Source organism: Lepisosteus oculatus, chromosome 3, assembly GCF_040954835.1.
Source record: "Lepisosteus oculatus isolate fLepOcu1 chromosome 3, fLepOcu1.hap2, whole genome shotgun sequence".
Lineage (NCBI taxonomy): Eukaryota > Metazoa > Chordata > Actinopteri > Semionotiformes > Lepisosteidae > Lepisosteus > Lepisosteus oculatus.
Genome location: NC_090698.1, coordinates 37,887,824 through 37,959,912, shown reverse-complemented (window position 1 = coordinate 37,959,912; position 72,089 = coordinate 37,887,824). Strand labels below are relative to the sequence as shown.

General features: G+C 37.4%; 1 protein-coding gene across 2 annotated transcripts; it reads right to left on the bottom strand.

The window, feature by feature from the left end:
• Positions 1–14,273: 14,273 nt before the first annotated feature.
• Positions 14,274–40,838, bottom strand: tmem175 (transmembrane protein 175). 2 transcript variants are annotated; one of them, XM_069187149.1, is made up of 12 exons: positions 40,542–40,838; positions 39,935–39,973; positions 34,642–34,739; positions 31,116–31,167; positions 30,360–30,395; positions 27,213–27,296; positions 26,466–26,583; positions 22,415–22,485; positions 18,700–18,864; positions 18,066–18,144; positions 15,858–15,993; positions 14,274–15,585 (listed from the first exon to the last, which is right to left on the bottom strand). In XM_069187149.1, the coding sequence occupies exons 1-12, from the start codon at positions 40,773–40,775 to the stop codon at positions 14,922–14,924; spliced, it is 1,776 nt and encodes a 591-aa protein (XP_069043250.1). In that variant the 5' UTR covers positions 40,776–40,838; the 3' UTR covers positions 14,274–14,921. The 2 variants fall into 2 exon arrangements, with proteins under 2 accessions (XP_069043250.1, XP_015219569.1); XM_015364083.1 differs by lacking the exons at positions 22,415–22,485; positions 26,466–26,583.
• Between the last annotated feature and the right edge of the window lie 31,251 nt (positions 40,839–72,089).

Here is a 72,089-nt window from a genome sequence, read left to right as displayed (position 1 = left end):
CAGACTTTTCATGATTTCACACTGCAAACATCCTGACATGCAAATTATAATCAATACTGTGATTGCTGTTAGGGTTAGGGTTAAAGTTTCTACCACGTTTGAATGAAAATACACATTCATTGAATTAATGTATACCTGAAGAACTGTTTCTTAGCCTTCATATCTACCGGGTTAGGATTAGGGTTAGGGAATCACTGAAACTTGATATTTTAAAATAATGTGAATGTGCATTAGGTCTAAAAGGTATTAATGTTTTAATGGAATCCTTGAGTTTCTATTACTTTTTAATTTTTGGAGTATTTATTGCCAGTGACCTTACAATTTAGATAATGCAAAACTGAATAAAAATCTTAATCGCAATGTTCCACTTGGGTCCACTCCAGCAATGAAACTCGCTTTATTTGTCACATTGAAAAAAATTGGCAACCTTGTTTTAATTTAAACTTTGATAGAAATTTTAACCTAAACCCTAGATACAGCCTATTTATTATACTACTCCCATTGCACCCTTGATAATGAATTGCACCTCAGGACATTTAAATTGTGAAATCATGAAAAATACTTATTCAACCTTTAAAAACTATTTTGTTTTAATAGTTCTTTATTAAATTCATTAATGTAATAATAAAAAAAACGTTATTTTATATAGCACATTTAAAATTGGCTTCTCAAATGCTTTACAAAATGACAACAGCAACAATAAAAACAATACAAAAGATATGAATGATGAAAATGCACAGTGGAGAGGAGACAGTAGAGGTACTGAATACAGTAGGATAAGAGGGGTAAAGAACAGAACCAGTTAGGTAAAGTCTCTTCTAAAAAAGAAGGTTTTGATTCTGAATATCCTTGGGGATAGAGTTCCAGACCTTTGGGGCATAACGGGAGAAGGCCCTGTCACCCATAGAGTGTAGAGGGCTTGTTGGACAGTTAGGAGACCAAAGTTAGAAGAGCAAAGGTTGCGAGGTGGAGAGAAGGGTAATAATAGTTCAGACAGATATGAGGTGCCAAGCCATTCAGAGCCTTGTAGGTGACCATGAGGATTTTGAAGTCAACACGAAACTTGTCAGGAAGCCAGTGCAAGGACACCAGGATAGGAGTAATGATCACTTGCACTAGACCTGGTCAGGATTCTTGCTGCTGAATTTTGGACATACTGGAGTTTGTTCAATGTGGATATAGAAACCCCAGTTAGTACAATGTTACAGAAGTCGATTTGGGAGAAGACTTGCCACAGTTTAGATTAAGGAAATATTGAATCATCCATGTTTTTATGCCAGAGATACAATTAGAGAGAATAGAAACAGCCACATCAGTGTTAGGTTTGGTATGGATGTATATTTGAGTATTACCAGTTGAGGCCATGTGATCTTAAAAGATGACCAAGTGGAAACATGTAAATGCTGAAAAGTAAGAGGCCCAGTATCGAGCCCTGAGGAACACCAGACTTAACAAATCAAATTTCAGGCCTAAATCTGCCAAGAGAGACAAAGTAACAGGGACCAGTGAGGTAAGATGAACCATTTGAGAGCAGTGTCAGAAACTCCAAACATAGTCTCATGATGAGAAAGTAAGATATCATGGTTAACAGTGTCGAAAGTAGCACTGAGATCAAGAAGAATGAGGATAGAAAGAGAACCAGAATCAGAAGCTATAAGAAGATCATTAGTCACTGACCAGGGCAGATTCTGTGCTTTGAAGTTGTCAGAAGCCAGACAGGAGGGGTTTGAAAAGGTTATTTGCAACGAGTGATTATTTAACTGAATTGTAAAAGCATGTTCTACAATTTTTTGCAAGAAAGGGTAAGTTGGAGATGGGGCAAAAATTATTTAGATTGTTCAGGGCCATTTTGGCTTTTTTGGCACAGGGGTAATGGCAGCAGTGTTGAGGACTGTTGGTACAACACCAGTGCTCAAGTATTAATTTATTCCATTGAGGACATTGGGGCAGAGAAAAGTGAAACAGGACTGAAATAAAGTGGTGGGGATGGGATCTAATATACAGGTGGTGGATTTCATATGTGAAAGCAGTTTACTGATGGATGCAGAGTCAAAAAGAGAGAAATTAGAGAGAAGAGAACCAGTAAAGTTGGGCATGCAGGGAGGAGGTGTGTAAATGATATGCGTTGTGGAGAGAATGTGATGCTAGATGTTGTCGATCTTGGAGCTAAAACAATCTAAGAATGTGTTGCAAAGTTGCGATGAGGCAGGTAATGTTGTGGGGCAGTTTGGCTTTAGCAGTATGTTGATGGTAGAGGAAAGATGTTTGGGGTTGTTATGGTTATTTTCAATGATATGAGAGAGGTAGGTTGATCTAGCAGACTCTATCGTATCCTTATATTCAGACAGGTAACGTATGTTTAGGCAAGAAAGGCACCATCTTCTCTCAAGTTTCTGGGAGACTGCGTTTATGGGTCGCAGATGGTCGGTGTACCAGGGGGCAGATTGAGAAAAAGAGATGGTTTGTGTTTTTAGGGGAACTTGAACTTGAACTTTACTGCCATATGTAACCAGTACATGTACTGGTACAATGGAATTCTTCCAGAAAGTCTCTTGATTGTTATAAAAAAGTATAAAACACAAAGTGCAGACAGACAATATACAAACAAACAGTAGACAATGTACAAGTAAACAAGTAAACAGTCTGAATGTAAACAATTCAGACATGTAAACAATGACTATGTCACAATCGCAAACCCCTCTTCTTAAGGGCGCTCCAGCCCTTCCTTGTTTGTTATACACCTGCTCCCTGTTCCAGCCCCTTTTCAGTTCCCCCTTAAAAGCCAGATGCTGATGCTATTCCGGGCTCTGCATTGGTTCCCGTACAAAGCGATTCGGGGACCTGGATGCACCTGGCCCAGTTAAGATTTTAGTTCCTGTTCCTGCTCCCGCTACCACTCCCCTGCCGGTCCCGACCCGGTTCTGGTTTTAATCGTCTGTCTTGGATGGATCGCCTGGCTTTGGACTTTCGCGCTGTTTTGGATTTCCCTTTTGACTAATCTCTGGATTGTTTGCCTTGGCCTCAGCTGCCCCAACCACCAGCACTTCATGGACACTCCCCCCTGTTTTCATTCCCATGTCCTGCATGCCTTTTTTCCCCGTGTTTCCTCACTCTACCCCGGACTGTGTCATCTGCATAGGGTCCGGAAAGAACACCTTCCTGACAGACTACAGATGTGCAATAAATAAAATTACAATGAGGTAGATGGTGTAGGTTTGGTCCGAGGGGCATGGCCAAAAGTGTTCGCCAATCGCACTGCTTGTGGCTAGAACCTATTGAAGAATCTGGTGGTAAGTGTCCATATGCTCTTGTATCTCTTGCCTGAGGGCAGTGGCGTGAAGAAATCTTGCCCAGGGTGGAGACTGTCCTCTGTGATGGAGAAGAGGTGTTGCTTTACACTAGTCTCATTACTGCATTGATACATTTTTTGTACATCAAGGTATTAGCAGGGCAGCATCCACAACAAAGTATTAGCAGGTCTCCTAGTAACGGTGAGAGATTGGCAGATAAAAGTCAACCTAGGGAGGCATCTAAAGTTCCCTGACACCACTGAAGTGACTACATTCAAACCAAACACTCTATTGTCTGAAACATCTAAGCAGGTGATCATGATAGAGCCAATGGTTCCCTGGGAAGACTGGATGGAAGATGTCATTGAAAAAGAGAGCCAAACATAAAGACCTGGTTAATCAGTGCTGTGCTGTGGGGTAGTGAGCATTGTATGAGCCCATTGAGGTGTGCTGCAGAGGATTGGTAGGTCAGTCCCTCTTTATAATAATAATAATTGCTTACACTTATATAGTGTTTTTCTGGACACTCCACTCAAAGAGCTTTACAGGTAATGGGGACTCCCCTCCACCACCACCACCAATGTGCAGCATCCACCTGGATGATGCGACGGCAGCCGTAGTGCGCCAGAACGCTCACCATACATCAGCTATCAGTGGGGAGGAGAGCAGAGTAATAAAGCCAATTCATTGATGGGGATTATTAGGAGTGGCCAATGGGAAATTTGGCCAGGATGCCAGGCTTACACCACTACTCTTTTCGAGATACACCCTGGGATTTTTAATGACCACAGAGAGTCAGGACCTCGGTTTTATGTCTCATCCGAAGGACAGCACCTGTTTACAGTATAGTGTCCTCCTCACCATACTGGGGCATTAGGACCCACATGGGCCGCAGGGTAAGCACCCCCTGCTGGCCCCACTAACACCTCTTTTAGCAGCAACCTTAGTTTTTCTGATGTGGTCTCCCATCCAGGTACTGACCAGGTTCACACCTGCTTAGCTTCAGTGGGCTGCCAGTTGTGAGCTGCAGGGTGATATGGCTGCTGAGCCGTATCGCTTTAGAGCCGATGGTCGTTTGGGCATAACAAGGATGAACAAGAAGAAGGCCATCAAGACCACAGAGGCTGCAGAACAAGACTCAAGATGGCTATGGATCATAAGGAGTGATCCAGGGGCACCAATGCCACCTGGCCACAAGCTGAGGCTTGATCAGTCTTGCCTGGGTTGCCTGGGTGAGGGAGTCTGATGCTGAAAGACCTGAAATATCCAATGGCCCCAGGTAGCATCCCTGATGGGGTATCCAGGTGGATCAAAGGATGTATTTCTTAAACAAGCTACACATCTGTATAGATATCTGTAATATCACTTTATGGTACACCAATACTAACAAACAAGATAAGTATCTCTATAATAGGTTGTGACCAAGGCACAGAATTATATTCTGACATAACCAATGGATGAGATCCACACCTTCAGCTGTCGCAGTAAAGCCTGTTCCACTATTCATGATTCCTGTCATCCCAGCCACAAACTATTCCCCCCCAAACGCTCTGGCAAAAAATACTAAACCATTTAAGTATGGACCACTAGGCTTAAGAATAGCTTCTACCCTACAGTAGTGTGCATCATTAACAACTAACTATGCAATACCTTTAGAATTTAATGCATGTCTACACTTTTGGACTACTTATTTTCCTATGTGTTTATTGTTCTCTACTGTCCTTTGTATGTTGTTGTGTTTTGTTGTACTATAATTAGTTATTTTTGTTTTGTAATGTACTGTGTTCATTGTGTAATTTATCTATTGTACTGTAACGTCCTGAGAGAGCAGCTCAAGTACATGTACAGGTAGATAAACTCCTGTCTCATCATATTTAAAAATAAATAAAGAAGTTGCCAGATGTGACTTACCACTGTGTACTGTACAGTATATTGCACCATATTATTTATTGCAATACTATATAAAGGTTTTTCTTTAAGTGAGTTCAGTTCAGTTTATCATATGCACAAGTGCGATGAAATGCTTATTTGCATGTATGCTCCAATACAAACATTAAACATGCTAAATGGAGCTACAGAGTGTTGCTTTAAATGCAATGGGCTGACACCCTGGAGGCTGTGGCAGGGATTACAGTCAATCACGGTTACAAGGGCTGCAGCCAGGAGATTGACACGAACAACACACATCCCTGCCTGATAAGCTGAACCATTTCTCTGCCCGCTTTGATGCTCTGAGCACAGTCACTGCTGAGAAGGCCCCAAGTGTACAGGGCGAGTTTGTTCTGAAATTCGGGATGTGCAGAAAACTCAGAGGAGGGTGAAAATCCGTAAGGCTGCAGGGCCTGATGGGATACCACCCCGCATCCTCAGGATATGTGTAGCTAAGCTGACCACAGTGTTTACGGATATCTTTAACTTCTCCCTGTCACAGTCCATTGTCCCCACCTGCCTCAAAAAAGGCTTTTCATTTTGTATTCTAAATGTCCTGATGTGCAATTCACCATCAGTTTGCAGTAATGACAGTAGTATGAGAAATAGAATCTACCAGGATAAGGACTAATGAAAACAAGGTTGCCTATTAGTTTATATGGGCCCAATAAAGTAAGTTTCAATGTTGGAATGGACACAAGTGCAAAAATTTGATAAAGTGTTTTTTGTAGTTGTGCATAATCTAACGTTGCTAGTAGTAAATACTCTAAATAATGTAAAAAATCCAACAGATTCAATTAAAACATAAAACGTTTAATACTACTTGGACTTGCTAGCAGCATTATCATCCTGCAGCTCACAACTGGCAACCCAATGAAGCTAAGCAGGTATGAGCCTGGTCAGTACCCAGATGAGAGACCTCCTGGGAAAAATTAAGATTGCTGCTGTAGTGTGCTCTCTGAAGGCACCAGTTCTGTAGGATTTGGGCATTTACTGGGACAATTATTAATTGTAGCAGTAAATCACAAAATGATTCTTTTGATGGCCTTAGAATCCAACCATGTGATATAACTCAAACAATGCACACACTGAGACTCAGCCCTTTTGAATTGTCCACAGAATCTCTCAGGCTCTCTGTGTTGCCTGTTTTTACCTGGAGGAACTTCAGCTCGTTGATTGGCTGAAAGTTCCATGGGCATCAGAGTCCCACGCGGGTTACTCGGCCCTACCAGTCCCTGATTGGTTGATCAAGGTGAGATATGAGTCACTTACTGCTGACACTTAGGAATGCAGTCCAGATGTCCATTTGGCACTCCCTAGACAGATAGGCACCAATGGATGACCATTGATCATGATAGCCCGGCTTAGCTAAGTGCATCCCCCTTTGGGAGCTGTCCCTTATCAAAAGAAAACATCCTTAAATCAGCCTGCATGAATAGCTTCTCTGTGGCTGCACCACAGAGATGAACAGAGAGATGGGGCCTCATTTGGGAAAGCTCAGAACACTTAATTCTTTATTATTAATAAGTCTCGCCGCTACACTGCTGAAAGAGGTGTTAGTGGGGCCAGCAGGGGTATCACCCTGCAGTCTGTGTGGGTCCTAATGCCCCAATATAGCGATGGGACACTATACTGTTGCAACGCTCTGTGGAAAACAAAGGGCATGACAAGGCACAGAAAAGCATCATGACTGTCCGCTGCAACCAAGGAAGTCTCCAGTTGTGACGACTACCTGTATACCACTGGACCCAGGCTTCTGAGGTCAAGAGAGTGAGACTGCCCCAGTTCAATGGCTTTCCTACTTCAAAAAGCTCTCCTGCACAGGTTTATTTTGTGCAGCTCATCTTTCAAACAGTTGGGCTGCACAAAGTACAACCGTCATCATCGGACATGACAGACCACCATCACACACACTTGGACTTAAACCACATTCACGTTATTTATAAATTTATTTCATAAAACTTAATATATACTTAATATATACTTAATATGTCATTCATAATACTTTCAGTGATATGAATGTTCCTTTACATCTGCATGATCGGTATAACCATGAAAATGGCTTGTTCCTGAGAAGCAGGTTGTTATACTCTTACGAATACTGTATCAAACATGCTATGCTATGAGAATACTGTTTCTGATTTGATTTTTTTTCCTTTAGTTTTTCTTTGAAAAACACTAAGAAATTACATACACACCCACTAACAGTAAACAGTATATAGAAAAACAGATTTAAATAATCTGGTGACAGAAAATTCCATTATCCATACCATTTATTTGAAAGTCAAATTGAAAAACTCCCTTTATGTACAATTATGCTGTAAAGTATATGCAAAAGTTTGGTTATCCATTGCTTTAAGTGTACATACAAGGATGACAAGCCAAACTAGTTTGTTAGTACTACATAACCATACAAAATGCCTGGCCTACTGCTCATCAAACACATGGGTTTCTTGAACAATAATTGTATTGATGTGCTTTGCCTACAAAAAATAAAATAAAAATGAATCCTTTATGTAATGAAAAGGGTGTTTTCTAGGGTGAGGGAGTATCAAAATGTACTACCACACATCTGAAGAAGACCCCAAATCCAAATGTTTTTTTTTTAAGAATGGAATAAACCTCTCGTTCTTTTTCTGCTCACAGGCTGATCCCCCACTTACCTCTTAATACTACTTAGCTACGAGGAAAATGCCAAAATGATGTAAATGTGCCGACATTTTCTTGAACAGACATTACCTAGGTAAATTCATTACACTGATGAACATTTCAATATATGGCCTGATCAACAAGAGATCCATTGTGAAAGTTTCTAGAAGCATGTATGAAAACTTTCGAAAGCAGTAAAAACTCAACAGTTGTGATGTATGATTTTCAGATGCTGTCTTGTGTCTTGTGGGATTCGGTACAATGCCTCTTGTAGAGATGAGACATACATAGGCTCTGATCTTTAAAGCCTGGATCCCTCACACTGTCCCACCTCATCACACACATGTACATTGAAGTTTACATCACGTGTATAATAATAATGATAATAATAATGATACTAATAATAATAATAATAATAAAAATAATAATAATAATAAACATTTATAAATGGCTTTATAAAGAGGTTTTTCATAGCACTTGACAGGACAACAACAAAAAACACACATTGAGAGCAGATACAGTAGTAGCTGGGAGCAATAGAATACAGTAGGAAAGCAAAGGGGCAAACAGAAACAGTTAAATTAAGATTTTTTAAAAATGAAGTTTTGAGTTTAGGTTTGAAAGAGGTAAAAGAAAGGAGACTAATATCTGTAGGCATAGAGTTTCAGAGCTTTTTTCAGGCCCTGTCACCTATAGAGTGTAGATGGGTTTGGGGAACAGACAAGAGACCAGAAAATTAAAAGTGATGGTTGCGAGGTTGGGAGTAGAACAATAGTAACTCAGACAGGTACTGAGGTGCCAAGCCATGCAGAGCCTTGTAGGTGAACATCAGGTTTTTGTAATCAACACGAAACCCAATAGGAAGTCAGTGCAAAGACTCTAGGATAGAGGATACAATTAATGTGATCACTTGCACTGGCACAGGATAACTGTCAAATTATGTGAATAGCACAAGTACAGTATGTGCATAGTTCTACTATTGTCACATCAGGAAGAGGCTGCAGGTAGAGCAGTAAGTGAGCTTCCATGTTTTTAGCAATATACTGTCATGAAGTCAGGTTGCTATCAATCACAAAATGCTCTGTATCAAGTAGACACTTCTGCCCTAACCTACACACCTGAATAGCCCCCTCAGTTGTACACAACACGTAGTGCATCTTTCTCCTAATGTGTTAAACCCACTGACATGTGGACTGCACAAAACCTTAATTCAACACTAGAGAACGTTTTGGTGGGAAAATTGGTCCTGGTGTGAGAATGTTTGTAAATGTATCTGGGTGGTCCAATCCAGTGCATATTCCCAATTGTGCCTGAAAATGGATGGATGGATGGATGGATGGATGGATGGATATATTGTACTTTACTCAGCCATAATTGTAATATTTGTAAAATGCATACAAACCCAAAATATTAAAAAAATGTGTGGATACTTTTTAGACTCTGATCCTACATTATCCTCAGGTCCTTAATGTTTTAATAATTGACTGATTTTCACTAGTAACCTAGAAATCTTTTTACTGGACAGATATGCTCTGGCTATTCTGTTTTATAGAAGTTAGAAAAACAGACCAGTCTGAGTATTGAATACATAGGAAATAATGAAATTTGATTACCTATAAATTTAATTTAATTACAACTCCATCTGTAAATTATTTTTTGTCCTTTTAACAGTCTCTTCAGACATTTGAATGACATTCATGCAATGCAAAGCTTGGTCTTCCTTTTTTTTTGAGAAATGTGTCAAGTATAATATTTTATCACCGATACTTGTTTCCTCCCTTGCATACTGTGACTAGGTGTATTATGCATTAATTGTCCTTTCTACTAATCTCAATACTATCATTTATAAGAATGTCTGTGTTTTATTTAATCTCTCTACATGATATATTGATACAGTATACTGTATATTCTACATGTAGGAAAAAACAGGCTGCCACTGTAACAGATGTTGGTGGATCAGTTGGTGGCAACCTTGCCTCTGGAACAATTTTCAAATCAATACCCAGTATCGTGATTGGGGACACTCTTCTGTATGAGGTGTTGTCCTAGGACCAAGGTCCTAACTACTCTGCACGTTTTGAAAGAGGAGGGGTGATAACCCTGTGTACTGGACATATTCAATTTTATACTTGTACAATCTTATATCAGTGGCTCTCCTAAAGTTCTACCTCACTTCAGCTATCAAAATCAATTTCTCTACATGGTTTATAATGCTAATCAGATATGCAGCATCTCCAGGTGGGTGCTGTACCTCAGGTCATAGTTGTCTGTGGGTCCTCTCCTGTGTGTAAGGCACACTGGGGCAAAAAGGTGCTATGTAAATGCAACAGATTATTTTAAGATCACAGAATGCTGGTTTAAAGGAATGCTGTTGTTTACACATTGAATTAACTATAATTCTAAATTACAAAAATGACTGGTGGGAGTTTTACACCAGTTCTGTTCTAGAGGCGATGTCACAGCAATCCAGTGCCCCTAAGTGGTAAAATGATTCTGGGAATTAATTTTCAATGTGATTCCTCTGGGTACTAAAAAACCAGAAACCAACTTACAGAAACCAATACAGAAATTAGATTTGACAGAAATCAACACAGGGAAGAACATTCAAACTCCATGCAGATAGCACCCAAGAAGTTAACCCAGAACCCCAGTGCTGTGAGGCAGCAATGCTAACCACTGCACTGCTGTGCTGCCACTAGCAACATACATACGAGCAACAGGTAAATTAAACTCCTCAACCCATTTTTGGTGAAGCGCTTAAGTGCAACAAGCACAAGAGATTTATTCACAAAAACCTGCAGAGCAGAATATTTACATTTTTTTCCCCTTTCAAACCTTTCAGGGCACAGTGGTAATAGACATTCCCATTTATTAAACTTCAAAGAAAAACATTGTATTACAACAGCAAAAATGTTATTGTAAATTATATGTACAAACATGTATTGAGCAATTATAAAAGAAAACAAAATCAGAATAATGTAATGATTGGTTCAATATTACTTAAACATATGGAATGCAGTATACAGTAGATTAACATTTCATTTTTACAGGAAAACCAACTACAGATTTCCTATCTTTTAAAAACACATCAGATATTAAAGTTAACAGATTATACAAGAGTGCCATCTTGTGTATAGAAATCACTAAAGAATTTGAGGACCTTAATTTATTATTACACTGATTTTTCTACATCAATTACAAATGTTAACAAGATGACTAATGTAGCAGATGCAAAAACTTCCTTTAAAAATCAAATATTTTTTTATAGTGGTTCAATAATATAGTAGGTTTTTTAAGTATTTTCATCAGTGGCATAAATTTAAATCTGAATAAGAAAGAACAGTAGTACAGGTCTATAGTCAAGATTTTTACAAATTTCCTGAAAAAGGCCTTGAATGTGTGTTTAAGGTGGCTCTTCATTGTGTTGTACTCATTTAAAAATGAGACAGTGAGCTTCAACAGTACTACACAGTGACAGCATGTTTTTTAATCTCCAAAGGTTTCATGCATATATAATGAATGCTGCACTTGAATTCAAGAGGTTCAGACTCTTAATATATGACCATATTCACAAATCCACTGATATGAAGACAAAGCATTATAAAGTGCATAACTATTTTTCTATCAAAATACTGTAAGTGCAAATATATGCGACACTCACAAACTATTAAATATTTCAGTTTCCATTCAAAATGATTATATTTTATTTATAAAGCATCTAAAGGTAACTTCTGTTTATAGAATATCACTCACTGTTATTCCCAGAACTGCCTGGAAATACTCTTCTATATATTACAACCCTTACAAAACCCTTAAAAAGACCTACATAGAAATTCTTGATTCAAGAATAAACTTTTTAGCCAGTACTTAATTTCCTATTTCTCTATTTCTTGAAGTTAGACTTTACCCCAATCCGTGGTATTCTTTTAATGTCAACTGAAATTCTTCCATATCGATTAGCCAAGGAATGTTCCCAAGTACTTCATTACATATTACTAGATTCTCATTAAATAGAGTGGTATAACATTACAATCAAACAACAGTGTTATTACTATAGGTTAAACTATTTTAGAATGGAACATCATCACAGAAGTAATGATGTTAACCAAACGGAAGCAGGATTACATCTCATAATCTCTTCCTTTGAAATGCAATATTTAGGACAACTGACTTTAGACAAAACTTACACATTGCAACTAATAGCAGCAAACATTAAATAGTTGTTACAAGATATTTCAGAAATAAAGTTTTTACTTTATGAAATAATAATCTTTTACATCCCAATTTCATCTTGTACTCAAATGTCCTGTGCACACCTACCTGATGTAGAGCAAATCTGCGGCTTTTGGTCTACCAGACCCAAAAATGCACCCATTGATAAAATATCAGTGATCTTTTCAGAAAATTAGAATTTATGTAGTTTCTGTAAAATGATAATAGGCTATTTGATCCACCTTGCTCATTTGCTAGTTTGGTATCTAAATGAATTTTCATCCAGTTGTTTAGTAAAAGTGTCTGTTCCAGATACCCTCTTGTGTAAAGTAAGTGCCATTTACCATCCTAAACATATTCATTTAAGTTTTCACTTGTTACCCTGTGTTTTACCTACTATTAATGAGATAATTCCCTGGATTAATCTTATTTATATGCCTTAAAATTTAAATGGTGGGTAGCTGCGTCAGCATGCGTAGGCTGCAAAGGAACAAGTAATAGGTTTATTCCATGCTGAAAAAAAGAAGAAAGAGAACACAACGTTTCGGCCGTGGAGCCTTCTTCAGGTGTCAACACCTGAAGAAGGCTCCACGGCCGAAACGTTGTGTTCTCTTTCTTCTTTTTTTCAGCATGGAATAAACCTATTTCTTGTTCCTTTAAAATTTAAATGTCAATCAAATCACCTTTATAGGAACAAGTAATAGGTTTATTCCCTCCCAACCTTTGTTCTCCCGCTACTTTACCTTTGCCTACTGCCCTGTCTCTCTCACACCTGAAGAAGGCTCCACGGCTGAAACGTTGTGTTCTCTTTCTTCTTTTTTTTCAGCATGGAATAAACCTATTACTTGTTCCTTTGCAGCCTATGCATGCTGACGCAGCTACCCACCCGAAATCACCTTTATTGTAGATTGCAGAGATTTCTCTCTCTTAACCTGTTTGTATATGACAATCCCCTGAGATCAGGACTCATTCTTGTTGATCTTCTTTGAACTGTTTTCCATGGCTATGATATCCGTCTTGTGATATGGTGACCAAAACCAAACCCAATATTCTAGATCTGGGGTTCTCAAACTATGGTACCAATAATAGTACCCAGGTGGTATGCCAGATGACCCTGGAAATTTGTTCTGTGCACTGAAAAATTGGAATGGGTTTTCATATTTTCTATTTTAATAAAATTAGTTTGTGTCAAATACACAGCCTACGTACTACGATACAGTGTGCGCTAATACTTGAGTGGACACAAGGGCTGCAATGTAATTATATACCATTGTATAGGAATGCGTGCTACGAACGAAAGCGGCCAATTGTATTTTAAAAAAAGTTACCTCCAGCAAATAGGGAGGTAGGAGAATGTGTGTGATTTTAGAACAATGCCAATCTTATAAGCTCAGGAAAGCATACAAATGGGTGCTACAAATGTAAGTGACCAATTGTATTTAAGTTATCTTCAGCAAATCGGGAGGTAGGAGAATGTGCATGGTTTTGGAACACGGGCAATCTTGTGAGCACAGGAAAGCGTGATATGAATTCACATCTGCTTTGCTCAAGTAAACAGGTTCACCCCTCTCAATGAAATGGTGCTTGTTTATTGTTTATTTTTAATTGTTGTTTTTCCTGTTGTCATTCTGTAAAGCGCTTTGAGAAGCCACCTTTAAAGGTGTTATATCAAAAAAAGTGTATTATTATTATTATAATATTTATTATATGTGTATGTGAGTGTGTGCAGCTGTGCTCATGTTGGTCAATGATATTTTCTGTCGTTCGTATGAGATGACTTGTAGGTGGTACTTGGTCCAAAAAGTTTGAGAACCACTGTTCTAGATAATCTTACTAGCGCACTGTAAAACCCTGCATTTCACTTTCAAATGTGTTACTACCTACCCATGCAGTTTTGTTTAATTTTATTACTGCTTTTTCATATTGTCTTCATTAGCACATAAATGAATACACATATAATACCTATCCCTTTTGTGTAGCTTCCAGCTATCCATGTGATATGTAGTTTTGTCACATCTGCAGTAGTTCAACTACTTTCCTAATTATATCAAAATCTAAATCATTTATACATTTCAAGAAAAGAAACAGGCCTTAAACAGATCCTAATTTAACATCTGTCTAATTAGAAGTTGTGCTCCTTAAGAGAACATGCTGTCTTTTAGAGGGACATTATCAAAATGTTTTCTCCAAATATCCAATGTCATATGCTTTTTATTTACCATCCTTGGTGCTTGTTTAAAGAATTCAAGCAGGTTAAACAAGACTATTCATTTCTTAATTCATGTTGACTGTCTCTTAAAGTGTTACCTTCTTTACCTGTTACATAAGTAATACTTATTTTTAAGTTCAGTTCTATAAACCGGTGTTCCATCTATAATTCCTTAATCTATGGGTACTCCTTCCATTTTAAGAGAGAGATGAAATATCCTTGCTAGGATTCTATTAAATAAAATCCCTCATTTCTTTAATTATAACTTGATCCTGATCATCTATAGGAGTTTAGCAGCCTTAAGACTCTGTGGAACCTCAGAGTCAGTTATGTTAAAGTTGCCCAATACTGATGGAGCTTCTTTTATAACACGGTACATTAATTCCTTTTAAGATAACTTGATCCCCAGTGAAAAGAGTTCAGAGGTTACCATTTTTTACTTGCCTTCATAAAGCTAGCCTTACAACAGTCAGCTGAAAAAGTTACACTTTAGATAACAAAAGCATGTGGGTAAGTCACACTAACTAATAAAACACTCACTAAATTTATTTTAAATCAATAATGTACCATAATTGAAAGGGATGGCCACAGATTCATGTCTCCACCTTTTCTCCTAAGCCTTAAAACCTGATCTAACACACCACATCATTAAAAGGCAGTCTGGTTTCATCTTCCTCAACAGAATTGTGGATTGGTTTGGATGGACAAAAAACTAACTTTAATAGTGCTAAGGCAATCCTGACAAGTATGCGGAGGGCAAGAAATGCAAAAGGCACAATAATTTCCATGAGGTGAAAGATTGGGGTACTGAACTCACTCAAGATACAAGTGAGAAAAAAGGTGCTCAGGGAAACACAGGGATAGATGGAGAGTTTTGCAAACATAAAAGCATGCTCTTTGCCTCTATACCTCACATAGGGGTGCAGAGTTTCCCTTTCATTGAAGAGTGCAGTGACCCATATGGCCATCTGAAAAATGCCCGCAAAAAAGATGATAACACAGCTAATTTGGATGGCTTCCAGCTCATTATGGGACTTTTCCTCAAACTCATGTGTTAGCTGGTAAGCTAAGGGCAGGCCCCCAATGAACGCCAGAGAGAAGGTGTTGAGAAGGCCCATGAACCTGGTTGTCTTGGTTATATACAGAAACAAAGAATGGTGGACAAACCACAGTAGACCCACAGTCACAAAGGAGCCAAAGTAAGCCAGGTACTCAGGGCCAAAATCATGAAGAGCTTCAATCAAACTGTTGTTAAATCTCTCCTTTACCTCACTGGGTTCAGGCACATTGTCCTCACTGCAAACACAAAACATTTGGGATCAAACAATGCGGAGGCAGAGAGAAAAAAAAGGTAAAACTAGAGATGAAAAACTTAACTGCTTGAATGAAATTCTACATGACAGCTGAAGTAGTATTTCCAGTTAAGCCATCCAACTTTTTTTATATTCTAAACCCAATCCAAGGCTTACTGACTTAGACACATCAAATAAACATAATAGGAATTGAACTAAAATATTGCATAGGTAATTAAACACTAAAAATGAATAGTCGATGCTTAATTAACATACCATATATCTAAAATTAAAAGAGTGGCTACAATAGCATACACTCCATCACTAAAGGCTTCTACTCGCTCTTTGCTGAGAGGTTCTTTTGGGTGGTAAGTGTACAACAGCATAGTTTCATTATGCTCTTCTTGTTGGCCTGGGAAAAGACAATTTACAAAGATTTTATGGTCAGAAGCAAGATGTGTTTTAAACAGTTCTCTTTTTCTAAACTTAGCTACGTATAACTGTAGGAGTTTTTATTTATCTTAAAACAAATAAGGATTTTGTGATTTTGAGAGTGGAATTCACTCATATGTATACTATACCACTATACTATGAAGGAACAAATACTTCTATACTTGAGATCCTAACATTTTCAAAGCATACTTTGAAGCTGACACAAATACAGTTTGCCCTTGTTAATTCAAATTAAGTTGTATATCTTTTTATTTTACTACATCTATTTAATATATTTCACAGAATAAAGACATATTCCAATGGTTACAGTTCAGCCATCAGTTAAACTGCATTGATATATTAGGATTCAAGTCAAGCCAATTCTTTTTCAGGAACTGTATAGATACTATACAATACACTAATGTGTAAAAGAAAGAACACCCCTTACGATTCTATGGTATTACATATTAAGACATCTGACCTTCATCAAGTCCTAACAGTAGGTATATTTAACCTCATCTGACACATACTATAACACACAAATTTTACATTATCATTTATTCAACAAAAAAGTCAGCCAACATTTAGTAGCCTTCTGTGAAAAAGTAAGTGCACCCGATTCAGTCAAGTGTGGAACCCCCTTTAGAAGTAAATATTCCCTGAAAGAGTTTCTCAGTCTCTCACATTGGCTCTCACATTCCTGGGAGGAATTCTGGACCAATCCTCCTTAAAAAATCTTTAGCTTAGTGATGTTTGAGGGCATTTGTTTACGCATAGCTCTCTTAACATCCTGCTACAATGGCATTGAGGTCTGGATTTTGTAAAATCCCGGTTCTTTTCTTTTTCTGCCATCGTTTTAAAGATTTGATGTGTTTTGGATCACTGTCCTGTTGCATGATCCACTCATAGCTAAGCTTTAGTTGTTAGATTGTCCTTTTCCTCTAGCATGTGCTGGTATAGAGAGCAATTAAATGATTGTGAAGCTTCCAAGGCAGCTGAAAAGTAGGCCCCAATCATCAACCCTCCAACACCATGCTTGACGGTTGGTATGAGGATCTTGTGGTGATATGCAGTGTCTGATTTTACATTACGGCCAAATAACTCCACTTTGGTCTTATCTGTCCAGAGGACATTGTTACAGTAGTCGAGTGGTTCATTCAGGTGCTGTTTTGCAAACTGAAGCCATGTTCTTTTTGGAGAGGAGGGGTTTTCTCCTGGATTTCGTGGAAGGGTAGCCATTTTTATTCTGTCTTTTCCGAATGGTACAATCTCGAACTCTAATGGTTACCCATATTAACAGAGGCCTGTAGATCCCTGGATGTAGTGTTAGGGTTTTTTTTGCCATCTCTAGACATCATAAAGTCTGATCTTGGAGTGTGCATGATGTGTTACCACAAACCTGAATCTACCAGACCAAACTGACAAAGTTTCTGATTTTATGTACAGGTACAACCACTTCCTGATGATCAACTAATCATGTGTACTTGCCTAGCAGCACCTTATGCTAATTATCTTCTTAACTGATATGGAAGCAGTAAAAGTGCACTTGTTCTTTCACACAAACATTTCTGGCTTCTGAATGTTGGCTAGTTTTTTCTAATAAATAATGAGAAAGTAAAATTTGTGTGTTATTTTCACGTGATGTTACATTTATCTTCTGTTAGGACTTGGTGAGGACTGGATGAAGGTCAAATATGTCTTGACATTTAAAACCATAGAATCTTTAAAGGAAGTACTTTCTTTTTCACTTCACTGTATATCTCACCGCATATCTTGATATCGTGATGGACAAATTACAAAATTGTGCAAAATAATTAATAGATCAATTTGAGTCTGATTCCTCATTCTTAATCCTTAAGAGCTGCAACATGAAATATTCTATATGAATTAAATGCCAGACTGTGTACTCCAATGGTTTATATTGAATTTTCAGAATTTGTTAAATATATACTTAAGTTTGTATCATAGTGCTTTTTCAGCCAGTTATGCACCTGTAGAATACTCTGATCACATTTAATTCATACAGTAAAATCTGAATTTTCAATAACTCACCGAGTGCTTTATTGCAACACCATTTTAAAGTTTGTGAAAGGTAAGGATAGAAGATGACCAATGCCAGGAGAATATATGCCTGTAAGAGAAAACCATACAAACATTTCAAGCATTCTCTGATGAAAAACAGCCAAACTCATCATGAACTTGACAAATATGCTGCTTCCTGGAGTATTTTTACAAGATGTCAACAGTAGTGTGCTAAAAAACACCAGATTATGCCTTGATTACAATTAGTTGAGCTTTTCATTCTTCTCCAGAACTAATGAGATAAAAATGAATAATTATGTTTTTTTCATGTTCAACAACTTATGCCCAATGATCATGTCATTAGTTACTTTGGATATAAAAATAAACATTTTAAGTGAAGCAAGGAAAATGCACCAATGTTTTCCAGCCATTACCAGGTTAATCAACGTGTTTTCATACTTCAATGGTACTGACTAATACTGATTCTAAGTGCAGGCAAGCTTACAAAACAGCTTATGAGGAGAAATTGTGCCATGCAGTGAGTTTTCCTGCTTTTGTCCTGCACATGTGTACATTGTTAAAAGCTGACAATGTTCTTTGGCTGCAGACTGGAAAGGTTTTGTTTCTGAAATGCAGTATCTAATTTGTTGACAATAGTACTTACCAGAGGAAAAAAGATGAAAGCAAAAATCCCTGCTAAAAAGCAGAACACTGGGACTCTTAAAATAACCTTTAAGATCTGGTATTTGTAATAGTTTTGGTTTTCTGATATCTGTATATGATCAATCAACAGGTAGGGTTGACTAAATCCATATAAAACAATTCCAGCCTGTAAGGGAAAGAGGGAAGAAAATATAGGTTTGGACAGAAAACAAAAACAAAAACAAAAAACAGGCATTTCCTTATTTTAAAGTCTTGCCTGGATTTTGTCATCTGTCCCACAACTCAGCCCTGATGTATTCTTGAACAGGATCCCCAAAATTCCAACAATATTCATCCTTACTTTGTAAAAAGAAATACATTTATAAGCATTGTCTCTACAGAAGAAGACAAGAACTCATTTTACAGTGTTTCAACTTGAGAAAACCTACAAAAGACTCATACATACGCAAGGGAAAGCATTACAAAACCACAAGTGTATGAATTCAATTTGACTGCATATCTGAATTTTGTACAGACGCAGCCATTCAAAATGTGCATCAAAACTTGTGTTCATGGTAAGCTAAATACTTTGTACTGCACACATGATTCAGCTTGCCAAATTTAATTTTTCACTTCCCAAAGAAGATCGATAGGTTTCACTTGTGGTGCGGTGCATGTTAGTGAAATGGTAGCGTCATTTAGTTAGTTGTACTGGTTCTTTAAATCCATTTAATATGGAGTCATTGTACCTTAAGGGAAATTTTGGTAGCAGAAAAAAGAAATAACTAAAATACAATAATGTTTCCAAAAATCATTAACTATAATTTATTAATATAAATATATTTATGTAGCTGGTAATGCTAGCTGACAATAAAATATAAGGTATATAACAGTATTCTATGTTCTTCATAAACATTTTCTACTTCAAATTCTTTAACTCCATTACTTGCTGTAGTTATTTTGGAAATGTTTAAATGTACTTACAGTACATGTTAATGCAAACTATGGAGGTATGTCCTAGCAAAAAAGTTTGTGAGCTCTACTTTTCACTGTAACAACATAAACATGCTTTAACTTTGGATGCAACCATACAGAGATAACTGTATCTCTGTAAGGTTGCGTCCTAGGGCCACAATGAAAAAAAAAAAACTTATACATATACAAACTTTTTATCTCTTATTTAGGACATCTTTCCTAGTTCTGGACGTAATTCCTAGTACTAAGGTACCTTAAAAGCGCTTAATGAACACTTCACAAAGAGAGATCATTCAGTTAGCCAGATGACTTTAATAAATGTGTTGACAGAAATCTTGATTTCAGTTTCTGAAACAAGACCAATTGTATCTGGTTGAGTAACCATAGCGACATATCTCTTCTTAACCTGCTGCAAGCAGGTTAATGAAACTTGAGGTTGACTGTATAGTTACAGCATGGTTGGTATGACTGGGTTGAGTGGGGGTTGAGCCCCCCACTCAACCCTCTGAGAAGAACATACTGCAGAAACTCTCACTAGCAACAAGACTGTACAATTGAAATTGGTATACAATTTGTAAATTAAAGAGAAAACAAGTTATGGAAAACATAATTCTAAATCTTCCTCTAATTCTTTCAAACTGCGATCAAAGTGTGTACGCACACATGCATATGGCATTGACTATAAAAACAGCAAAAACAATAAAACAATTTAGTTAAATTTAGAATTAATTTAGAAAAATGTCTTGATTTAGCACAAACAAATCTTTTAAACAATTTTGTTTATTGGGATAAGAATAAAAGTGAAAACATGGACAGAAAATTGATAGGCCTATGTGGTCTTAGAGCATGTATAACAACATTTTTTGAACATCTCTGGTTGGATTGTACAGATGGTCCTGGACTGGCTCAGAGTAACCACATAAAAGAGTTTATTCCATTAAAATGAAAGTTAGCTTACCCTGTTAATGGTATCCTTATATCATGGATGCTTCTGCTAATGGGAATGGGAGTGGTACTTGAAGCTTTATCAAATTCCTCTTACACATGAATAAAATGCTATATAATCTTTGTTCATGTTTCATATTTATTTGAAATTAAAGTTAGAATTGCATCCAATTGTTTAAATTTAATGTTCATGAACCACTCAATCCACAAGATGCTTTAGAATGCTTGTCAGTTTGCCTTTATATAACAGCGGCTGTACTTCCTGAGAAGGCTGAAGAAAATACGCCTGCATCCAAAGATCCTCACCAACTTCTACAGATGTACAGTGGAGAGTATACTGACCAGCTGCATCACAGTCTGGCACGGCAACTGTACAGCATCTATTGTAAGGCACTGCAGCAGGTGGTCAAAACTGCCCAACACATCATCGGCAGTGCCTTACCATTCATCCAGGAAATCTACAACACCAGAAGTCTGAAAAAAGCCACCAAAATTATGTCTGACCCCACTCACCCTAGTCATAACTTGTTTGTCCCCCTACCATCTGGCTGAAAGTTCCGGACAATCCAGTCGCATACAACTAGACTCCAAAATAGCTTCTTCTCCAGAGTCGTCAAGCTGGTGATGCCCCCACTCCCTCCCATCATACTATGATCTCTCCTAACTTCTTCCTGTACCCACAATGACTGTACTCCAACACCACTACATACACAACAACTGAATGTAAGCAGAAATTGTACTTAAACTGTATTAGTTGTCATATCTATTAATCACTGTACTATTTTTGCACTGTTCCCCGAATTACTTTTGCACTGTTTCTGTCCTGTTGTTTTCTTTTCTGTTTGCGTATTTGTACAGTTTTGATTACATGTTTATGTTATTACACTGTTATTGTTATTGTGTTACTGTTTATTGTCTTATCTTCTGTTCTATTTATATACTGCACTTGAGTGACTAATGAGAAACACTTTTCACTATACTATGCACCTGTGTAAGTATAATGTCAAATAAAGTTGAATTGAATTGAATTATAGTTCAGGAGAGTACACTGTTTACTAATGTTAACATTTGACTTATTTTATCTATCTATGATAAATTTGTAAATATTTTTGTATATAGACCAGTTTTATAGATTTGGATGTAGTTTGTGTTTTAGTGCAGTTCTACATCAGTGTCTACAGTAGTTATACAGCTAATATTTGCTAGGAGTAGAGTGCTGAGTCGGGTATGGTAATGATAGAATAAAATAATAAAAACTGCTTAAATGTCACTTCTGAAATTTTGTACTGATATTTGGATATATAAAAATCTTTAATTATACTTAAACAGCCCTATCTGTCAGATTATCCTTTCAGGGAACAATACAATTATTCTGGGTGATGAATGTCACCTGCTGTTCCCGAAAGTGAATAAAAATGCTATTGACCTATCCTTGACCCTTGCCTCCTACTAAGATACTATTGCTAATGAACAAATTTTGGCTTTGATCAAGCCACTACAGAAACCAGTGGAAAAACTGAACCACACATTAATCTTTTTCAATTTTTTTCAGTAATCTGTAATAAATCCAAATTCTGATTAAGTTAGTTGTCGTTAATAATACAAAAATAAAGAGCAATAGCACGGAATTCAAGTAAAAAATGGAATGATGCAAAATAAAAATGTAAAAGATAATTAAAAGCAATAAAATGTCAATATAAAATCTCAACATAAAAGGGAATAAAATAAAAAATAAAATCGACAAGCAAAAAAACAAATATTATCTAAAAGATACATTTAAAAAACTGTGTTTTGAGCTGCTTCTTAAAACTACTCACTGAAGTTGCCTTTTGCATAGGTGGTAGCAGCATGTTCCAAACCTTGTATGATGGTGCTAATCCGTTTAGAGCTTTAAAAACCAAAAAAACATTTTTAAAATCTATCTTAACTGACACATGTAGCCAGTGTAATGATGCCAAAACAGGTGTGATACAGATGCAGCCATTCAAAGTGCGCGGCACAAACACGTACCGCAGGTAATTGGCTACGGCCTCGCACGTTACAATGCAAAATACAGTGGTACGTGATTGGTTGACCTACAGGGGCACTCGTTGGTCGGTCATAGAAAGATTTAAATGTCTTTACTGTGCCTGTTTAAGTATTGAATATTTATATGGAATTTTACCACTGAAGGGAAATCTTAGTACCTGAGCATTAAAAGAATAGAAGCATACTGTAACGCGTGTGAAGGCCATAAACGATATTAATTTTGGAACATAAACATACAGTATATGGCTGGTCTCGGTACTTTAATGAAAACATACACACCAGTATTCCATTTCTCCCTAAACATTTTAAGCATCGAAGTCTTTAACTAACGTGATATAATATGGAATTGCGTATCTAAAGAAATTAATAACAATATAATTATACTCATGTACCGCAACACAAGAATTGTTACATAATGCTTTGTAGGGCTTTTTCAACAGTCCTCATGTGACCTCGCCGGTGGCACTGCGGGTTAGGTTCCTGACTCCCACGTCACACGCTGTGTGTTCGAATCCCGCTGGAGCCAAGACTTTTTTTTAACAAACATTTCTTTGAAAAAAATAAAATGTTTCCCTGGCTCAGAGATTAAATAAAACTTCACTCGCACCAAACAAATTTATATTTCTAAATATCACAACATGATCAAATTTAAGTCATTTTAATAACAATGAACCACTCCCGGACTGTTACACCAATGCATTAGCATGTTAAAGCAATTTCATTGAGGAGCCTAGCTTTCTTAACTAGTAAGTACTGTACTTCCTTGGTTTTGGAGGGGGGGAGGTGTCTTTCGCTGGAAATCACGCCCCCTTCTACTTTGAAAATACCTGTGAAACCGGTTTAATTCGTCAAAGCCAGCACTCCCGCTGGCCGCCCACGTGTTATGCTCTTCGTTAATGTCTAAGCCGGAACACATCATTATATCTCATTTTGTATTTCTTTAAAAAGAAAAACTGTTTGCCCAGCCTAACAGTATTGTTGTTATTGTTTTTATCCTGTAAAGTGCTTTGAGGAGCCAGCTTTAAAGGCGCCATATACAATAAAGTTCATTATTATTACTATTGTTAATTTGCTGGACAGAGAGGTGAACATTATTACGCAGAAGACAAAGATAGCGATTTACGTTGCATTGTGCATTGTGCTGCTGTAATACAGTTTTAAATAATTAAAAGTCTAAACAGTATCAGCTTTATTTATGGGTTTTAAATAAAGGCGATTTAAACGCGATTTAAATCAATATAAATGTTTATATTGTAATGCCTAGGTGACTATTCATTGTTATTAAAATGACTTAAATTTGATCATGTTGTGATATTTAGAAATATAAATTTGTTTGGTGCGAGTGAAGTTTTATTTAATCTCTGAGCCAGGGAAACGTTTTATTTTTCAAAGAAATGTTTGTTAAAAAAAAGTCATGGCTCCAGCGGGATTTGAACACACAGCATGTGACGTTGGGAGTCAGGAACCTAACCCACAGCGCCACCAGCAAGGTCACATGCAGAGTGCTGAAAAAGCACTACAGAAACATTATCAACAGACAATGTACAGCGTGTACTATTCTTGTGTTGCGGTACATGAATATAATTATATAATTATTAATTTCTTTAGATACGCGATTCCATATTATATTCTCTTTTAATCAAATTCTAAAAGTATGCTTGTTGACTCCGGTATCACATTAGTTAAAGACTTCGATGCTTAAAATGTTTAGGGAGAAATGGAATACTGGTGTGTATGTTTTCATTAAAGTACAGAGACCAGCCATATACTGTATGTTTATGTTCCAAAATTAATATCGTTTATGGCCTTCACACGCGTTACAGTATGCTCCTAGTCTTTTTATGCTCAGGTACTAAGATTTCCCTTCAGTGGTAAAATTCTATATAAATATTCAATACTTAAACGGGCACAGTTAAGACATTATATATACATATACATACTGTATACAGTACAGTTTGCATACAGTAATATGTTTATGTTCCTAAATCAATCTCTTTTATGAGCATGTGAAAGGCATGGTGAAAAGGAGATTCTCAAAAATTACTGTAATTTGCATGATTGGAAACAAATGCGTGATTGCGAAATGCTGTGGTGTTACTTTTACAAAGACGGTCAATGAAAAAAAGAATGTGGACCAGGGCAATACTTTTAGATTACAGCTTGTCCAAGGTCATTCATTATTAATACTATTAGTAATATCTTCGTTAAAGACTTTGATGGCGACAGCTCAAACATGAGAGGCTGAGCTTTATTAGCTCCACCCTGTGGAAATTCTGGATACTATTATTTTACTTGCGGTATTATAGGAGAATTTACGGTAACTCGCGATAGACTGCGTAAAGCGCACCGCAAAATAATGCGGTATCGCCCACTCGTTTTGAATGGCTGCATCTGTATGATCTCTCTTCCTAGTTCCTTTTAGTACCCTGGCTGCAGCATTTTGAACAAACAAAAACAATCTTTCATTTTCTTGGTGATAGTCCTGTAAAAAGTGAATTACAATAGTCTAATCAAGAGAAAACAAAAGCATGTGTCAACCTTTTAGCATCTTGCAGATTAAAGTAAGGTCTTAATGACACTGTCATGTGAGGTTTAAAACTAAACTTGGTAACTAATAGTTAATTGTCCAGATTTATCAATAGGTTTTTCTTATTTATTATGCTGGATGGTACTTCTGGGATATCCTTACTAAAACAAGTTAATTTAATTTAATTTATCAAAGATGAGGCCAAGGGCATTGTTACTGGAAGCATAGTTCAGTGCAGGACCCAAATTCACAGTCCTTAAAAGTCATAATGTTAAAGCAGTTATGTAAAGAAGAATGAGCTATAGGAAATATTTAGTTTAAGTAATTTCTGTTCATGGAGATGCCACTAGTTACTGAATGGAATGATTCACATACTTCACAGAGACAGAGTTAAAGTGCCCCCCCCGCCTTATTTTTGGTACAATTGAGGCATTAGATTTCAATGATTAGATTCCATGATTTATTCAATTCAACTAGCAATGTTCTGAGCAGGGGGCAGGGAAAGATGTTCATAATAAAAGTAATACACAATTTGATATATTCATGAGATAATTTGTTAGTAACACTGTTACTTAAACTTGTATTATGACAAAATATAAATTATTTGAATGTGTATGTAAAACTAAAAAAAACACATTGTGTTAACAACAGACAAAATATTTTGTATAATTGGCTAACTAATCTTGCTTTGTCAAACAGCCCCAGGGTGTCAACAGTTGTTTGCTTACAGTTGATATTTGCTACATTAGCTCTACTCTACACATGTTCATCCATATAATTGCTACTATTCATTCAATAATGTACATACTTTGATATATAAAATTAAAAGAAATGTCAATATGGTATACATATTATGTGTTATACGTTATCATTAGAGAAAGTCTTTATTATCCCCAAGAAACAATTTGCACATTGGCCGGGAATTGAACCTAGGCTTCTTGTATGGTACCACTGAACTGCTACACTGATTGGAGTTGTATCAGCTACAATGCAATTTACAGTACACAACAGTACAGTCATTTTTTGAAAGTCATTCAAATCACTACTGCCCTCTTGCTCTCTTTTTAAATTTGTTTATTTGCTTTAAAATATAATGTTTTTTTAATGCCACTAAATATATTTTTAATAATAAAAATCTAAAGTAATCTGTTTTCTAATGACTATGCTGTAAGATCATCCAGGGCCGGGTCACTGATGACAGATATTTTTCAAAAAACATCCTGAAAATTTTTTATATAAGCCTAGATGCTGGTAAAATGGCCTATAGTCTACATCAGATGACTGCCAAAGGAAACGCCCTAACCCCCAATTACCTAATGAGAGGCAGGTGACTGATGTCAGCAACCGGATAAGTAATCCCCGGAAGGAGACATCTTGGTGGAAACCATCATGGTGGAAGCATTGTGAGAGCGAGGATTGTAAGTGGAGTTGCTGTTGGAAAGAGCCTGATCTTTAGAAGTCAAAAGAGGGTACCAGAGTGAAATATACGGTAAGGAAACTTGGAACGCAATTTAAAACTAATTCTGTTAGGTGTTATACAGTATTGTGACGTACCTTAACTTATCCTGGGCTGGGCGAAATCAAATTAAATTGGTTGTCGGTAGTACAGTTTGCATACTGTACAGTATGAATAGTGCCGTAAGCACAAATGGGTTGGTTAATAAACATTAAATTTTTATTATTAAAATAAGATTTGATTTTAAAATAAGATCTGACAACCATGGGCAGCTGTAAACCTTTAAGGATTCACTGCGACACCTGGCAGTTTTACTGCCACCTGACACCTTGCACATTTTAAATGGCTTCATCTGTATGTTTCTTCTATGGTACCATAGGCAGTTGTACATTATCATTATGCACAGTTGTACATTACTGAATAATTTAATTTATGGGAAAAAAAAGAATAGGTTTATAAAAGCTTGTGCACATATAATGGTAAATTGTCTTAAAAGGATGCAAAAAGTACTAAGAACACTTATGGTCTCTTATGTGTTTTGTCTGGTTCATAGTATCAAATAACAAAAATGACAAAGATAACAAAGATACGAAAACTGTCTTACCTGTATCAAACCAATCACTATAGCACAACCACAAAACAGCAAAATCCCAAGAGGGTTCTCTGGGAATGATGCCATCAAGGAAAACTGCAATAGAAAATAAGTCAAATAAAGCAAGATCTTGGAAACGGGTCCGTCCAGATAACAATTTGTGCATACTCTACTTTCAGCTACCACCCCAAATTTATTTTACTATCTGGAAAAATTAAATAAATTAATTCTATATCTAGAAAACTTTTATAAAGCAGCTTTTAAGAACACATAACAAATAACTTATGACAAAGAACACAAGCTCAAATTTTACAAAGATAACAATTTTAACATTGAAAGTAATAAATAAAAATACAATTATTAGTAACAATAAATAATAATAAACAGGACCAAATAATAACATACAAAGTACTGCACTGAAACCTTTGTAGAGAGGAACTGTAGGAATAAATATGTAAGAAATAAAAAAAAAACAAGTGCACTCAACAACAAGAGAGGTGAGATCAGTAAGGTTGAACAGATGGGTTAGTTTTATAAAAAAGCACTCTATAAATAAATTTGCCTTTATTTTTTGCCCTTGCGCACATTTTAAATAACTTGAGCTTCGAAAAGCTCCTTTCTGCACTTCTTTAGCAACTGCAATCGAAAGGGCTACAGGTTGAGCTCACAATACCTCCTTTAAATAAAATACAGGAGAAACCACAAAAAAACAATGCATTTTATGTTGATTATTTAAAACCGCTGAACTGTCTTTTGTACTGTACATTTGCTTTTATGTTTTTGTTTGGCCAGGTAACACCGATTTTTAAGCAGACGGCCCACACTGAATGCATACAAGAGCACTTATTTCGCTCTTCTTTTCTATGCTTCAGAAGCATTATGCACTTGATTATGATTGGTCATTTTTTGACTCGGCTTCCATTAGGATTATTCATGGAAGCAACAGATACAGCAAATGTAGTGAATTTTTTGGTCACCTTTGAACATCCCGATTAGAAAAATATATTGCGTCGCGCATTGAGGAGGCCCCCTGCTGGCCTTGGAGCTTCTGGCAGTTGCCGCCAGGGGGACACCTGCCCAGGGTCTAGGCCCTATGCTCAGAGTCGGCCTTGCTTGTTATTACCATTACCATAACATAAAGGTAATTTATGTTTCAAGGCAATGAAACACGCACTCCGTTATACCCAGACCTGATAATAGGATTATGTTCTTTACATTACAGGACAAATGTTGTTGCTCCCCATGTATCTTACTTGATTTTGATGTTCACAGCTCATTTAAAGAGAAACTATAATGATGTTTTTGGGTTTTGAAATAATCTGCATTGATGAGTGAATTTTTATTGTAAAACCTTCAATTAACATAATAAAATAGACAACATTTCCAGGTAAGCACAGCACCATATTCTGCAATTCAGAGTCAACCAAACTTCCGGTTAGGTGAAACAGCCCTATTACATTGTAAACAAGCAGGCTTCTGAATACATCTCTTTTAATCCAATAGAATTATTGCTCTCACTTTTGATATAGGTTTACCGACAAATACAACTTACTTGTTGCAGATCATGTTGGAACATTTCTGCAGTGAAATGTCTGCTGCACAACCTGTACGTATTCACTCATACACCGCATTAAATTAATTATTACAGTGTATGATGAATGTCAACCTCCGAGCCACAAAAGATCTTCAGCTCCTCTTCTCACGTGGAACAACTCTTTGGTCCTCTATTCCACTGAGAGAGCTGGAACAGACAAATTCCTGACGAACTACTGAATTCTCCATTTCTCTTCTTCCTTATAAAATATAACTCTTTACTCTCATTCCATGGATTCCCTGGCACACTCAACTTGGCTCTCCCATCCATGGCCAATCTTCCCTTTACCTGGAAGAATACTGTCTCATCTCTACTCTGGGATCCCTGGCATACTCAATGGGGCTCACTCTTCCATGGCCAGTCTTCCCTATACTAGAACATACATGTTCCACATCTCTTCCATGACCTATTGGAACGCCTAACCCTCTGGTGTCCAGTTGCTACTATAAATACTACTAATCTACTACAATATAAAGGCCACAGAGAATTCAAACTAATCCAGAAATACAGTACACACTAGAGAAAGTACGAAATTATCTCCGTCGATCCATCTTTGTTTACCATTCAACTCATGACAAAATAATTGCAAGTTTTCATTAGTTCTTTCCAACTTCTCAAACCTGAACCTAAGACTGCTAAAACACTCCTGTGCTATCTAATCTCACTACACTTCAGGATACAACTAATACATTCTCCCTGAACTGCAGGAGCTTAGACGCAGCCCCCTGCCCTCTGTATCTGAGTGCTGTTATAGTGCCTGCTGGTACTTCTGAGGAATGTCCCAAGTAAGTACAGGGTCAATCACCTGATCCCCCCCTTTTCTGCCTGTGGAATTCCATTCCTTTCCACAGGAGTCTAATCAGTCAATCAAGGCAGGTGTGTCCAATTTACTGAATCGAAGGAAGAAACTTTAATTAAGCCTCCATTTGCTCCATCACATTAACCCCCCGATCCTTCTTAGTTCACTCAAGCACAAACTTTGGGCGAAAGGGAAGTATAAATTGGACAGAAGGCTTGACAGACCACCAGCGTATGCACAAATTCCACTCTGACACCAACTGTGATTAATGCCAACCCCCAAGCAACAAACTATAGTCCTGAGCTAGAATAACATTCACTAGTAGTGTGCTTTTCTGTGATCTGTCACTGTTGGCTTGCAGAACCTCTCCGAACTCCTAAGATGTACTGGCAGTCCCCTTTCAGAGAAACCTGCTCAGTCTCTAAAACCAGTCCTTCATAAAGATCTTTGTTCCCAAGAAATATTCAGTGACTGAATATGAGCAGGAAGGGCTGCTTCATGTCATGATTCTGTGATACCATCAATTACTTTATTTTGTTATGGAGATTTAATAAATGGTCAGAGAAATTGGGACTATGGTTACAATTAAATTATGTTAAATTAGAAAAATCAAATAATGGTTTCATGTTTCATAGAAAACAAAAAATTAAAAACACTTTTTTTTCAGAGAAATCAGGACATTTTCATTTTTAAGTTCTAAGAAGATACAAGTTTGAAAATATATTTTGACTGACACAATCGTGGTGCATTCTGCCATCATACTTACAGTGTAAGGAAGGAAGGTAATTAACATCATGCATGCCTAAGGAAAAAAGAACAAAATATAAAGTTTGAGGACTAAGGAGCTGAAAATTTGGTTTTCATTATACAGTACATGCATTCTACAGTTCCTGGTTTCATTTCAGTTTAACTTCAAACTTCTTAATTTGAATTTTCGCTTGTATTCTTAAACAATATCATTTCTTACATTGTAGTACAAGATTAAAAATGAACATTGAACCTGGGATATATGCTATGTTTTAGATCCCCTCTCTCTTATGCTTATTGTTACTGTTGATGAGTTGATTGAATTTAACCAGTGGGCCCATGCAGTACTAAGCCCACTTACCATGAGAATTTAACAGTGTCATTTCCTCCTGATTCTGCATTTTATTAATTATTAATAAATAATACAATCTGTTTAGAAAGCTATAGGAGCAATGATTTTAAACCAAGTTGCAACAGAGGGCTGTTTACTGTAATTCTTGGAATTTTCTTATTCAGTCATATTTCTTTATTTGAAGGATATTTTTTTATTACAGTACACAGGGTAAATAAACCTTTTTCACAAAGTTAGAAATCCTTATTTTTTAATTAAAATGTAAACACTTAAGCCTATCATCCACACAGATTTAATGAGGTTCTTCTATTACGCTCTCCTTAAATAGCTACAAAATACCATATTCCATGGTTTTAAACAGTTCTGTCTGTCCTTTTTTCATCATTAATGTAAAATAGCAGAATAATTATGCAGTAATCTTACCAGGTTTAGTAGGGCCAGGACATCATCTATACGTTCTATTACTTGGAACAACCTGAAAACAGATGCATTTAGAAAAACATAAAAAGGAGTATATAGTATTTAAAATTCTAAAAAGGTGTAGGCCTACATGATAGGATATTAAATGCAGAGGTTAATTTAAATTAATTATTTTATAGTCACTGTTTAGGCTCACCACAGAAGTGGTTAAATATATTTTTCTATAAGCCTGTGGATCGACATAACTACTCACAAATACACAGTAGTGTGAAAAAGTAAGTACACCCCATGCAAGGTTTGTCGTTTTTTACACTTCCGGACAAAAGGATATTTGATTGTCATTTCAACACTACTGATAGATAAAGGTGATCTAATTTTAAACAATAACATTGAATAATTACATTTTGCACTCATGTGTACTATTTAAATCAACAGAAATGCAATTTCCTTGTGCGGAAAAAGTTAGTACATCCCTCCCTACCTTTATCACTGCATCAAATGTCATTGGATCAAAAGCAATTTGTAGACAATCACTCAATTATCCAAAAGATCATCTACAAATGGAGAAAATTTCAAACCACTGGCAATCTATCCAGGCCCGGTCAACCCAACAAATTCAACCTAAGAGCTGACCAAAAGATGCTGCAGGAAGTTTCCAAGAACCCCAGGATGACATCAAGGGATTTACAGGCAAGTCTTGCCTCAGTCAGTGTCAAAGCGCATGAGTTAATCACCCGAAAGAGACTGAACAACTTTGCCCTACATGTGAGGTCAGGAAGGAAGAAGCCTCTGCTCTCAAAAAAGATACAGATGCATGACTGAAGTTTGCCAGACAACATCTAGGTGAAGATCAGGACTATTGGAACAAAGAGCTCTGGACAGATGAGACAAAGGTAGAGCTGTTTGGCCACAATGCCAGATGTCATGTTTGGTGAAAACCAGAAAATGCCTTTGACCAGAATAACCTCATACCAACTGTAAAGCATGGTGGTGGAAGCATTTTGGTTTAGGGCTGCTTTTCTGCCTCAGGGCCAGGCCAGTGTGCCACTATAGAGTCATCCATGAATTCCACATTTTATAGAGATAAAATGTACCAGAGACTACTTGAGGAGAATGTGACCCCATCTGTCAAAAAGCTGAAGCTGAACCGTAAGTGGACCTTGCAATAAGAGAATGACCCAAAACACTCAAGCAAATCCACAAAAGATGGCTCAAAAAGAAGAAATGGAGGGTTATGGAATGGTCAAGTAAAAGCCCAGATCTTAACCACACAGAAATGCTGTGAGGGGACTTGAAGCAGGCAGTACATGCAAGAAAGCCCTAAAACATCATACAGTTGAAGGAGTTCTGTAAGGAGGAGTGGGCAGAAATTTCTCCATGTCGATGTAGGCGACTGATAGACAATTAAAAGAAGTGGTTTCTGCCGAAGGGGGCAACACCAGCTATTGAAGCAAGGAGGTGTACTTATTTTTTCTACAGCACACAATTGCAAAATTACGAGCAAGGCTACAACCAAGACCTTCGCTACCTTACACACCTCAGTTCCCATGTTTTACAGTACTTTCATCAGTGCTTTTTTTGTGAACAAAGCTCCCAAAGAAAAGAAATGAAAATCTTAAAGAAAGTGATGAAATAAATATCTAAGCTAAAAAAGGAAAGAAAGACCTGTAGTGTAAAACTGGATGTGACACAACACACCAATAAAGGCCAGCGTAACAAAGACACTTTTAAGGGACTATATTTATCTTTGTTGACTGTACATATCCAGCAGCCATATAACCCTGCAACTCACAACTTGCAACCAACTGAAGCTAAGGTGTGAACCTGGTCAGTACCTGGATGGGAGACCTCCTGGGAACCACTAAGGTTACTGCTGGAACAGGTGTTAGTGGGGCCAGCAGAGGGTGCTCACTCTGCGCTCTATGTGGGTCCTAATGCCCCAGTATAGTGATGGGGTCACAATACTGTAAAAAGGCGTTGTCCTTCAGATGAGACATAAAACCAAGGTCCTGACTCTCTGTGGTCATTAAAAATCCCAGGGTGTATCTCGAAAAGAGTAGTGGTGTAACCCTGGCATCCTGGCCAAATTTCCCATTGGCCTTTACCAATCATGGACTCCTAATAATCCCCATCTATGAATTGGCTTCATTACTCTGCTCTCCTCCCCACTGATAGCTGATGTGTGGTGAGTGTTTTGGCGCACTATGGCTGCTGTCGCATCAACCTGGTGGATGCTGCACATTGGTGGTGGTGGAGGGGAGTCCCCATTACCTGCAAAGCACTTTGAGTGGAGTGTCCAGGATTGTATTATTAAATTAAATAATAATTAAAACGATTACTAAACTATATAAGTGAATAAAGTAAGTGTTATAATTTACAGCACCTACCATTCTTCGCCAAAAATAACTATCAGTAACAAATATTTAGGCTGGATTTTTGGACCTTTTCCTACAAATATTAATGGCTACATAAAACAATGCAAAATATGATAATTATAGTATCACCAATTGATTTGGGAAAGACAGATGTCATATCTCTGTCTCTGTACAGTACAAATACAGGTTATTATAATAGAAGGTTATTTTAATTATTTTATAAATACCTGTAGGTATTCTAGGCGGACACTGACCTCGACTGTGGAGTGTCAAGGGGGGTTGGTGTATGTTGAGGGGGTGGAGTATGTGATATTATTCACTGAATTAAAGTACTTTATATGAACAGGGTGGATTAAAGTACCTTGAGAATTTAATCTTGCTAACTTTAATTACATTTAAAAAAATAATACAGTAGTGAGAGATGTCTGGTATATTTATCTTTTATTTTACACAATTAAGATCTACCATAAATATCAAATATCATCGCTGTTCTATGGCTGCTGCATGCCTCAATTTACAATGATACTGTCTCTAATTTAAAAATATTCACATACTAACTGGGTTTGCTAATAGGAAAGGGGGGCTGTAACTAAAAGCAATTGCAGGCTGATGCTTTACATTGTTACCAACATATACAGTATACAAATTCTGTACACAAGACGGTATACAAAGACAGTGTGCACGGCCATGGGCAGTGCGGTGGCTCTGTGGCTAAGGATCTGCGCCTGTGGCTGGAAGGTTACCGGTTCGTATTCCACAGCTGGCAAAGGAATCCTACTCTGTTGGGCCCCTGAGCAAGGCCCTTAACCCTAACTGCTCCAGGGGTGCTGTATAAACGGCTGACCCTGCGCTCTAACCCCAAGCTTCTCTCCCTGTCTGTGTGTCTCATGGAGATCAAGTCATGGTATGCGAAAAAGACAAATTCCTAATACAAGAAATTGTATATGGCCTTATATATATATATTATATAATCTTATATCTTATAATAATGTGTGTATATGGCAGACAAATGTATTTGGAGGAATTATTTTAGAAAAATACTAACTGAAAGTACAGATATATAAATATGTACATACAGAATTTATTAAAACTGCAGTAACAGAAGCAGGTTGTAATTTGGAACTGCAAGGTTGTGTAAATTGAATATATCTTACCTGATATGAGCTGCCCAAGCCACAGTGACTATTAGAAATGTTACCAGGTAAACTGAAATTTTTGTTGCAAGAAGCTGCTGCAAACTTTTCTGCAATTCCTAATGCATAGAAACACAAATGAATTTATGAATTACTTAAACACAAAAAGAATTAAATAAAGTAATGTACATTTGCTTTATGATTTTTCTTTGACAAATGGAATAAAGGTAACAGCAAAGGATGGAACAAAACATGCCTTTTCTCTGTTAGATACTTAAAATGGAACATAGATTCTTACCTGCTGGCTAAAGTTATATCCCTGTAGTCACAATATTTTTGGAGCAAATATTTCTACATGCTACAGTAGGTTTGGTGGTAAAGAGAAATTAGATTTTTTGTCTGATATCTGATGGTAGTTTTAAAAATCCAGATAAGCATTATGCACATTCTACCTAACCCAAATAATTTATTGTCTAGGGAATCATGTCTAGGATATTTTAAATCCCTGGATTACGAATAGCAGATATACAGTTAGATCCAGAGCACATGGAAATCTATGTTAAATAATAACCTTTGTTAAGATCCTATTTAAATGGTTAATTGATTGGTTGGTTAATTTAAAAGAATACCTTGTACCTTCAATCACAGCAAATTGCCACTGTAAAAACCTGAGGAAAACAATCTTTTTACATCTTTTCCAAGTTTTTAAAAATGCAAATCCCTAAGTTTAGTAATAAAATGTTTTTTTTTAAATATTTGTATTTATGTTGTAAACAAAATAATAAAATCAAAATAGTAATTAAAAACCTTAAATCTCCATGTCAATGGCAACCTATTTCTAAAGAGAAAAAATCCTATGGATGCAACTAATATAGAGATAAAAAATATCTAAATATATATATAAACTAAAATAATGATTTAACTAAAACACTAAGACAATTGCAGGGCAGCATGATGGTGCAGTAGTTAGCTTTGCTGACTCAGAGTGCTGGAGACCTAAGTTCAATTCCTGGGGTGCTATCAGTGTGGAGTTTGTATGCTCTCTCTGGGTTTGTGTGGGTTTCCTGTGGATGTTCCGTTTATATCTCACAGTCCAAAAACATATGGGTAGGTTATCTGGCTTCTGTAACTTGGCCTGAAGCGAGTGTGTGCATGCTGGTATCTGTGTGTGCCATGTGATGGACTGGCATCCCAAATTGGGAGTATCCCACCTTGCACACAAGGCTTCCCAGAATAGGATGTGGGCCACTATGATCCTGAATTGGATAAGCCTATTTTGAAAGTGATGTGATTATGATGATGACTAAGACAATTTCTGACACCCATGATGTAATCGTCTGTATGCTAGTACCATGGATACAGCCAGTGGAAAGTTCCAGAATTAAATGTCCAGAACAAAAAGCCTCTTGATGCCAAGGAAAATCACCAAAGGTCAGCAAGCGATGTGCTATAAGTTCTTGGTATCCGTAGAATTAGATTTTTTTAAAAACAGACAATTTCAAGCATGAATTATTCTAGTATCTCTGATAAAGAAGAAAAGATTTTCTTTCAAAATGTGGACCTCTGTATATTCCCAAACCTGGTGAGAAATGGTTCCCACTAAACCCTGACAATGTGTAATGTACAATTTACAATGTGCAATGCAGGGCATCAGACAGATATGTTAAATCATTTATGTGTAGTTAAATACATTCTACTATCCCATGACATATAATTCTCATCAAGTAATAGATCTCTTAACCATACTGACATAAAGGAACTTGAGTTTTCAAAATGCTGTAACAGAAATGCTTAAGAAATAACACCAGATGAATTGTATCAGTACAATATCTTATATAGCAGGTATCAAATAAATGCTGTTCCCCAAGGAACCCTGTAAATACTCATAGTAGCTTTCAGCTGTAGATAAAGAAAAAATGAAGAACCTGGAATGTCATACAGCTCTTGAACTTGCTCCTTTAAGTTTTGGAATGTCTGTATCCCTGCCATCTGATATACAGTATCTGCAATGTTATGCATACCATGTGCAGAAACAAACTGGTGGCTATCAATTAAAAGATCAACATTGTGAAGGAGAAGCAACTGTAAAAAAAACTCTTCTGTTTTAGTTTAATACAGTTGTTCATCGATTGCCACATCTCTGTATAGTGATGCCAGATAACTGAGCCATGTTGTAATTTGCTTTGTCTTATAGATACACAAGAAAACATTAAACCCACAAGGAGCTATTTAACTTCACTCCAATTGATACCATGAAACTGGGATGCCAAAATACAAATAATCAAAAATAAACCTTAAAATTTGGTAATTTAAAAGACCACATAGGTTAGGTTTTGTACATTGTAATATGGAAAACTAAAGACGAGGCCTTTTCTCCATCCTGAAAAACTAAATAATTCCTTAATCTATAGAGCTGATAAAATTCATGTGAAAAAAACATTCACCTTAACGATTCAATTTCAAGCCTGAATTAGACTGGGGGATTGAGTCCAATATAGATAAACTTGTCTCTAATGAAAAGTATTGCACTGACTTTTATTAAAATGTTTATTAAAACAAGTTCTGCATTCTAACTTAAGAACAGCAATACTATTTTTATATGCAGTTGGTTATACAGTATATTATCTTATCTTTTCAGAATTATCTTAACATCAACAAAGAAAAACTTTTGAACAAAATTCAAATGTAAAATGACAAGTTTTGTTTATGTTGACTTTATAAAGAAAACAAATTCCTTCAGTTGTATGCTAGTGTTCATATATAACTCCTTTCACATAATAAATTTGTATGAAATGATTGCTGCACAACAGCTTGAATGTAATAATTCTCCATTCGGTTGCGTTAGGTTTTGGACACGTTTTATGTTCGATTATTTGACCACACAAATCAACTGACTTAGAAGGATGACCTAAAGACCTGTTTGCACTGCAGGACATTGACTGGAGCAATTTGAGTGTACCTTGATCAATGGTACAACAGCAGTGTCCAACCTGGGATTTGAACCCACTCCTCTATCTGTATTCCAAAGCCCTTTTGTCTGAGTAAAACAGACAAAGTGGGGAACATTTCAATGCAATTTCATGCCACAGAAATGACCAGAATTTAGAAAGCTATAGTTCTAAATTCACTAAAAGTACTAGAGCCGCACCCTGATGCACTAGAAAGCTGGCTTATCATCATTTCAAAAACAACTATTTTAGGAAAAATATATTTTTTTCAATATCTTTAACACAGAGGATAATTTATACATTACCAATTCACAGTGCTAGTACTGTTCAAATTTAAAGAACACCTGTGAATTTTAAAATTATTTTGCCTGTACCTAGAAGTAAAAGTGAGAAGTACAGAGGAGCAGGAGCTATGAAGTTCTCTAATTGACAGCTTTACTTTCTGTCTATTGTAGCGGCAAAACCTATTAATAAGTCAGAATTAAGTGTTGTGTGCTTTCCTAAATGAGGCCCCATCTCTCTTTCTCGCACCACAGAGAAGCTATTCATGCAGTTCCGATTTAAGGTGTTTTGTGTCAGATAAGGAGCAGTTCCCAAATGGTGATGCGCCCAGCCATGCTTGGCTATCATGGTCAATGGCCATTGCTGGGACCTATCTGTCTGAGATTCTTGGGAACATCTGGGTTGGGGTCCTAGATGTCAGAAGTCATTTTTACTCATCTCTCACCTTGACCAACCAATCAGGAACCTGCAGGGTGTGGTAACCTCACGTGGGTCTGAAATGTCTGCTTAACTTTCGACCAATCATTGCCTGTCTTGGTTTTGGTTTAAAACACACTGTAAACTGCACAGCTCAGAAACTTTGCTGTTCCGGTCAATTTTCACACCCTCAGAGACATGTGACAGCCAGTGTTGTCTGAATAGGGACTATAACCTTGTTTCAGCAAAGTGTCGCCCTGGGGATTGCCCAAACTCAAATGACTAGCCAATACCAACGTGGACGCTTCGCTTGATCACTGGAGTATACGTTTGGACTCTTGTCAACAACCTGAATAAGTTTTATTCAGCAGCACTACACTGGAAGAAAACCAAGTTTTTTCCCCCTAAAGAGTGACTTGCTCTGACCCGCGGTCACCCTCTGTGCATAGAGACTTTCTACTAGTCAGCTGGACTACTAGTAGGTCCCTGAGGGAAACACTGTCGGGCGCATCGCCACAACAGAAATCTCTCCTCCTAATTCGTCTGACTTCGAGCTGCACCCTGACTGGTTGGCCAGGAGCCAGAGGACGTCGGGACGATGTCTATTGAACAATGCAGTGATTGGACACAGCCGCTAGTTGGCCTTTGGTGTCTGTACCGGGAAATACGAATCCATATCTGGATAAGTAAACCCTATGTTCTACATTGCATTTTGAGAATTCAATTGTTACCTCAACACAAGTTGATTTCAATTCAATTCCTATGAGTAGTGTATTTACTTTTGAGTAGCTAATGTAGACTGATTAAAGATAATATAGTCGAACGGTATACTGAAGTATATTCTTTGTATCTCTTTGTGTTTTGCATCTCTTCATGATTATATACCTTGCACTTTGATAACCTTCACAGTAAGATCTGCCATCTGAATCCAGACAGACTGCTATATGTTTTATATGCACATTTTAAATGTATCTCATTTATTGAATCCATGTGTGTGTATTGCTGATCAATTGGTTTTCTAATAGCCATAATGAATCACCTCGTGATTACTGCATCAATTGATAAATTGTCCCACAAAACCCCTACACTATGATCTCCATGTACTTGTCATTATTGCCAGTGTTCTTGACAAAGGGTAGGTGCCCATTTCCTCAGCTGGATATGCAAACCCACACTGTAGCATATAGGAAGACCAGCGCAAAAATAATAACTGTTTTTGCATCATTTCAGTTCAGCAAAACTGTGTGCATTTCAAGCAGGAAGATCTGAAATCCAATGTGATCTAATCTCTTAAAACTCCAAGAGCAATTCAACTGTAGTTACATGACAGCCCTTTGAGTTAGCTTTATAAATCAGATTTCAGTCTAGCTGTTCACATTCTTAGATGGTTTGTAACAAAAATGTAATACACCAGAATTTTACTTAGAACCAAACACACAAATATTGTTATGCTATATTTCCTTAACAAAAGAAAAATATAAAAATGAATGATTGTTATTTTGATAATACCTGACATGGCTAATATCAGTAATGCTGGTATATATGAATTTGTTATATTTAATTACCAAACATATTTGAAATGTATTATTTTATTGGATGTTGTAGTGGAGACCACAGGTAGGGCTGTGTTTTTAAAACCATAAAAATAAAAGGACTTAATACATTACCTGATCTTGCTGTATTTTTGTGTGTGCAATAGGCAATATCTGAAAAAAAAAACCCCAAAAGGTTTAAATTTACAAATTCTTCCAAATGTTACTCTAGTAAGAGAGATTGACGTTTTTTCTGCATTATATTCTTAAGGAGTGGATACACTGGCTTTTCGAGCAGATTATTTATTTTATCATGCATTAAAGAAAGACTGCATCTTTACTGTATTTATTAATACAACGCTACTGATAGCAAAAAGAAGGGGAGCATACACACAGCCACACGCTACAGCAGTGTAAGGAGTTCTTGAGCGATCCGGTGTTGCAGGTTCTGAGCCGATGAAAACGGAACAAGCACAGAGCGCAGATCTCAATGCGAGTTTAAGTGCTGTCTTCTGACGTTAGCCCTTTAAGTTTCTAGCACTTACCTGTTAGTATGAGTAATACAAATATAAAAACTATATATTGCGCACCTCACTCTAAATCCTTCCTTTAAAACCACGTATGATTTATTTGCAGTCCTTTCCACTCATCCTGGAAATACAAATTTAGCACCGTCACGTAAATTACTAAATTAAATGACCTGCCCCATAAAACGATTGTCGATATTTAACATTACTCTTACCATAACAGTTGCTATTATGGAAATTAGAGAATCACTGAACGCAAGAAGACGGTGAGATGACTGTGTGCTGCTGTGTCCGTCTTTCTCAGATAAGGTGACACTTTGCAGGAATGAACTAGGATCTGTCGTCCGTGTGCTTTTTTTCTCCATGTCCTCGTTAACATGATGCTCAATAATCTCACTGTCCTCATTTCTCCCCATAATAACGGTCGAATTTAGAAAAGCGACATTCATGCACAACACATCTATTTACAAACACACTACTTCAAAACCAGTCTGAACAGCTGACCTATAGCAAGGAAGTCACATTCCTCAAGGAAGTGACATAATAAGGCGTGATTTTCCTTTTTTTAAAGAGACACCAACTATTTTACTGAAAAAGGATGTCACTAATGCAAATTCATATAAATCATATTCTTTAAAAAGATAAAAACATAGGAATCACAAACATATCAAGCATTACGTGTTTTCTATAAAGATGAATAGTATTCTGTGTAATGTGTAGGAAGTATTGAAAAGTGTTGCATTATTGGGATACCTTTGTGTGATGTGTCAAATGGTAGACTGCAATAAATGGGATATTACATATGATAATTTTCTTGTCTGGTCTGTGGATGCACTGGTAATTCTAGGAGATAAAAGGAACCTGTGGCAGGGTAGTAAGATCCAGAACCTTTTATAAATGCTAGATTGTGTAGTCGTACACTACAGGGTCACCTTTATCCATGACACGTCTCCATCTTGGAGTTTCAGACTTTTTAGTTCAGTTTCATCTTTTTAAACATATAATTATATTCATACATATATTACATTCATATATATATTCATTGCCTTGCTGCTACATCAATAACCAATGATCTCTTCACTCACAATTGCAATAGAGAACACACAAATGCACAAAAACAGAATCTATCAAATATAAACGAATATTTGAATATTTTTGAAACTCCACCTTGACAATCAGTTGTACTATTGTTATGTATAATGAACTGGAGCTTTAATTTATTGAATATGTATCTTATTTTTAAGAGCAATTCTTGTAATTTGAATAAATTAGTAAAGTTACCCTGATGCCACTGAAAAATAATCAGCTAATGAAGTAATATGCTATGGCCGTAAAATAGATCCTTGTTTGTCTGGTGCTTCTTCCTATTCAATTCAAAAGCTGCCATTACCTACTGGGGATGTGTCCTTCCAGTGCCCTTTCACTAAGCTTGAAGCCTGCTACATCATTTAGTCTGCCTGACATCTTGTCTTAAGTTGCAGATTTTATTTCTCTCTATGAGTTCTTATAATTGTTAATAACATGTAATAGGAGTCACATTTATTGATCTGTAATAACTGGGCTCAGATTTCTCACCTACTTTATGGATTGATACTACATAAGCAATTCTGTGGCCTCTGGGTACTACCCTTGTCTTTAACCACTTCTGGCTTCTGAATAATTCTCTCATTTTCTTTCAAATGTTAAGATACCAGTTTGGCTCTTTGGAATCCTTTTCCATAACTCTTCTAAACACTTCTTGTATTTTCCCTTCACTTTACAGACCACAGATGTTACAATGCATGGTGGGCTGACTGGTTGAAATCCTAGTACGGGACTTCAGCATTCTCCAGGGGTTTCTGGAATGCTGAAGAAGCAGCAAGACAGAATAGACAGGCTGCTGAGGTTATGAGTTGGCAGACTGTTGAATCTGAGGAGAAAGACCCTAGATTAGAAGGATGGAGGCTGCCCGAAGAATCAGGCAGCAGGGCAGCTAGTCAAAGGCTGCCTGGGAGATCAGACAGCAGGACCAACTGGATAGTTGCCTGAAGAGGAGAAATCTCCACTGGATTGGTGCTGTCAAGTTTTTCTCTTTAAGCAGTAGGAATGCAAACACAAAGCTGATTGCCAGACAGGTATCAGTAGCTCAATGACAGGGCACCAGTCTAGCAGAGTTGAGCCTTTAACAGCCAATCTTTTAATCTAGAGGTCAATTAGAAGATTGGCTGCGTGACTGGAAGGCAGCCGTAGGGAAAACAAGAGCCTGATCTCGTTTTCATGGAGATGGCTGGAGTGCGAGTGCTTGTGAGAATGTCATGGTCTCCTGTGGCAGCAGCAGACTGTGAGCTACTCTCAGTCCAGTTGTAAGAGTATATGCTTGTTTGTTGCTTTTAGATAGTTCATTTTATTTTTTCATATGGTATTTTAACTTTTTAGATATAACAACTTAATGGAAATGATTTCCTTTTCAGTATACAAAGGTGAAGATGCTGAATAATAAGTATTTGTTACTAACAGACTACTTTTCTGGATAACAGTAGGAGGAAGTGTGCAGCTATTCTATAAACCATGACAACTACTGTACTACTGCTACCAATTTCACCTTGTGTGTGATGATGTTTTAATAGTGTTTGTTAAGTCTGTCAAGGTTTGTTATCCAAATAAATTAATGTGTATCATTTTTATATTTTATTCAACACTGTATTAAATTGGTTTGGTGCATGTTGAATGGTATTTTAAATATGAAATGGCATTTTTAATTATGTATTTTATTAAAATATTTTTTTTCAAATGTTATCTGCCATTCAGTAGACAATGAATAATTTCTGACCATCTGTTAAGGTGACAGTTCTGAAAAAGCTTATGTTCTCTAAATCATATTTTCACTTCCTCTTTAAATCTGGTATCAAAGTTACTGTGCCTTTTCCCCTAGATGATCTAGAACTGTTTTCCTTTCTTTGAAGAATTGGAGAATAAAGAAAGCTTTTAAAGCAGAAAACTTCTTTTTTGACACCAATCTTGAATGTTTTTAACTATATCAAATAACCTTCTTTACATTCTTTTTTTCCACCTGTTGTATCTAAAGTCTGCTGTCTTCTTCAGGTATTTTCTGTAAGAATTGGTTTATAGAACATCCACAACAAAATAATTGTCTTTCCTGTTCATCATTTTAGGGTTAGGATTCTTCATAACAAGATTAATAATGCATGAAACATACAGCATCTTTAAATAACAAATAATGTGAATTTCTGCATTTTACCTTAATTGCATTTTACCTCATAGAAAAAAAAAATCAAGGAAGTCTATTTCCATCCATCCATCCATCCATCCATCCATTTCCTAACTGCTTCCCCAATGCAGGGTCCCAAGGGAGCCAGAGCCTCTATTGGCAAGCAATGTCAGGCAGGGTACACCCTGAACAGGACACCAGTCCATTTTGAGAGCAGACAAAAACAGACTTTTGTGGACTGTGGGAGGAAAGAACTCGGCGGAAACCCCAAATAAACATATGAACTCCATGCAGACAGTACCCCAAAACTGAACCCAAGGATCCACTGCTGTGAGGCAGCAACGCTAAGCACTGTGCTACCATGCTGGCCTCAATTCACAATCAAGACATAGAAACATACAGTACATAGGTTGAGGCATAAGTGTTCCAGTCTAAGCAATAATTCAACATAGTTCAATAATAAATATGTAACTATAGAAAGATCAAAGGTAATAAACGAACAAAATGCGAAAAAAAAATACTGAGCATTGAAATTCTAATCCAGCTCAATCTGTTAGGGATTCGGTAAGAGAAACCGAAACCAGTGAATGAACCCACTTGCAGGAGCTGATAAAGCCTAGCCGCGAGCCAAAGAAAGCCGTAGTCGAAGAAACGAGCCGAGAGTCCAGGGGAAGCCAGAGATCCAAACAGGGAACGAGTTACCGAAGCCAAACCGTGATCCGAAACCGTAGACAACAGAGCAATCCGAGAGTCCAGGGGAAGCCAGAGATCCAAAACAGAGCGTGAGTACCAAAGCCAAGCCGTGATCCGAAAAACGTCGTCAAAGGGGGAAAAAACGTAATCCGAAAACCAAGAATAACACAAAGCAGAAGAAGGAGTGGCTCAACTAGGAAGCTTGAAAGGAAAACCAATACTGAGTGATGAGGGAGGAAAAGACAGGTGTTTAAGTACAGGATGAGACGGGGGTGTGGTGGTGAATAAGAAAACTGATAGGTAGACTGATGAAGTAAGGCTACGCCTTCTTCTGCCTCTTCCTTTGCCGGGAGGCAGGGATCGTAACACAATCTATTAGAAGTAACTATCTTAATAATAAATTAAGTCCACCTATTTTTGTACAAATAATTTAAAATATTAATTTAAAATAATTGAATAAGCCATGCATTTTTTCCTGTTTTCAATTTCCCAAAAACTATTATCTGAATGTTTTCATTAAATAATTAAATCATTAAATTAAATTATTAAATTAAATTATCAGTTAAATAATATGACAAATCTTACCACACCTTAATTAAAACAATAAGCACAGAGGGCCTGTTTCACAAAAATATTTTACGCACTTGTACATCTAATCACACTACCAACTCATACACACTATTATTAACACTAACAATACTATCACACTTGCAAGTATTTTCTCACATTAATTTCTCTACCCATCAGAAGTGGCAGCTGCCCGACTTCCAAGGCCCTCCCCTGACCATGCAGTATCTCTGCACTTTTGACTTCATGCTTCAAGCATGGCAGACAGGGTACAACACGACCCCAACAGAGTATCCCCTTACTGGTGGGGTCATGCTCTTACAAGTTGGTCCGCTTTCAGGGAAGCAACGTTCATCTTCACCTGCAAGGTCTTTCCTTTTTTTGTGTTCCTCCTTCCCAAACATATCACACTCATTTATCATTCCTCCACGGCATCACAACCTACAGCATCTCTGCTGCTCAGGCCTGCTGCATCTCAGGCAACTGCAGCCATTAAGCTCTGTTGCTCAATGAGGCAGTCCTTTCCAGCAACCCACAGCCCAGCTACTCAGCCGGGCCGCCTCTCCATCAGCTGCAATCATAGAGCACACCTTTCTAATATCCTGAAATAACTCTTCTGAAGCCAATAGTGATTCCTCAGCTAATACATGGCTGCTTATTTGGCGACTGTTGTCACAGGGTTCAAGAGAGTTTTCATTAAAGAGAGTCATGTTTTTGAAGACAGCTTAGACAGTGCGACTCACTGCTGCCAACCATTAAAGTAACAACTCACAGCAACAGCTACCTCCCAGACAAGCCATTGGCCCTGTCACAGTGCATAGCCTATTGTTTTAAATCTCTTTCACATACCTAGATTTTTCAATAAAATAATTTTAGCAGAACATAGGTGTCGAAGATGGAAGAATGTCCTATAGTAATAATTTAATATCAAAAGCAAAGTATCACAATCCTTTTTTTTCCTATATAACATTATGCCTTCTACATTGTGCTGTCTGATTGAAATATCTAAAAATGTATACTTTACTATTTTCCAAAGAGAACTAAACATGCATTTTATTTGTAAGTAATGATCTCTTCAACAATTTTTAGTTAAATCCCATACACTTAATTGGAGCAGAAAATAACCTGGTAACTTATGTTTCATGATCACTACTCTTCCTCTTAAGGGCGCTCCAGCCCTTCCTCATTCTCTCCCATTACCTGCACCTGTTCCCTATTTCCACCTTAAAAGCCAGACGCAGACGTCACTCCTGGCTCCTCATTGAATCCTGCTTTGTGAGAGCCCGGGCCCTGCTGCGTCTGGCTCCGTTATGATTTTAACCTTCTGGTCCTGATCCCCCCAGCCGGGTCTGACCCGGTTCGGGTGTTTTAAGCCCTCGGATGGATAGCCTGGCTTTGGACTCTCTCTTCTGTCTTGGATTACCCGTTTGGACTTTTACATGGATTGTTCGCCCTGGAATCACTACCCCTGGACACCTGCACCCCTTGGACACGCCCCCCTGTCTCCATACCCTCTCTTGCATGGCTTTTTCCCCAGTGTTTCCTCACTAATCTGGATCGTGTTGTCTGCATAGGGCCCGGAAAGAACTGTTCGTGACATTATGTCTTGGTCTCTACTTAAGAAAATCCTCTAGAACTATAACCATCTCTTTTTGAGAGATGGTGTTAAGCCATTTAATATCTCAAAGTAGATATCTCCAGGAAGAATGTAAATAAAGGGAAAGAGGTTGGAGGCAGACCAATTAACAAAGGTAAGCCAGGACTGTTATCGTGGAATTGATTATGGGGTGGGATGGTAACCACGATGTGGAGAAGTAGCATGGTAGACAGTATACAAGGCAAACAGTAGAAATTTGAATAAGCTGAAGAAGACAAATGGCAGATTCAAGCAGACCTCCCAGTAAAGTCACAGAAGATCAGTCTACATAAAACTAATTGCCCTAAAAGCAGATAAGGTGAAATGGCAGACTCTGAATTAATATTCAGGTGGGTAGCTGCGTCAGCATGCGTAGGCTGCAAAGGAACAAGTAATAGGTTTATTCCATGCTGAAAAAAAGAAGAAAGAGAACACAACGTTTCAGCCGTGGAGCCTTCTTCAGGTGTGAGAGAGACAGGGCAGTAGGCAAAGGTAAAGTAGCGGGAGAACAAAGGTTGGGAGGGAGGAGGAGTGAGAGGCGGGAGCAGGGGACAGAAAGAGAGGCCAATCAAGAGGTGTGAAGTCAGAATGGGTGCAGAGAGGTGTGAAATGAAACTTCCAATGAATGGAGAAAATTTAAAAGAACAGTAATCTGTCGTTAAGGGAAGGGAGAATGTGTGATCCTAACTGCAGAATAATTTTAGTTTCAGTGGTCTTTCTGATGTATGAGTTCGGAAAACCGTCTTTGAGAACACAGACGGAGAGATTAGTGTGGTCGTGGCCGTCAGAGGTGAAATGAGAAACAATGGGCTTGGAGAGATCTTTAATCTTCACAGCCGTGATGTGTTCTCTGAAGCGGTCTCCGAGTCTCCTTCCTGTTTCTCCAATGTAGATGGCTGGGCATTTACTGCAAGAGATACAGTAAATAAGGTTGCTGGAGGTACAAGATGCTGTCTGGGTGATCCGGAATTGTCCTGAGGGGCCTTGAATGAGTGTGGTGGTGGCTGTGTACTTGCAGGTGATACAGCGAGCTCTGTTGCAAGGGAAAGTGCCTGGTGTGGATGGTTGTTGAGAGCGGTCAAGGGAGCTGTGAACAAGGAGGTTACGCAGATTAGGTGGTCGGCGATATGAGATGATAGGGCGATCAGTAAAGAGGGCCCCAATGGAGGGATCATCCTGTAGGATGGAAAAGTTCTGGTTAATGGTCCTGGGGATAGGAAGTGTGTTAGGGTGGTAAGGAAGCACCAAGGGAATGCGGTTGTTACGGCGGGAGTTCCTGATCGGGTTGATGGTCCAGGAGGTGTTTTTGGCTCGGGCAAGGGCCCTGTCAATCACACTGCTGGGATATCCTCTGTTGATAAAAAATGAGTACATTTCGAGGGCTTGGTTCTCGAAGTCGATGTCGTCGCTGCATAGTCGTCGTAACCTAAGGAACTGTGAAAAAGGAAGAGAGTTTTTAGTGTGGTTGGGGTGAAATGAGCTGTACAGGAGGTAGCTGTGTGAGTCCGTGGGTTTGTAATAAACTGAAGTGGACAGTCGGGGGTAGTTGATAGACAAGTGGATGTCTAGAAACGGAAGAGTGGTGGAAGATATGTGAACTGTATATTTGAGGGACGGGTGGAAGTTGGTGAAATGGTGCAGGAAGAACTCGAGCTGATCGTTGGAGCATGTGGCGGCACCGACGCAGTCATCAATATATCGTTTGTAGAGGTCAGGGACATAGCCAGTGTAGGAGGCGAAGAAGCGTTCTTCTACCCAGCCGACAAAAATGTTGGCATAGCTGGGTCCCATTCTGGTGCCCATGGCAACTCCACTGACCTGTTGGTAAAAAAGATTATTGAAAGAGAATGCGTTCAGTGTGAGGACCAATTCTGCAAGGCGTACCAGGGTGTGGGTGGGTGGATCAAGCACTGTGCGTTTGTCCAGCGTGTGCTTGAGTGCTGTAAGGCCGTCATTATGGGGAATGACGGTGTACAGAGATGTGATGTCCATGGTAAAAATGTGGCATTCGGTACCCTGAAATTGGAAATCATTGAAAAGTTGGAGCGCGTGGTTGGTGTCTTTGATGTATGAGGGAAGATCTTCAACCAGCGGTCTCATGAGGCTGTCGAGAAAGGCCCCTCAGGACAATTCCGGATCACCCAGACAGCATCTTGTACCTCCAGCAACCTTATTTACTGTATCTCTTGCAGTAAATGCCCAGCCATCTACATTGGAGAAACAGGAAGGAGACTCGGAGACCGCTTCAGAGAACACGTCAGGGCTGTGAAGATTAAAGATCTCTCCAAGCCCATTGTTTCTCATTTCACCTCTGACAGCCACGACCACACTAATCTCTCCGTCTGTGTTCTCAAAGACGGTTTTCCGAACTCATACATCAGAAAGACCACTGAAACTAAAATTATTCTGCAGTTAGGATCACACATTCTCCCTTCCCTTAACGACAGATTACTGTTCTTTTAAATTTTCTCCATTCATTGGAAGTTTCATTTCACACCTCTCTGCACCCATTCTGACTTCACACCTCTTGATTGGCCTCTCTTTCTGTCCCCTGCTCCCGCCTCTCACTCCTCCTCCCTCCCAACCTTTGTTCTCCCGCTACTTTACCTTTGCCTACTGCCCTGTCTCTCTCACACCCGAAGAAGGCTCCACAGCCGAAACGTTGTGTTCTCTTTCTTCTTTTTTTCAGCATGGAATAAACCTATTACTTGTTCCTCTGAATTAATATGACTCATCCAGGAATAACTGACAGGTTGCTACAGATGTAAGAAGATTCATATTAAGAAATGTAAGAATAAAATGAAATTAAAGATTGAAAGGGATGGGTCATGGCCAATATTTGAGCTTTTGCTGCAGCATGCAGTATGTTAGGGTGCTAACCACTGGCCATTCTGGGTACGTGACAAATACAGCTCGCAAGCCAAATACTGAACTTAGAGTCTTCTGATTTGTTGTTACATTACTGGTTGCACAGCTGATACCAGCATAGAACCTTGTCTTATATGGCTCTTCCTTGGCCCTGGTCAAGCCTTAAATGTGGTATTTAGAAACTGGTGGCTCCATAATGTTAGAGTTTTTGACAAAAAACTCTGTGCTCTTTGTGTTTTGAGGAAATTAGAATTCTATTTCAGAGTTGTGGTTCCTTCATCCTCCCACTGTTCAATGTCTCAGTGATTTATTCTTGAACTGACAGAAAGAGGAACTTGCATAGCCGTTAACCTCTAACTCACTGTAAAAAGTGCTTCAATATGCATTTCAGTGAAGATTTTTATTTAAGCAAACTTTCCATTGCATGTGCCCTCTTGAAGAATTGTGAATCACCAGATGCCCAGCAGTGTTTTATGTGTGCAATTTCCAACAAAATGCACTTTTATTAACCAAAACAACAGGAAAAACAAAAGTAATTGAGTTGAGGTCTAGAATTCCTCACACTCAGATCAGGCCCTTTTTGCAACTGAAACAAAAGGGGGATTTAACAGATTCATCCATCCATCCAATATTTAGAAAAAGGGGAAATCATATTAAAGAACACAAAGATCTTGAAATTTGAAATATAATTATATATAAGTTAATCTAAGTAATGCAATGGCGGAGACTCAGAATTCTGATTGTAAAGCATATAAATAGCATAATATAAAAACTTTATTTTATATGAAATAAATAAATATTAAATGAACTGGTCCAAATACAGTACATTCTATCAAACATTTGGACCTATACCTGACAATAGTTTCCACCAACACCAGAGGGAGCTGTCTACCAAAAATCCTTATTTCTTTGCAAGCATATTTGAACTTGAACTTGAACTTTATTGCCATATGTAACCTGTACTGGTACAATGGAATTCTTACTTACAGAAAGTCTCTCGTTTGTAAAACAAGTTTAAAAAACAAAACAAAGTGCAAACAGTGCATCAAGACAATGTACAAACAAACAATAGACAATGTGCAAGTAAAAATGCAGACAGTTTGAATGTAAACAATACAGACGTGTAAACAATGACTGGAGACGTACAATAAATAAATTACAATGAGGTAGATGGTGATGGTGTAGGTGTGGTCGGAGGGGGATGGCTAAATGTGTTCGCCAGTCTCACTGCTTGTGGATAGAAGCTATTGAAGAATCTAGTGGTAAGTGTCCGTATGCTCTTATATCTCTTGCCTGAGGGCAGTGGGGTGAAGAGCTCATGCCCGGGGTGGTGACTGTCCTCTGTGATGGCCAGAATTCTACCACGGCAGCGGTCCTCATAGAGCTGTTTAATCTCGGTGAGACCGCAGCCGATGATCTTCTGGGCCATATTGACCATTCTCTGCATTGCCTTTTTTTCTCGCGAAGAGGTGTTGCCATACCACACGGTGATTTTACAGAGGATAAACTTGTATTAAAGTGAGAAGCAATTTTAAATATGAATTCTATTTTTTTCTTGTTGAATGCTTCCATTTTGCCCTTTCTGGGTCCTTGGATACCTGTCTCTTTATCCTCTCTCTTGAAATTTGTGACTTTAAGGTATGTGCTGTACTCACATATAAAGTATGATAGGAGCCACACATATGTTTAAGACAGTGGAAGTCTGTGAACAAGCATTGTCTAAACATTCAATCTGAAGAAAGCCAGAAGATGAACTGGATTAATGAATGTTTTGTTTGACCTTGCATAACACTGTAAGTAGATTTAGATCAATTGTAGTTTTCAGTTATTAAGTAGGTTAAACTCACACAGTATTAGAAAATTATTCAACAAAGATGTACTCAGGCATCACAGCTCAACAATGAGGTAAGGCTTTCTTTTTATAGTATTCAAGAGAAAAACCGTTCCAGATGACATTTTAGTCAAAACAGTTACTTTTATTCTTGAATGATTAAGAATAGGTATGTGAAATCATGGGATGGAAGTAGACACAGAAATTGTGGAAAAAACTTTATCAGACACGCATGAGATCCACAGGACCATTATATCCTTTCTGTAATCATAGTTATACTTTTTCAGTTTTTGAAACCTAATAGTACTTATACTCTGAAGTACAAGCCTTAATAGCTTCCTCATTACTGGTTTAAGTTGGACATTTAATTAATTCTCCTTAAACTGCTCTTTAAGTATATGAAATCTCATGGCTACTTAACAATACACATATAAATGGTTAGCATGGAAACAGGAATTTTTCACTATTTTAAGAGAATATTTGTGAAACATCTTATTATTACATTATGCTCTCCTGAAAGCAGTTTGGTCACATGATAATTGAATGAGCCTTTAGAATTTATTGTGAAGAGTCTTAAAAGCTGTCTCAATCCCTGCCGCCAAGGAGATGAGGTGACAGTACTCAGAGATCTTGTGGTTCTCTAGCTAAAGGCTTTCAAACACAATGGCCCTGAGGTTTCCTAGAGCTGCTCAATAGAATCCTCTGAGGGCAGCAATCCTCATACATGGCCTCAGGCAATACTGTCAGGAGCACATCTTAATGAGAATTCTGAAAGAGGGAATTAAAATTGATGAAAAATATGTTGAGTGGATTAATAATGGATTTCAGAAATCATAAAACTTATTATTGTTGTTTGTTATTAGTTGTTGATGACATTTTTATATCATTTTTGTTGTACGAAATATTTTCTTTCCGCAATACATTTTAACCATACAATTCCTTCCAAAAGTATTGGGTCTTTGTTATCATGATATTAATATGAAGGATGCCTACCATATTATATATATTATTTTTGTCCATTTTCATGCATTTGATCATATTAGAATATTTTTTGGCTCAACCCAGTGATTTCAAGTGGCCATAGACATTGGAACACATTCAATTTTCTGTAAATCGTTTTCAGAGTATACCACTCAATATTTGGTCTCATACATCTGAGATGCTTTGCTGCAACCACTTTATGTTCTTACCTATTATAGTGGTGTTCTTAGTTGTTCTGAGTTGGTTGCAATGGCTATATGTTTTGGATGATTTTAATGTTGTATGATAAAGCACAGCCAAAAAAGTACAGAAATATTTTTCCTACATAAACAGACAAAATGTTTCTGTAACTTCAGGCCATGACTCCAAGGATGAGGTGGTATTCTTTGGAGCGTCTAGTGTTTATTTCTTTCTCCAAACTTTATCCTTTCCATCACTTTGGTAAAGGTTTATCTTGGTCCTATCTGTCCATTAAACTTGAACGGGTTCTTTTGCCTTTGTTGATAATGTAGCTAATGAGGCAGCAACAGAATAATATAGAGTATATAATGGTAACACAAACAGAAGTGGATTGTACTGTATTTCATTGTCTTAAAGGACAACCACAACTAGGAACATGACAGCCTTTCTAAACAATCAAAACATTAGAACACATACTATTATTAGCTGGGAAAAAACACAATTTCAGTAGTGAGTCAAAAGAGCTTTCATAAAAGTCAGGCAATAACTAAAGAGTGTGGTTACCTAGCAACAAATAGCCTCCAATTGAATCCTTTAAACAATTCATACAGGAAACAGAAAATAATGATGAAACCCTAAACGAGGTGAAAGTTATTATGATTACACTTGGGCGAGCTACAGCTCCCAAACACCACAGCCTATAGTTAATCTCCCAATCAATCACCCAGTCTGTCAATTCCCATTACAACAACATCAGGCAGGTTGTCAGTACCACAGGCCCATATTTAAATGGCACTTAACACATTACCAGGAGGTTATTTATTGCCTCTTTCCTAAAATTGCAGTGCTCAGTCTTAGCCTTGGCTAAGCCTTGGTTTGTGCTTGTGCCTTTCCAGCTTTACTTGATTCTCCTGTACTTTTTTATTTTTTTCCCCTCTTTGACCTTCAGCTTGTTTACTTGTATACCATATTTTCTGGATCTCTACTTGTGCTGTCAGTGACTTCCTATGTACTACCTGAACTGCCTGACAGAGTGACGATTTGTGGACTCGAGCTCCTTGTGAGAACGTCATCAGTCCCCATGGAAACTGAGGACTGGCAGCTCTGTCTCACCTGGGCATAACACTGTAGGGAAAACCGGTTCAGGGACGCCAAATATGTAATCATAGTGGCTCTCTGAAGGCACCAGTTCTGTAGGGTTTGGGCATTTACTGAAACAATTATTAATTGTAGCAGTAAATCACAAAGTTGATTCTTTTGATGGCTTTAGAATCCAACCATGCGACATAACTCAAACAACGCACACACACAGGTACTAATACATGAGGATACATTTATTAATACATAGAATATGCATGTAAACCTAACAGATCTTATCGAGAGGGTTATCAGAATACAAAAGGTATATATTCAATCAGTTACAAAGTGTTACACATATCAAGAGGACATACATTCAGTATATCATTCATTAAGACCGTTTCGTAAAGTGAACTTGGTTACAACTTCTACATTAGGTACTCAAAACAAGTACATAACTCTTAGGAATTAAATTGATATCAACTGGTTTGGATAACAATTGAATTCTCGAGCTGTAATGCATTGAAGTTGAATACTCATCCAATCTTTAGGGATTCAGATCTCCTGCGGGCACAAAGAAACAGTTGCAGGCTGTTGCTGTCCAATCCGCGCTCTCTGGCTCCGTGCCAGGCTGTGCTGTGCGGCTTGCGACGGTGCGCTGCTGATGCTCATTGTTGGCTTTAACTAGCAAAGTTTGTGCACAGGAGAAAAGATGACTGTGGGTCCCAGCAAGTCAGGAAGAGGACCGGTTCGTTCCTGATGAAGAGCTAGTTCTGGATAGTGATTCAGCTTTCCACAGTTCTGACCTGTTCACGAGGCCTGCTGCTGGTTACTCTCTGGCAACCTCCACTCTAGACTCTTAGAACAAAGGAAAGTTCTGGCACTCGGACACACTGGCCGTTCCGTGGTTGTCCGGGCTGAGTCTCAGGATGGTCAGGAGGCGCGCTGCGAGAATGTCCTGCCCTTGGGAGCCTTCTGCTCCTGGGCAGTCCTGCCCTGGAATTCTACTTTGAATTCCCTTTAGAATCTTACTGAATCTTGTTGAATCTGAATCTCTCTTTCTTGTCTGAATCTCCCTGAATCTCACAGGCTCTCTGTGTTGCCTGTTTTTACCTGGAGGAACTTCAGCTCATTGATTGGCTGAAAGTTCCATGGGCATCAGAGTCCCACGTGGGTTACTCGGCCCTACCAGTCCCTGATTGGTTGATCATGGTGAGATATGAGTCACTTACTCCTGACACTTAGTAATGCAGTCCAGATGTCCAACTGGCACTCCCTAGACAGATAGGCGCAATGGATGACCATTGATCATGATAGCCAGGCTTAGCTAAGTGCATCCCCCTTTGGGAGCTGTCCTTATCGAAAGAAAACATCTTGCATGAATAGTTTCTCTGTGGCTGCACCACAGAGATGAACAGAGAAATGGGGCCTCATTTGGGAAGCTCAGAAACACTTAATTCTGCCTTATTAATAAGCCTCGCCGCTACAACACAAAGGCCTTTGTTTCAGCTTGTATATGGAATTGCTTTAATACATTATTATATACAGAATGTCAGTAATATAAATGAGATTTTTATATGTTTATATAGATGCCGCCACTTAGAATGAGTTTTAATCCTCATTACTGTGTTAGCAGTACCTCAGCACGTCATAGTGTGTGGTTCATGGGCCAAAGACGTAGGTGGCAGTTGTGGTTTAGACTTGAAAGAGCACAGGCAAGGTTACACTGATATCCTTAAAGAAAATGAAAGAAACACGCTCTCAATAAAACATATCTGCCTTGCGACATTTCTCAAACTTCTCCATAGTCACGTGCAGAGTAAAATCCTCTAATCTGAATTCCATGAGGCGCACAACACCAATTACCCCTACACAACACCTGTGATATAAAGGACCACTAAAAACTAAAACAAGTCCAAGTGCATGCATGCACCAGGGAAAAAAAAATACAGATCAAAGATCACAGACCCAGATAATGAACACACAGACACAAACTGAATAACATTACGAGGTGCATACTGTATAGTAATTACGAAAGTTTTACAAAAACTTACTTGCAAGATTAAGATATAATAATACAGTAATATAATCTATGGGCACTACTCGGGATGGGGGGACCCTGGGAAGCACATAAAAAGTCTACTTTACTATTCTATGCTACATATTTTCACCAAATAACTCCCTTTTTTCCCCAAACAACAACAATGGCAATACCAAAAAAAGTATTCCGTGCTACTAACTGGCTACACTTAAATAAACTAACCTGGAAGAAATGAAAATCCAAATCAAATACTTACCCAGCTCTCCAACATTACCCCCTTTAACTTCCCTAAAAAACATACTGCCCGCTGCCCGACAACCAACAATATCCTAACATTCTTAGCAGACTTAATCCAACATAAGACTTCCAATAAGGTGAAAAACAAGGCACTATACTGTAGCTCAGGAACAAAACACTACTTTTAATAACACAAACTGACACAAATGGTACACGAAATGTTTGTGGGAGTTCACTGTCTGTGCTGTTAGTAGAGGGGCCAACTGCATGTAACTAATTCCTGGATAAAATTTGATCTTGCCTCATGAAACCAAAAATCAAGAATTTTGTCAATCTGGCTAAGAAATCTAACTTTGGTTAAATAGTGCCCCAGTCCTCATCGAATAGTTACTGTACACTCTCAGTATCATAAAAAAAACTTGCATGATCTCACATGCAGGTGTTAAATATGGTACGTTCAATGACTTATTTTCAAAATATTTCATATTTGTTTTTACATTTTTATTTGTTGCAACTCTTCGCATATGTTATACAGTATATATATTATATGATTATAATCAGAGTCTTATTATTTATCGCCTAATATTGTGAGTCATACATCTGTGGTGTTGATTGAATGTATTATTACTCACAGGTTCAGTTTTAGTAATTTATATTTAATATTTTAATGTGTTGAAACAGTATATAAATTAAATTCTGTAACTGGAAAAAGATTGTCCATATGGGGCTGTTACGACCTCAAGTGTCTAGGGGTAAAGGGGTGTAACATTTAGGATAATTCTTTTGGAAGCAGGTGGGTTTTGGTGAGGGACTAGGAAGTGTGATAACAAGGGTTAGGAACTAGAGTGGTGCCAAAGGAAAGAAAATAAAGAGAATGGAGCTGGCTAGGACAGTGAGGGAAAGCTAATCTGACTACAAAAGAAAACCCGAAACACACGGTCTTCTGCGTCTTCAACACCCTAACTAACCTCCACTGACTACCCAAAGCCATACAAGACAAATGGCACTAACCTGTACTAACCTAGTGTACTAATAGAAAATCAGCTAAGTGTGTAAAGTGTACCCAACAACCTAAACTAACCTTATATACAAAAGTTCACACAAAAACACAAGTGACCCAGGAATACAAATAAAGGAAAACAAGAGTAATCAACAGGAGCAGGGTAAAAAAGAACACAAAAGTTGCACATGTAACACTGGGGCAAGGTAATGGCAAAACAAGGATGAACACACAAACAAACGAAAGTACAAAGAAACGAACAAAAAACCAACAAAACAACAAAGCCAAAGCTATATGAAAATACACACACACAAAGCAAAACAAACCAAGAAGCGAAGTCGAAGCGAAGTCGAAGCGAAGTCGAAGCGAAGTCGAAGCGAAGTCGAAGCGAAGTCGAAGCGAAGTCGAAGCGAAGTCGAAGCGATAACCAAAACCAAACAGAACCGAAGTCAAACAAAAGGCCTCTCTTTGCTGAAAACCTCCATGTTATATGCTGAATAAGATGTGTTCTGATTGGCTGAGAGCTAATTGACGATGACGTCATTCTGAAAGTGTGGTGTAATGGTGGGCCAATGGGGAAGGGAGAACAAACAAGGGTCAGCAGTGTGGACATAACAGAAAAAACACACACAGAACACACACTGGGACGTAACAGGGGCTAAGCACTGAAACTAGGAGTTTCAGGTAAGAGCACAGAATACTTTCACACACCATGTTAAGCATTCACTGCAGTCCTGAATCAGATTATTTAAAAGAATGTAATGTAATGGGTTATTTGTCATGCATTCTACATGGCTGAATCTGTATGTTGATATTTGAAGAGAAACAGTAATCTTATAGATTTGTATTAACATGTGTTTTAATAATTTGATTGTACTGTCGTAATGGACTGCGGCCATAAATGGTTTGTCTTAAGCATGATGTATCAAAATACTGTATATTAAATTGTTACATACAGCTATAAATGACCACAGAAGTGCCTATGAGGATCTAGATACAATGGGTAACACCTGCCTACTTTCAACATTTCCAGTTTCAGTCAAAGGGATATTTAGTTGAGGTCCAGATTCAGTGATCAAAGTAATCGTAAACTTTACCTTAGTTTTAAATTTTGGGAGTCACGGGAGCTGGTCCTGAGTCCCATGAAATGCGTAGTAAAGACCCTATTTGGACAGTATAATCCTGAAGAGGCTGGAGAAGGACAAAAGGGAAGACATGGCAAGGAATAGACGGGAGGACAAACAGGGGATGGTCACGGCAGTGATCCGCTGCTCGGGGGGCATAGTGATCTAGTACAGAGGGAAGTCCATAAAGGAGAATCAGGGCACAGTCCAAAGTCCAGTCCAGGTACCAGGAGATCCTTTATTGGCCATTTACAATTTCTTGTATTAGGAATTTGTCTTTTCACATACCTCAACTTGCTCTCCATGAGACACACAGACAGGAAGAGAAGCTTGGGGTCAGAGCACAGGGGTCAGCCGTTTATACAGCACCTGCTGGAGCAGTTGGGGTTAAGGGCCTTTGCTTAGGGTCCCAACAAAATAGGATTCCTCTGCCAGCCGCAGGATACGAACCAGCAACCTTCCAGCCACAGGCACAGATCTTTAGCCACAGAGCCACCACACAGCAAGAACTGTAACTTATGATTACTGTTATTTGTTTTGACTTATTTTTGTAAAAACACTGGACATTTTTATTTTTCTAAGTCCTTGAAATAAAAATGTAAATTCCACCAAGAAGGAATTATTCCTATTCCTACTGTAAACAAGATTATTTTGTTAATGTAGTAATTAGTATGTTCTACAAAATGAAATATATACATTTCCTGTACTCTTTCAGCAGGTAGTTTTCCAGAACTCCAGTTTCTGCAGCATAATGGATTATGCAAGAACAAGATGATGGAGAAGAAGGAATATTTAATATAGGTGCCCATTATCACTTGCCCTAATGTGCAGTGAACAGTGTATGGGGAATGCATTCAAATTTCTTGAATGACAAGTACTGTAATCAGACTATATGAGAAATGCCAAGCTTTCTGACCAAATTAAAACTCTGAGAAGTGCAACTGAAAAAGTTGGTAACACTACATTGCTAATGTCTACAATGATATGAAATGAAATGACAAAAAAAAAACAGTTACAGTCTGAGATTATAAGAACAGGGAGTGCATTGCTGTTCTTCCACTTCCTCCAATACCACTGGAGATGTTTGTCAGATCCTAAAGGTTTTTCAATAAGATAATGATATAAAGCTAACAAATGGATAAGCAGATATATCTAGCACAGTACAGGATAGTCCTGGAAAATATGCATACATAACTCATAATCTCAATGAACCTGAAATAAATGATTTTGGTTTAGATTTAAGCATATTCATCTGAAATCCAAACTTGTATTATTTTGATTTAAGAGGAAACAATTACCAGATGGAGAATTACAGAGGGATGCTCAAAGGGACGAGTTTGTGTACTGCTGGAATGTTAAAAGTAAATGACACCAGCAGATGTCTAGTTGGATTCTGGAGAAATCATCAAAGTATTCTGTGAGGACATTTGGCCAAAAAGGATCCTCCTCAGAGACTTTGATCCAGCGTGCTGTTAAAAGTACATTATCAGACAAATGCTGATAATACTTTCAATTAAAGAAAGTATTTAGTACAGAACGTTAAAATGTTTTATTATTTTTCCGTGTAGTCTTTGGAGCACAAGAAGAACATAAAATTATAATTATAAATAAGAGGAAACCATTTGTCATATCTCAAATTGAAAATAACATTGTCTGAATCTATGGTGTTATTTTCATCAACATATCTAGGAGCAATCTAGTTTCAGACTCAACCCTTTTGTAAAAATGCCTGCCTTTTGTCAGTTCTAAATTCACTTACCTGTAGTTTCTTGTGGCTTCTTTTTGCTGTAGACAAAGTGAAGGAAATGGCAAAAAGTGAAACTGATTATATTCAATTCTCATAAAATACAAAATCTATAAGTTATATTTAGCATATTGTGTGCTAGTTTGAAATATATTAGAAAAAAACAATATGACACATTTCTCTTGGGTTTAGGAAGTGCAGTGTTTTTAGCTCACTATTGATGAGATCTCACAGTCATGCTGTGTTAATGTCAGCCAATACTTTAATTTCAACCAGGGTCTGAGAGATTTTGAACTTGGTGCGTTTTTTTCCACAGTTGGCTGCAAGTCCATGAAGAAAAGGACAACTTGACAACAACTCTCCTCTATAGACAGAGCAAACCAATTAACGTAAGATTCAGTTGGTCTCCTTTCTAAAGATGGGTTCACTACAAATTGATATTATTTTTTATGAGAAACAAAGTACATAACACGGCACTGTTTTTTGTGGTTGCATATTCAATGGAATTTTTGGTGGTGAATTTTAATATTTACGGTTGAGTGATATGTGGTGTTATTTGATGTATCAAACAATGAGTATTTTAAAACAATTATATTTTGATGGACAACTGATTAACCTCCACTTCTCTAATTGTCCAAAGATATTGTTACTTTATCAGCAATAGTACTGCATTAGGAAGCATAAATTCAAAGTTAAACTTGTTTCAGAAAAAATATGAATAAAACGTTCATTCTGTTACATGGCTCCTAAATGTCTAACCCTGCTTTATCTGGATTCCTAAAGGTTGTTTTAAGCTGTGCTGTTTGTGAACAACAGTAACTTGTGTTGTGGTAACTGTTCACTTTGGTGAATGATTGAAACTTGAGAACACTTTCAGTGTGTCTTGTTGATGAATTCTTGAATGTTTATAGAATATTTTTTAAAACTCACTTAGACATCATATTGTTCTCAGAGAGATATTGTTTAGCTGTGTAGATCACTGATTACTTGTGAATTACATTAAAAAATTACATTTTTTTAAAATAAAATAATTTAGTCAGTCATTATTAACGTCAGTGGTATAACATTAATAAATCACTTAAGAATTAAACAACTTAAAAATTTATTAGGTTTAATCTTAAGTAATAAGTAATAAAGATAATGCTTTGTACATTTTAGATTATTTCCACATTTATAAAATGTTTCAAGACATACTGCATATCAGTCTGAATATTTTTACTATATAACTCCACATAGCCCATAAAACATAAAATGTTGCCATATCCTTATTGCTAGACTAATGCAATGCCAAACTGTAACCTTAACTTAACTTCAAGCTATAGCCATATAACTTGTAACTTCTAACTTCATAGCCAGCAGCCATATCACCCTGCAGCTCACAACTGGCAACCCACTGTAGTAAGCAGGTGTAAGCCAGAATCTGGATAGGTGACCTCTTGCGCAAGCTGGTTGCTGCTGGAAGAGGTGTCAGTGGGATCAGTTGGGGACACCCACCTTGCTGCCTGTGTGGGTCCTAATGCTCCAGTATGGCGATGGGGACACCATACTGTAAAAAGACACCGTTCTTTGGACCCGACATAAAATAGAGATGCTGACTGTCTGTGGTCATTAAAAATCCCAGGGTGTTTTCTCGAAAAGAGTAGGGGAGTTACCCTGCCGTCCTGGCCAAATTTCCCTTTGGCTTTCACCAATCATGGCCTCCTAATAATCCTGATTTATAAATTGGCTTCATCACTCTGTTCTCCTCACCACTGATAGCTGATGTGTGGTGAGCATTCTGGAGCACTATGGCTGCCATCACATCATCCAGGTAGGTGCTGTACACTGGTATTGGAGGGGAGTACCCATTACCTGTAAAACGCTTTGAGTGGAGTGTCCAGAAAAGCACTTTCTAAGTGTGTAAGGAAGAGTTATTTCTATTCCTATTCTAGGCCAACTCAGATTCTAGATCTGCCCCTTAATTTGGCTTGTACTCCAGCATGACTATAATGAAAACTAGTCCCCAGCTTAGTTCTGACCTTGTTTACCTACTTCTGCACTCAGTGTTTAATTTAAGAAATATTTTATTTCAAGCAATAGCTTCCAGTTCCAATAACTTCAGCATACAAAACTTTATGCAAGGCCTTGCTTACTTAAAAATCCTGCCTTATTATGTTAGACCACAGCTCTTACCAGGTGATCGTTAACAGTTGGGAATGACAATATGTTAAATACTTTCAACATTAAGCTTTGTTTTTCCTTAATGCAGTGGTCCAACTGACATTCTGACTCTTTCCTAGCGTTAATCCTGCATCAGCAGGGTCCGCTTGTTGGCACACCATTCTCCATTTGGTGGTTTGAACCAAATCTTTGAGCTGACGTTGCCATTAACTGCGGCCGAGAAATACTCCAACTGGCGCGTCGCTCCGCCTGCCGTTGGAGTGGTGGTGTGGGGGGGGAGGAGAACAAAGTAGCCAATTCAGGACCTCGGTTTTATGTCTCATCTGAAGGATTGCGCTTATTTACAGTATAGTGTCCCCATCACTATACTGGAGCATTAGGACCCACATGGACCGCAGGGTGAGCGCCCCCTGCTGGCCCCACTAACACCTCTTCCAGCAGCAACCTTAGTTTTTCCCCAGGAGTTCTCCCATCCAGGTACTGACCAGGCTCATACCCACTTAGCTTCAGTGGGTTGCCAGTTGTGAGTTGCAGGGTGATATGGCTGCTGGCTTACTGACATACTGACTAACACATTAAAAAAAGCTCTGAAACTCAGAAAGAGATAAAGAATTAATACCAGCTATAAAATGCCATTCAACCTTTTAATAGCAGATAGAAAATTAATTGAGTTTTATTTAATTTAACTTGATTTAATGACTAAAATGAAAAATTAAAAACACGGTGTTTGCTGGTATTTACTCGAAATTGGTGCTTAATCACTGGTGCCTGTAACTCATCTGCTTGTTTGTTTATACAGTTTTCTGCCCTAGTTTCAAAACTTCAGTACATTACTTACAACAGCTGCAGCAAACAGATCTTTATGTAGTCTTTTCTCAACTTGCTAATAATTTGATTCCTTATTCTGCCTTAAAAGGTAACAAGTTTATGACGATCACACACAGGTAGAAATTATAATGCAGTGGACACAACTGAACATTCTTGTGTTTTGCTACTGGTCACAATTCATCTAACATCCTGAATGAAGGTACTGAAACTCTTGTGAAACTCACTAATTAGTATAAGGTTGGTACTTATAAATCCCATTAAATTTTGAAGACATGCAGACAATCTTTAAAAATTTGTTAAATTATACTTTGGACAATTTATTCTCTGTGTTAAATTGTGAATTTTCTCAATAAATATGTATTGCATTGTTGAAAAGCAGGAGAAGAGCTACTAATCCCATTTTTCAGATCAGTGAGCCTTATTTACTAATGGACAATTGCTCATTCCTTGGTCAGTGTATCCTATCTTACAGCTGCAATGGTCCTATATGCCTGCTAGCAGAAATTCATTGAAAACAGCAACTATTATATTCATAATTTTATGTAACTAGCTAACATCAAACAATAGTGGTGAATATACTCAAAGTGAAACGACAAAAGTAAGGTGGCCGATGTTTTTACACAGCTAATATCTTAGAGATGACAGTGAAGTAACAATTTTAAGCTTCTGAAGCAGCACACACGTTTCAAAGGTAAATGAATAGTTCATTTGAAAGAAGACCTCTTGGAAATTACAGAACCTACAGTATTCATCTTATACGTCTATTGGACAGCAGCTTAAAACTGAGAAGGACTCAAATATTTTTGTATCCTAAAAGTACCCTGCATCTGACTAGAGAAGGTGTTTTTCATTCATTGACATGAGAAATAAAAAACAACAGTTCTTGCTTGTGTTTCCTGAAGTTTTCTGTAACATTCTTGTATCACTATAAACTCAACATTCCTCTTATGCTGTTTGATTGAAATAGTTAAATCTGAATTCGGATGGTCACTTTAGCAAGTGAATATTATAAGCTGGCACAGCTGTCTTTGCATACATAAAATGTGTTGTCTCTTGGATTAGCAGGGCTTCATGGGAGAATTCAAATGAAATAATATTATTCTCTATCATCTCTTATTCTTTCCTTTCCTTTATATATATAAAGTTTATATAGTCATTTCTTAATCTATTACTTCTCATTAATATATTATCCATTAGATATTATCCACCAGTGGTTCAAAAAAGAAAAAACAGAAACTCAAGATAAATTGTTTACTGCAGTAACACACCTTTGCATAAATTTAATTAAAGCTCAGTTTATTTAACTCAACCAAAATGTGTTTATTAACCTGCATTTGTGACCTTAGAATTAATTTTTCACTGAATAATTGGCATTTGTTTCTACAAATGCTTTGCTCTGTGCACATGAAGCTGGTATCTAATTGAGATAATTCTTGCCTTATAACGCATGCTATATTTAACCTGTGGTGGTGGCTAGCCATCTGCATCTGTCAGGAGGGATGTCGTGTAAATATCCAGAAAAAATGCTGATTCTCAGTGGTTGCTCAAACAAAAATCAGGGGTGGTTTATGGTTTTGCCCTTATTCACATGACAACAAATATATGTATTTTGAAGACAATTATGAGGCTCCAGCCACAAATTCTACAAAAGTAAATCCATCATAGGAACCAATATAAATTTTATATGAATATTTGAAATTAGATTGAGTGCTTTTTTTGACAAAGCTATTTTTGTAAGTGTTCAGAACCTACACAACAAGCAATGTTATGCTAATTTGAATTGAAACACATTTCTGCCTGTTTTACGTTTGTCTTTCTCTGTAATATAAAATAAAGGAAAAGGACAATACATATTTTTAAATTTATTCCAGAAAAATGCACAATTACTGATCTAATTTACATAGAAATGATTGTTTAGGGAGAAAATGTGGCAGCTACAACACTGTAAGCTCTGATTTTACTTATTATAAATTTTTATCTAAAAAGCAGAAACATGGAAAATCTTGAGTGGTTAAACCTGTAATGGTGCTCCTCTGATGGTGCTCCAGTCTTTAATGTATTCGTAACAAATATAGACTGTGTATGCAATTTACAGCAGTATATTTGTTCAAATCAGACGTGTTCAAATCCAAACCTCGCTGGCCACTCAGCTTCTGATTTTGTGAGGCCCAGTACACTTTTAAGCAACTAGACATATGAATAAAAAGTAGTTCAAATAGGAAGCTGTGTCAGCATATGTAGGCTGCAAAGGAACAAGGTTTATTCCATGCTGGAAAGAGAAGAAAAACAACGTTTCGGTTGTGGAGATTTCATTGGGTGCGAAATGAATAAAAATAATTATAAAAATATTAATTAAAAGGTCTATAGTGCTGGTTATTTTCACATTAGAAAATAATAATGCTAAATATTAAAATAAAATTATGATCAAAACAGCCTGCAGAATTGAGAAAAACTTAACAGGATTGATTTTTAATACTTTTTTGCTAACATTTTTTCTTTTCAGCTGTTATGTTTTTTCTCTCTTCTTCTTTCTTTTTTGTGTTTTTCTCATCATTCTATTTAACAGTCTCCCCAACTGACACTACTGAGAAAGACAGAAGAGATTAAAGTGGCATTTTAGCCCTGTGACACCAATCAGCCCAAACAGCCTCTTGCTCCACAGCTGACATTTTCCTTTTCTGCTACATTTCCTTTTAAAACATTAACTCCTTAAGACTAAGCAAAAAGCACTTTTGACGAGCTCGTTAAAAAAATCATTAGAATAGAGAGATTAACTGAGAACAAAAACAGCTAATGTACCCTAAGGATCATATTTTGAAAACTACTGACACTTACTTTTTCCATACGATTGGTTGTGATGTTTTAACCTGAATACAATGCTTGCTTTAATGGTTAAAATAAATCTCAGATTGTTCTACCTACTTTCATTTTAATGAACGTCAGTTCCACGTTAAATATTTATTCCTTACTCTTGTCTCTATTTTACCTAAAAAAACAGTTTTGGGGGCATATTGAATGGGCTTTAAATATGCATTATATTAAAATGAAGTAGAAGAAAAATGAAAATTGTCATAGTGGCAGAATGTTTTTAATGAAAAATCTATACAATGTATTATAACTTTTTAAAAGTAAATTCAGTTTTCTCAGTTCCTTAAAACTAACTTGCACCAGACAGGACACATAAGGTAGACACAAAAACAGCAGTATGGGGTTCAGGTTAGGGCTTTGGACTGATGATTTTGGGTTCTGATCTTATGCTTGCTGTATTCTTGAGCAATGTGCTTTACTCAAATTACTGCCACAAATGCAACACTATATAAATTGGTCTCCAAATTGTTATTGTCAAACTAGGTCTGACCGATGTCCAGCCTATAACCCACACTACATACAAAGGAAATGTCTGAAGGCAGCTGATGGTCTTTTGCTCTCAATGTCTAGCCATACCTACTTCTACTCCAATCACCCTAACCATTAGAACAAAAAGTATTAAGTATCTCACTCCTGTTGCTGTAAGAACAGGCTAAACAAAAGTTTTATGGGTCTCCTATTTATTATAATTCTTTTTACATTTATTTGCAGTGATATAAATAGAACAAGAAAAAAATAGAGGCATCATTTAGAAATTAGAGGCTTTTAGATAATTATTTCTTTCTCTAAAACACTGTTTTTGCCAGATGTAATAAAGATGCTGATATAAAGGAATATGGTTACTTAAAATCTGAATTGAAAATGGCCTAAAGTCTTCTCTGGAAACTTTCATTCTAACTGCTTTGTCTTTTGAGCAAGTGTAAAAAATGTGCACCTTATTACTGGTATAATTTGTTTTTCTTCATTATTGTGTCTTGTGAAATTCCATCAATGCATCTGAATAAATCTCATTTACTAATTCATATCTTCATCTTGCAAGTCATTAAGTGTAGCTTTGGAAAGGAAATAATTCAGCTTTTACTTCTTATCAATGCCTTTGAGTATTTTAAATACCTGTACCACTTACCCTTGTAATCTATCTTCAAGACTGAAAAGGTTCAGTTCCCTCAGCTTGTCAGTGTAGGACATTCCCTTAAATCCTGGAATGTATTCTGTTATGCTTCTCTGGACTGATTCCAGAAAAGCAAATTTTCTATCTATAGAGAAAAAATGTACACATTATTTGACACTTTATTAATGTGTTGAACACCTTAACTTAGCAATCATTGATTTAATTCAGTGCTTTTAGTTTTATATCCTCACATTTTGTTTTCCATGTTAATTGCTTCCCCACATTATCTAGAGCACGTGTCAAACTCACGGCCCGCGGGCCACATTCGGCCCGCAAGCTGCTTTATTCTAACTCTTGCAAGACTTTTTTCGGTCTATTGTATGTGTCCTGTGACAGCAGGAACTCAAATTCACATGAGCCCTTAGCTCCAATCGCATCACACAACAACGGAGTATTAATGTCCTCCCCTCCCCTCTGGAGTAAAACTAATTACAGTAGATTGACTTACACAGATATCACCGTGAATCTACTAGTAGAAAAAAACACCATAATCTTGCTACTTACATGTAACTGTGGTGAAGGCAAGTTTTATTGTGGCTGAAGAAATGGCTAAATCAGGGAGACCATTCTGTGAGGGCGATTTTCTAAAGCGGTACCTGTTAAAAGTCAATGAAGTAGTGTGTCCAAAGACAAGGTCTGCTTTTGCAAACATCAGTCTCACTAGAAATATGATGGCTACTAAAGATTGCTAACGATCTACAAGAGCAGCTTTCAGAGAAAGCGACTGAATTTATTGCATATTCACTTGCCGTTCATTGCCATTCAGGATTTTATGCCCAGATTAAACTTTCCTGCAGCAAAGAAAAAAGCTCAGGTTTCTGGCATGGCAAAGCAACAGTAGGTTAACACTTTGTGATGTAGACCTATCTTTATTTGTGTTTTTGTTTTTATTGATTTCAATTCATGTATTTATTTCAATTCATATTGTACAATATAGTTACATTGCCAAAAATTACCTAAAGTGTTCGATCTTATTTTTATCTTGCAAATATTTTCTTTTATGAAATGCTCAACCATATTCTTAAATAGAGGAATACTGAAGCAATATTTTGTTTGTATAGGCTACTTTCACTTGCATATGTGGAAAGATTTATAATAAAACTTGAATCTGTATTTATCTCTGCATGTGTGGCCTGCAACATGATTACATGTTTTTAGTTTGCCCCCCCTTAAAAATGAGTTTGACACCCCTGGTCTAGAAGATGTAAAAATTGTGTAAACACCTAAGTGTTTTTCATTAGTAGCCTCTTCTGGCTCAACATTTTTTCATTTATATCGTTTATAACCAACAATGCACTTTACATTCCTGTCATCCCAAAGGTGTTTGCCCATCCCTATCTAAATTATCTTTAGATTTGTTTACTGCTTCTACAGTGTTTACTAATCTCCTAATTTGGTATCATCTGTAGACATAACTAGTTTATTAACTGTACTAGAATTTAGAGCACTTGTGTAAATTAAGAAGTGCAGTGGTCATAGCATAGATGTCACATTGAGGTGACCACCAAACAAGAATTATTTCCTCCCTCGTATATGACTACACCACCTAGCAATACAAACGGGAATAGGCTCCCTCTACTTAACCACAGGTTCTGTTCATCTCCCAGAATCACCAACGCACATACAGACCCTCAGCAAGGATTAGTATTGTACAGTATAAGTGCCATTTTTATTTTCTAAGTACAACAACATTTACTATTACCCCAAGACCCAAAGAAAACAGCATTTACAGCAACAAAAGGTATTTCCAAGGGTCATAATGATTTCCTGAGGGTCAGCTGTCCTTTTTAGTGATAAGGAGAGGGAGTTAGAAGGTCTTGATGGTACAGAGAAGGACAGCAATGCATAGAAGGTAGATGCCACACAGTCCAATTTCCCCAGTCTCCATCTGGGCTATATCAGGAGTTCTCCTGTAGGCTGCACTATGTTCTCCTTGGTTCAGTGTCGAGTCACCAGACAGGTTTCTTTGCTTCTTGACCTGTCAGGTCCTGGAAATTTACTGATCTTGAGAAAATATACTTTAAAGCTTGTCCTATTATGATCATTTTACACTAATAGTTCTTTGCCTCAACCTGTCTGAATTGTTTAAAAAGAAAAGACTTATACATAATTGTTTCGTCTTCTAGATTCTCTGGCAAACTGGGTTATAAAGCCATCATTAACATGTCAACTACTGCAGTCTCTGCTAATATTCCTACAGTATAAGTCTTACTATGCAGGGTTGAAGTCTCACAAATTACTTCTTCTTTTGCACATAAATTATTGATCTTTTCTTTTTGATATATAGTGCTATACATCCCCCTCTTTTTATCTTTCTTGTCACTCTGGGATGGTTAGCTATATTTCTGAGATTCCATTAACATCATAACTGTCTGCTAATGTGGTAGCTTCTATCTCATATATTATCTATATAATTTGTTTCTAATGCCCCTGGCTTTTAGGTAATAAGCACTTAATTACCTGATCATTTGTTTCAATTTCCCTTTGGTCACCCTTGGTCTTTGCTTCCCATTTAACCATTTAACTTAGAAAAAAAAAATAGAAATAACATTTTATATTATTTCTTAAGTTGATTTACATATTTATGACTGTGTCACAAACAGTTCTTTCCGGGCCCTATGCAGACGACACGATCCGGATTTGTGAGGAAAAACTGGGGAAAAAATCATGCAGGAGAGGGTATGGAGACAGGGAGTGTGTCCAAGGAAGTGTCCAGGGGTCCAGGGGAAGTGAGTTAAAATTAAAGTTAAAATCATAACGGAGCCAGACGCTGCAGGACCCGGGCTCTCACGAAACGGGATTCAATGAGGAACCTCGAGTAACGTCTACGTCTGGCTTTTAAGGTGGAACTAAAGAGGGGCTGGAATAAGGAACAGGTGAGGGGAATGAGGTAGACCAAGGAAGGGCTGGAGAGCCCTTAAGTGGAGGAGTACCAATCGTGAAAGACTGCAAATAATCAGATTGTAATTTCAATAATGGGATACTTTTCAAATGTTCCAGTTTAACCTTACTGCCCTTGTTTAAAATGACGTCAGAGCTGCAATGTCCTACTGTATATGTATAGTGGTGACCAAAGTTGCACAATGTAGTTAGTAAATGTTACCACTAAGAAAGTTATTTTTAAAAACCAAAACAATAAAACTTAATATACTATAAAGATTTTTCATAGCATTGATTAAATGTTATTAAAGAGACATTGCAGGTACACATGAAAAGGCTTAATCATATTACATTAAAATATTAAAAACATGTATGAGAAGTCAATAGTATTCATGTATACATAAGTACTGTACATACTGTAAATTGTTCCAATAATGCTGTTGCACTTACAGTGCCCTTCAGAATTATTGGCACCCTTGGTAAAGATGAGCAAAAAAGACTATGAAAAAATGTCTTTGTTGTTTATCATCTTGATCTTACACTGAAAATATGAGGGCAATCTAACCAATCTAATTTACCTTCAGTGAGGTAAAATTATTCAAAGAAAAAAATCTTTATAAAAAAATAAACTGATAAATAAAGCTGATAAACAACAAAGACATTTTTATAGCCTTTTTTGCTAATCTTTTCCAAGGGTACCAATAATTCTGGAGGGCACTGCATAGATACTATACACCATAGTTTTCAGTTACAGTACTTACCTTTAAGGTTTTAAATATCAAGGGTGGTGTATATGGGGATATACAGTAGGTATAAAAACAGAGTGTGATGAGACCGAAAAGACAAGTAAATGTGCTTTGGAGACAAGAAGTGGAAGGCCTTTTGAAATGGAAAAGGATGAGTCTATTGCACGTTTTCTGTCAGCCTGCAAGGGTGTTTGGCTGTAGGAGGGCCTAGACTACTTGTGGACCCATGGAGATATTTCAGATGAAGTCTCTGACTATTCCCAGAGTTTATAGGATGCAGTGTATTCAGTTCAATGAGAACACACACAAGGCAGCAGGTGTTTTCTTGGTGGATGGAAGTTACAAGACAGTTACTTTACATTGCACAAACTAAATTATGGACATTCATCAATGTAGAGTATTTAAGTTAATAGAGTCCTTAAAGAAAAGGAAAAACTATTGCAGAGAGTACGCTCTGTGCTGTTTTCAGTTATCCCCCTAGCTTTCTATTCTCTTTTTTTTCTTTTGCCTTTTCCCCCATTGAATTTCCACTGAAACAAAAACATTTCAATAATAACAAAACCCATAAACCTAAACTACAGGTTTGAACCGTGTAAACTAACAATTATTTTTTGCAGTTGTTTTTATTAGCCTTTCACCTCACTTTCAGGTTTGGGGGATAAATGTCCAAGTTTCATAGGATGCACAAAAAATTCACAAATTAAATTATATGGAAAAATATAACTAAGACAATATATCATTCTTTGAATAAGAAGGCAAACAAACTCTCCTAACAGTTCTGCATTCAAGCAAATAAAACCTCTTTTCTGCTCTCCTGGATACCCTAGCATCTGGAAAGTAAACAACAGTGAGGAGATACAGGGATTCGGTTTGGGGCTTGGGGGTGGGTGGTTGTAAAAATCAAGAATTGTAATGGCCCAGGGATAGACAAAGGACGGCTGGGTCCTGGAGCTCACACAAACTCAAGATGGACTCAAGAAAGTCTTAGGATATGTTAGTTTGGGAAAAAACTATAAATCCAAATGCATGTGTTTGAAATCCCCAACTCACACTGGTATCTTCAAGATACAAAGTGTTAAAAACTACCATTTGAATTTTCGACTGCATGCATATTCAGTTCAGTTTATTTGCAATTAAATAAGTGTAATGAAATGCTTATTTGCATGTATAATCTGATACAAAGACTTTAAGGAATCACCAAAAATAAACACAGAACAGCAGCAGCAACAACAAAACATTAAATTACATACTGTACAATTAAAAAAAGTCAGACAAGCAGTGTGAGAAGAGAGAAAAAACATCAGTGCAAATCAGAGGTAGAGGTAGAGTTCAGTAAGCTGACAGTTAACCACAAAAAAATTTTCCCCACAAAACAGCCTATGAGTGACAACTGAAACAATGTCTTATGGTGAGATAAAATGTGTGTTGCATTTTTTGACATGCTCATAAGTTTTATGTTTGCTGTAAAAAGAAAATATGAAACACTCATGCCCATTGTGAATTATTGCAGGTCAATATATGGCCGTTACATCTGGTACAAATATGCTCTATCAAAACTATCATATGCTTGTTTATAATCTACGAATAGTTGATGGACATCAATGTTATATTCATAGCACTTCTCTAAGATGCATCTGATAGTGAATATATGATCTGTTGTCGACCGGTTACATCGAAACACACACTGGTAGTCTCCAAGGACTTGCTCAGTGTGGGCTTCTAAGCGACTGGCTAGTACTTTCGAGAAAACCTTATATGCAACGTTCAGCAGGAAGATCCCGCGGTAGATCGAGCAGTTTAGTTTTGACCGCTTTTTTGTGAATGGGGCAAACAAGGGTAATGATGCCAATTCTAAGCGACTGGCTAGTACTTTCTAGAAAACCTTATATGCAACGTTCAGCAGGGAGATCCCGCGGTAGATCG

Bases quoted from the DNA above. Each gene is read 5' to 3' on its own strand.
- tmem175 (XM_069187149.1), bottom strand. From the start codon at position 40,775: ATGAATGTCGCTTTTCTAAATTCGACCGTTATTATGGGGAGAAATGAG. The intron at 22,486-26,465 runs GTAATTGGGGGT...TGGTTTTTAAAG, and splicing joins AGTCACCTGCCTCTCATTAG to CTCTAAACGGATTAGCACCA. The intron at 18,145-18,699 runs GTAAGTACTATT...TTTCTCTTACAG, and splicing joins CTTTCATCTTTTTTCCTCTG to GCATATATTCTCCTGGCATT.